Raw genomic sequence first — 60,948 nt, forward strand, 5'->3', positions numbered from 1 at the left:
TTCGAACAAAAGGCTAAAAACCTTATGAAAAACAACTCACTTATGCAAGAAAGAAAAAAAACATAATCAAATGGTGCAGAAAGGTTGCTTTCTATCTAGGGCCAACTTTAGGGAGCCCACACACACAAGTGTATATCAGACCAAAAGGTAGTACATGTGAACTGAATAATGAAAGTAACCAATCCCATCATGTAGTATCCAATGAAACTAACAAGTTCCATCATGTAGTATCCACATTGAGGATTGAGTAAGTAGCATTATTTTCAACCTCTCATGGTAGTGACGCTCTATGACACCTGAATATGTCCCTAACCTAGAGTTGTTAGGGGAGGAGGGTTTAAATTTTGAGGCTCAAGAATCCATGCTCTCTTTTTAAGGACTCCACATAACAGGTGGTGAGCATTTATTGAGTGCCAAGAGTACCATATTGCTAGAGTCAAAGGGGGCTCCTAGAACCTAGTTATACCCTTAGAGCACTAATTATCATCTAGTGGGAGCCAAAAGAATTAGCAATAGTTATTTGGTTAGTATCACATTGAACTTGCATCCTTCTTTGCAACCTTGTCAATAGAGTTTTTTAGTGGTAGTGCATATCTAGAAAGAAAAGGCCCATGCATCTTTAGTCTTTGTAGTGCATCACCCACAATAGGGGGCCAACACCATCCCTGAAAGGAGGCCCTATAGAGGTAGTGAAAACTACCTCATATCTCAAAAGTAGATAGGTTCATTTGAGTAAGGATCGTGCTCTTGTGCCTCTATCTCTCTAGATGTACATAATTTGAAAAGCATAACTAATCCTATGGACTAACCTCTACCATCCTTGACTCAATCCAAAGATGATAAGAAGACAATGTCAATCCAAAGGTGATAAATGGACAATGTCAATCCTGTCGTGGCATGAGACATATGTCAATAGAGATAGCCAATTCTCTCATGAACCTATCGTAAATGACTTTCAAAAAAATCTCTTTGTGAAATTGGAGTTTTGTGCGGAGCACTTGTGGGGACAACCATGTTGTCATTTGTGTGAAGTCACGTCAATCAACGTGCATGATACAATTAATCTGCTAACGTGGGAGATCTTAGAGAGGGTGTCCATGCTGCACTCAAAACGGGGGAGACAATCCATCTGAAGACCATGTGAGTCAAATCATCTAGTAAATGATTTGGGAAAACCATGAGCTATTATGCCCCTCGTTAGCAAGCTATACATACATACATACACACACACGCACGCACACACACACACACACACACATATATGGGAAATTTGGTTACTAGGATTGAAGGTCAGGTGGGTTTGAGAAGGTGTGATTTGATACACTACAATTGACTATATTATAGTTTTTAATGAATACAAATTGGGTTTGAGAAGGTGTGATTTGATACACTACAATTGACTATATTATAGTTTTTAATGAATACAAATTGGGTTTGGATAAAAGGTTATACTTAGCAAGCTATACATACATACATACATACACATGCACGCACACACACACACACACACACACACACACACATATATATATATGGGAAATTTGTTTACTAGGATTGAAGGTCATGTGGGTTTGAGAAGGTGTGATTTGATACACTACAATTGACTATATTATAGTTTTTAATGAATACAAATTGGGTTTGGATAAAAGGTTATACTCTAGTAAAATGGTCTCTAATGTTTCCTTTAAAACTGATTTTAGACACACATGTTCAGCTCATGTTAAAAAAAATATAATTTTCTTGTGTTTGAGTTTTTTGGGTTTTTGGGTTTTTCGAACCCCCTTTTTTTACCAGGCTTACATCTCTAGAAGGCTCATGCATCTAGACTCACATTTGTAAGCTCACGCCTTCTTCGTACGTAATAGGCTACCACAAATCTAGTGAGCTAGACTCATGCCATGCCTAGTGGGCTCACGTCTCTAAGTTCAAGCCTTTGGTGGACTCACGCATCTTCAGGGCTCATGGATATACAGGCTCCCATCTATAGACTCATGGATATAGGCTCCCACCTATAGACTCATGTCTATAGTCTCGTGCCTATTTTATATGAGCTAGACTCGTGCCTATTTTGTGGACTCAAGCCTTTGGTGGACTCACGCATCTTCAGGGCTCATGGATACAGGCTCCCATCTATAGACTCATGGATATAGGCTCCCACCTATAGACTCATGTCTATAGTCTCGTGCCTATTTTATATGAGCTAGACTCGTGTCTATAGACTCTTCCCTATTTTGTATAAACTAGGCTCACAGATTTGATTTTTATGAAATAGGCCTACCTAGGCACGGACTTCTATGAAATAAGCCTATGAGCGGATCAGTGTGCAATTATTGGGAAATAATTATGCTTAATGTCCCTGTAATTTTGTAAAGGACAAGAATTTTCCTTAAAAATTATAGCTGGTAGAGATTTTATGATAGGAAAATCCTTAAAGAACATGAGTAGGCATGTCCCAAGTCTTCAAGGCAATTGTAATTGGTTGGTACAATGCTAGGTATACCTACCTCTAGACTCATGTATGTTAACTCATACATCCTGACTCATAGCTCACGTGTCTACACTCACAGTTCACGTGTTCAAGCTCTAGCTCACCTATTTAAGCTCATGTCTAACTATACATGAAGCCCTTAGACTTTCTCTATTACACATTAAGCTCATGTTAAGGCTGGTTTTATATGTTCAAGCACAGTCTTACAAAAGATAGGTGCCCATTCATGTGGGTAAGGTAGCAAAATGGTCGGGTGGGTGAAACCATGTCAACCTACTACGAAGTGGTTAATAATTGTCCTTAAAAAACTATCATAAGTTTATAAATTTTTATTTATGTTGCATATATGCATGTGTCACATTCACGATGTCATATAGTAACATGTATATACCTTGTTCCATATGTATCTATGTGTTGTTAACCACAAGAAAACACACACACACACACACACACACACATAATAATATAGGTTCTTATGAATACATATACGCATTCCCTTATAGATATAGGCATGCCATGTACACGTGGATGTATTATGTAATCTTTTAAAATTTGAAATTAATGATCGTGTTTTTACCACTAGGAGACCTAAGCAAGCATATTTGGAACATGTTTAAGAGAACAAATAGCTAAAAGAAGGGATGAGAAATCATATTTTGATGAAGAGATTCATACATAATTTTTAATTAGATCCGCATTCTTCATGTTCTTTATGAATCGTTTTCCCTCCGCTCGGAATGTGCTCTCGCTCATGAAATGGCCATCCTCTTGAACCTTTTATGTCGTGAGTGCCTTGGTAAAGTGGTAAAAAGGGGATTAAGTACATGGGGTGAAGACATGGCCTCAACCCTTGCCATTAGATCTAAACTTTGGTAAGGGGGTGAAATGGCCATCCTCTTGAACCTTTTATGTCGTGAGTGCCTTGGTAAAGTGGTAAAAAGGGGATTAAGTACATGGGGTGAAGACATGGCCTCAACCCTTGCCATTAGATCTAAACTTTGATATCACTACTTGTATGTTGAGCAGCATATTCACGATTGCGATCTAGATCATATTGCCTTCTAAAACAATGATGAGATGGATGATCTGTACGATCACAATAGTCACAAGGAGTACTATTATTGGAGGAATTGGAATAAGGTTTCTTGTTGGTGGTATTGCCAAGTTCCTCATCATATTGACACGCCCAACAATCGGAGACAGTATGACCATTCTTATCACAATGGGAAAAATGTTTATTGGGATACGAAAGTCAAGAAGAATTTCCACCTTGATAAGAATGACCACCACGAGTAAAACACGAAAAGAAACGCTTAGGAGCAATACAAGCCGTTTCGAAAACAACCTATCTATGAAAAATGCTCTTATTGAAAGAAACAACCTATCTACGAAAAATGCTCTTATTGTTGAAAGGAATTTTTTTTTTCACAAATGTTTACCCAAAACCAAAAATGGTCTACAAAATGATAATAAAAAATTGCCCATAAAATTGTCACTAAAAAAATGTAGGTACAAAATGATCATGAAAAATCACCCATAAAATGATCACTTAAAATGTAGGTACTCAACAAAGCAAGAAGGTGATACCTGTCTCTTTGATGATTAGAAATCAAAGGCTTGGAAAAGAGAAACAAGTAGGCTTATCTCTTTAATGATTAGAAATCCTCGCCTTTGCTACTATGCAATGGTCTGCAAAATAGGTTCAAAGAAAATGCTAAAAACCTTACGAAAAACAACTCGCTTATGCAAGAAAGAAAAAAAAAACATAATCAAGTGGTGCAAAAAGGTTGCTTTCTATCTAGGCCAACTTTAGGGAGCCCACACACACGTGTATATGAGACCAAAAGGTAGTACACGTGAATTGAATAATGAATGTAACCAATCCCATCATGTAGTATCCAATGAGACTAACTAGTTCCATCATGTAGTATCCACATTGAGGATTGAGCAAGTAGCATTATTTTCAACCCCTCATGGTAGTGACACTCTATGACACTAGAATATGCCCCTAACCTAGACTTGTTAGGGGAGGAGGGTGCAAATTTTGAGGCTCAAAGGGATTTAGCTCTTCGAAGAATCCATGCTCTCTCTTTGAGGAGTCAACATAATGGGTGGTGAGCATTCATTGAGTGCCAAGAGTACCATCTTGCTAGAGTCAAAGGGGGATCCTAGAACCCAGGTATACCCTTGCATTGCTAATTATCATCTAGTGGGAGCCAAAAGAATAAGTAATGGTTATTTGGTTAGTATCACATTGAACTTGCATCCCTCTTTGTAACCTTCACTAGAGTTTCTTAGTGGCAATGCATCTCTAGAAACAAAAGGCCCATGCATCTTTAGTCTTGTAGTGCATCACCCATGATAGGGGACCAACACCATCCCTGAAAAGAGGCCCTAAAGAGGTAGTGAGAACTTCCTTATATCTCAAAGTAGATAGGGGCATCTGAGGAAGGGTCATGCTCTTATGCCTCTGTCTCGTAGATGTACATAATTTGAAAAATCATAACTCCTTCTATGGACTAACCTCTACCCTCCTTGACTCAATCCAAAGGTGATAAGTAATGGCAAAGGACCAAGAGTAAAATTGCCCACTACACTTAATCAAAAAAGGAAAGAAACAACCTAACTGCTAAAAATGCTCTTATTGAAAGGAAAATTTTTTCACGAAATGATTGCCCAAAGTGAAAATTGTATGCAAAATGATAATGAAAAATTGCCTACAAAGTGGTCACCACTCAAAAAATGTAGGCACAAAATGATCATGAGAAATCACCCATAAAATGATCACTTAAAATGTAGGTATTCAACAAAGCAAGAAGGTGATACCTATAATAAATCAAAGATCTGAAAAGGAGAAACAAGTAGGCTTGTAAGGTTTTTAGCCTTTTCTTTGGACCTATTTTGTAGACTACTACATAGGAGCAAAGGCAAGGATTTCTAATCGTTAGAGAGATAATAAAATTGCCCACTACACTTAATCAAACAAGGAAAGAAACAGCCGAATTGCTAAAAATTCTCTTATTGAAAGGAAAATTTGTTCACAAAATGTTTGCCCAATGATGAAGCTTTGCTATCTTTGCACCTTTTTGCTTCAATTGGATGGGTGTGAGCTCTTCTACAATCCATAGTGTGATACCCTTCAATATGTAACTTGAAGTTGAAAAGCTATGGATTCATGATATTTATGGTCATTCGCATGTTATTTGAGTTTCGAATTCCCTCTCAACATTTACAACTATTTCTTGCTGGTTGTTATGATTTCCGTAATTTTTGTTAAGAATTAATATGTTTGGTAGGGGATCTCCATGACTAGCTTGGACTCCAATATGTTGCAAGATGGTCCTCGACCTCATGGAGAGATTATCCTTGAGTAATGCATTCTCTTGCTTGACGAGGGCAATCTGCGTATTGTAAGTACTATCGTTTTGATAAGTGGTTAAATGTTTCCTCCATGTGAGAAGAACCCCCGAGAATGAGGGCTTCTTTATCTCTTATAACAAGATGGCAAGTGGGCAGTTTTTTGCAATGGAAGAGCCATCATACAAGTACTCTCAAAAAGGTAAATTATACTTGGTCTTAAATTGATGTGCTTGCCTTTGTGAAGATTCATTAGCTAATTCTACCCTATACATATACATATATATGTCTCTCTCTCTCTCTCTCTCTCTCTCTCTCTCTCTCTCTCTCTCTCTCTCTCTCTCTCTATATATATATATATATATATATATATATATATATATATATAAAGCCTCATGGTCAATCCACAAATGATGTATTTTTGTGTCTCTCTTAGCCTCCAACATAGGACTTGTAGCCCCTCAATTAGTTGGGCTCTATTAAATATCACGAGGGTTATTTTCTTGATGGGTTCTACACATAATGGGAGGAGACCTAGACTTTACATAGATGCATGGAGGTGTAACTTACACATCTTCCATGATAAGCTACATAGGGACATTTGCACCATTATGTTTCCCTAGACAAGGCTACCGTCAAACAAGGCCCCATCGACAAGCCATTTATAATCATCCAAAACCAATCTGCAAGGCCCTAGACCTCCTCACACACTCACACACTACAATCTCTTATCATCCTCTGTAGGGGCTCACAAGTTGGAGATGCCCAACACACCCCTAGAATCCAACACTCCCTCTCATGTTTGTGGTTGTGAAGGTCAATGTAGATATGCCCAACACACCCCTAGAATCCAACACTCCCTCTCATGTTTGTGGTTGTGAAGGTCAATGTAGATATGCCCAACACACCCCTAGAATCCAACACTCCCTCTCATGTTTGTGGTTGTGAAGGTCAATGTAGATATGCCAATGTCAAACAACTCTAGATGGATGCATCCATGTGAATGAATTGCTTTGAGCCTTCCAATGATTGATATGTCCTCCTCATGTACTCTCTTTTCAATCAGCTCATCTTAATTTTCACTTGGAACTGCCAGACGTATAACACCTATTCAAAAGAGGACAAAACCATGTGAGCAACAAAAAACATGCTCCAAGAGTGTCACACTACATTAATGTTAACACCAACTTTAAAAGAACCTAGGTCACATTGGACAAATCTCATCCTCTGAATAACCACATTGAATTGAACATCACGAATGAACACTCGTAATTTTGTAGTCTCTAGTAGGCTACCCCATGATTGATCTTATAAACCACATCCAAATGAGCAAAACTTAAGGTCACACCCCCAATGTGAGGTGTTAGCACACATTTTTCGATCTAGGGTAATGATGCCATCCTATCCTATGAGTGAAGAAAACCACGACATGCAGGCTTGTCTGTTTTGAAAGGCTTATTATTGATTTTAAAAGGCCCTTCAACGACTATCTCCATCGAAAAGTCTTGTGCATGCCCTACTTAGCAATAAAGCCAACTCCATGCAATACACTTTTTACATTTGCAATTTTATTGCTTAGTAGAAAGATGCTTATGAAGCTTAAATTTAACAACCATTCCAACAAGACATATGTGTAATCTTTTTTCCCTCAAAAGATCTATTTGCTCTCAAATTCATTAGTCAAGATTGTTACTCTTAAAATCGTTATTCAATTATAAAAAGGATTTATATTTTTTTAAGAAAAAGCAAGCCAAATCTCCCACACTAGATGAAAATTATTTGTAAATGTGACTCTAGTGCATGGGCCATGCCGATCTCTTCTCCATGTTGGTCCAATTTAATTAGACACTATTTATTTAACGAGTATATTAAATGAATGTTAATTTCTCACATTAATTAATATTTTTTCTTGTTATATGCATGCATGTGATGAGATTGTACTAGTACTAGTGGTACTAGCTACTACCAGCAACATGAAGCACGATCTTCAAGGATTTGCCTTTTTAAGTAGATTGAGAGTAGTTGGATACAACACTTTTCAACAAAAGTATAACTATTTTTACAAATAGGTTTGCTTGCACATTATCATGTTTATTCTTTATGTCTCTCTAGCTTTATCATTCACACTTTTAGATACTTATATTCTTAATTATTAATTAATATAATCTCCTTTTTACTTTATCATGGTTATCATTTATGCCTCTCTAGTTTTATCATTCACACTTTCTATTCTTAATTATTAATCAATCTAATCTCCTTTGTAGAGGAAATGAGTCATGTTGACTTGTTGAGGGTGGCTCACTCTCATCGGTAGATATTGTCTTATGTCACATTCTTCTTTTATTTTAAAGTTGCATGATTTTCTTAAATGCATGGATTATTCACAAATTATGTGGTTGTAGAGGAAATGAGTCATGTTGACTCGTTGAGGTTGGCCCACTCATTGGTATCTATTGTCTTAAGGCACATTCTTCTTTTAATTATTATTCACACTTTTAAATACTTATATTAATCAATATAATCTCCTTCGTAGAGGAAATGAGTCATGTTGATTTGTTAAGATTAGCTCTTTCATTGGTATTATCTCACATTCTTCTTTCATTTTGAAGTTACATGATTTTCTTAAACTTTATTAATGCATAGATTATTCACAAATATGTGCTTGTAGAGGAAATGAGTCATGTTGACCTATTGAGGTTGGCTCACTCACTGGTAGATATTGTCTTATGTCACATTCTTCTTTTATTTTGAAGTTACATGATTTTCTTAAAATTTATTAATGCATAGATAATTCACAAATTATGTGGTTGGACATTAATCTCTGTTTTGACAAAGACAGTTGAAGCTCATCGCACGGATTGGGATCTAAAGCTTACGACAACTTACCATATTTTGAACCCTCACATCCCCATCCATGGTGATCACAATGCTTTTAAAATACATAACCTCTCACTATCCTCTGTTAGATGGTAAGTTGGCTGAAGGCAGAGTGCTCATGCGCACAATGGTAGGACACCCTGAATGACATAGAAAAAGATGATGGTGATGCTTACCTCCACAAATTCTTGACTCTTTTTGTTGTTGCCTTGAATTTATCTTTGTCAATCTCACTTCTCACGAGTGTGCCTCAAGATGAAAGAAGTGCAGAGCTCCCCATAATGTTTTTTAAAAGAAAGTAAAGCTACCATGGTTTTATAAAGGGTGAAGTGGAAAAGAATTTTGCGTAGATTCAATCTACACATCAAAAGAGTTAAGAAGTAGATTGAACCTATGGTCAAACTTTCACACTTTTATTATGAGCATTACGATGTAGTCTTAATTTTAGATGTTGGGGGCTTTCCTTGCCCCGCACAAGAAATGTTTTTTAAATATTCGCAGTCAACATTTAGTTGTAGAATTCACAAGCCTACTTTAAAACATAAGTAACAACACAAAAGCTTTGAGAATGGCTCACTTACTATTTCAATTTATTCTAGGAAAATAATTTTGTGAACCTCTAGAATGCAATGCCTTTAAACACAATTATAGGCTTGAACCCTTGATCCTATGGAAGTTGGGTAAGCACACAGAGAGGGGAATCATGAGCGTTTTAACCTTCAAGGGAAGGTAACCTTGAGAAAAAATGGGTTTGAGAAATTATATTTTCAAATTACAAGTGGCTTGGTCACTTCCACCCCTTCCTTTCCCCTTTGCAAGGAGCATCTCTCATGGTCACATAGTGTGCCCCTTCATCTCCTCGAGGTAGTAATGCTAAGAACCTCACATGGCCAAGCATAGCGTATGTCCCAATGGTAGACTAGTCATTCTTAAATAGAGTAGCCAAGCTTATACTGTTTGTCCAATCGTAGAATAGTCATTCTTAAATAGAGTAGTCATTCTAGAATAATTTGTCCAAGTCATCTTATAGGCCTAAAAAAAGGAAACTACCCCTTCATTCATTGAAGAGACAACACATGGCCAGCTTGTAGTGCATAATAATTTGTAAGAGTTGACATTCCTTTACTTGGTGTGACACTTGTTTAGTAGTTGACTTTAAGCCATTGTGTTAGCCTATGATCACGTTAGATTGGGAGGAGGTAGACAATATGGGGGGTTCTCGCGCCCTTCCTCGTGTGAAGAGGTTCTAGCTCCACCTTAGGCACCGTCACACTACAGTTATTGGGCGCTTGAACTAGGGTTATGGAGTAGAGTGGCCAAATGGTATGTTGGCCTATCTAGTTCATTTGGCCACCTTCCACACTAGACTTATTGGGCCCTTGAACTAGGGTTATGGAATAGACTGGCCATATGGAGTGGACTGGCCAAATGGAGTAGATTGGCCAAATTGATTAGACTAGCCTGCATACAAGGATGCATGAAGAGACATACTCAATGTATAAGGACATAAATAGGCATAAAACATACAATGGGAGCAAACTGGCTTGATGGTATGTTGGCCTGCATATAAGGATACATGAAGAGACTTACTCAATGTATACATAAATAGGCATTAAACATACAATGGGATAAACCATACATGTGTATGTGAAAACTATGTTCATGCCTACTGCCCATAATGTTGATTGATAATGGGGCGAGTAGGTTCGTGACATCTGGGTCCTAGAGAAGCCTGTGACCTTTGGTGGTAAGCCTAGCCTCACAGAGATTTAGTGTTGTGGTGTTCAAGTGGCTTTCTTTAACCCCAATGACATGTCACCTCCTGCTCCTGCTCCTGCTCCTGCTCCTGCTCCTGCTCCTGCATTATTGAGCTACATACAAATGTGTCAACTTCCCCACCTTTTTTCTTCACCATTCGCGCTTGTTTTTCTTACCGTTTCTTTTTAGGGCATAAATGTTTTTTTTTTGGGGGGGGTGTGGAAAAAGAAAAGAAATATATTGTCATTTTAGTAACGATTTGATTTTTTCCGCGATTCAAATGCTGTATTGTTACGTTAATTGCACACATCTATCGCTCTCTGCTTTAAAAAAAAAAAAGCGTTTTGCACCGCAGTGGAGCCTCGCGACAGCAACGATGCCATATCCATACGATTATACCTGCTTTTCTTCACCATCGAAGCTGGTGAGCCTCCATCGACTGATGTTGTTTTCTGCAAAACCCTAATTTCGCATCTATCTGCAAAACGGTAATCACATTATGCTTTGAATGTTGTCGTATGGTGTAGTTTTTGTAGAGTCAATAGTGAGTTGCAAAACCCTAATGCCATGCTGTTATGCAAAACACTAACTGTTTGCGGTCAAGTTTATGATCATTCGCAAACCCTAATTTCATGTATCCCATTCTAAGTATGTCGGTGATCATCTGCGCAATCCATTGTCCTATCCTAAGTATGCCAGTGGCCATCTGCAAACCCTAATCTCATGTCCTCATCCTTTGTTATTTTCAAAACTCTAATTTCTGTTTTCTCATTTCCCCCATCCTAAGTATGTTACTGATTACTGGAAAACCCTAATTTCTTGATGTTTCTAACTCTAATCGTCAAGATGACCTCAAGCTTTCTTTGCAAATCATGATTTCCTACTGCTTTTTGACATGTTTTCTGTTTTTGACTAACGATTTTGAGACATGATTTCTGACTGACGATGTTCAGGCATTATTACATGCTGTTTGTCTGAAGATCTCCTGTTTTGACGTATTCACACTTTTGGTAGCGTGCACCCCCCCTCCCCCCCCCAATAACAATTCCTCTCTCTCTCTCTCTCTCTCTCTCTCTCTCACGCACGCACGCACGCACGCAGAGGCTCTAGAATATCCTTTGAGACGGTCACTCTGGTTCAGATGAACCAGATGAACCCGCCCGCAGGCGTTCTCTCCCTTTTTCTGACATAATCTGACGTACAGCAAGTCATGGCTGTGGGTGATCCCCTCAGGCATTCCCAACGGCCTTGAAAAGTTGCTGTCTTCTGAACCCAGCCTTTGTTTGTTCAGAATTTCAGTTGATAAGGGGTGTTCATAGAAACACCGGACATCTATTACAAAAGATTTCATGATGTGGTGCATGACATTTTGAGTTTCTGTGGCTATTTTATACCTTTTTTTTTCTAAAATTTTGGGAAGTCCCTGCAGGGTCTACTGGAGAATAAGTAGCAGATTTATAGAAGACTTCTACTGACACTATTTGCAAAGCAAAGGAAAGCTCTTCCATTTTCAACATAACCAGACCTTTGTGTGGGGGAGCAGTGCATGCAACATTAAGAGGTGAAGCTCGTTGTGCCATCAACAAAAGTTCAAGGGGCTTACAGCATCAAAAGGTCGTTGCTGTTGATGAACACAGGAGTTGGGATCTGGGACTATATCCTGGTGAATCAGAAAACATTGTTCAAGACAAAAGCATTTGTGGTTGCAAACAGAGTCAGGACAGGTGCAGGTTCCTGCCCAGGATTTGATGGTTGATAGGATGCAGCATGTTGGGAAAAATGATGAGTCAATCTTAGCAGATGCAATCCCACAAGAAGCAGGAGCTTCATCACGACGGGAATCAGTGTTGTCAGGCCTGCAATGTGGAGGTGCAAATCTGAATGATGTCAGATTTCAAAAAGAATTATGTGGCTCCAGACAAGGAGGAAAGGCAGAGACAATGGGATATTTAGAAGAAAGAAGAGCTGCTATGCAAGGCAGTTCTAAGAAGGGCAAATTTGTGGATATTATAGTCATTGAGGATGATGATGGGGACAGTGAGGTGGAAAATCATGACAGTGGCACTGGTTCAAGGAGATTTCAAAGTTGCGATCTCAGCTCAAGCGGTGGGCACAGTACTGGTGACTCCAGTTTCGCTACTTCTGAGCTTTCTGATAGCTCTGATGAAGAGGATTGTATTGTTATGGAGCGTCATCCAACCAGAATGCCTTCATCCTCAAACAAGAGGTTTTCAAAGGCAAAGAAGAAGCCCAGGCCTGCTGCAGATGGCCTATTTGACTCGAGTAATAAAAGAAGCGGTTCAAGAGATTCCTCAGACTGTGAAATAATTGTGGACTTTGATGGGAAGGTTCGGCGAGAGTGGGAGGAAGCCGCCCTTCGTAGGCGCATGGGAAACACATTTAATAATCCAAGGTATAGAGCAGAAAGTGAAGAGAGCACAAGCATTTCGAATCATGCCAACATCGATGCAAAGCAAAGTCCATATGTGAAGCACAGAGTTGATGCTCAACCGCATGATATTGGAAACCGGGGTAATGCAACTGATCAACGGACTGGCCCTGGAGTCTCAGCTGCTGGAGTGGGTTTAAGGCATGTAAAAGAGAGGGAAGAATCAGATGCTGCTTTTGACCAGCAAGATTCAAATCCGGATGTTTCTGATGCAGGGTCGGATGATACAATCGAGGAAGCTTGTCCAGCAGAGAACATGTCAAGTAGCTTAGGCCATGATGCAGAATCTTTTGATGAAGAAGTTGACACTGTAGAGCTAGGAGTTAATGGTGATTCTTTAACTGACAGTTCATCACAAATAAAAGCTCATAATGATGTGGAAGAATCTAGGAGGTTTGTTGACGCTCACATGGAGCCTTTACAATCTGTGGAAGCTGATGCAAATCCAGTTAGTGTAGAGAACATAGTGACTGACAGAGAAAGACTGAAAGAAACCGAAGAGTTCCGACATGCAGATGCGGAGGAATGGGCAAGGCGACAGCTGGAGCTGCAAAAGCAGGTTAAATATTCTGGTCATTTATGCTCTTCCTTCTGTAAATTTGATGCATGCTAATTTTGTCAAGTTTTGAGCTTTTCTTAGTTTGAGTCACCTGGGAAGGAGTGAGTTTTTTGGACTCTCACATTATTAAACAACACAAGTGTGCTGTGGTTTGTTTGTAATAGGCTCAGGATGCTCAACGTGAACGTAAGAGGCGGAAGGTAGAAGCTGAACGAAGGATAGAGATGGAAGTTAGGCAGAGACAGAGACTAGAGGAGATCAGGCAGAGCCAGCTGAAGGTATCTAATTGGTTCTTGCAGATTAATATCAATCAGGAAGGGTTTTCTTTATTGTTAGTAATATCTGCATAAGCCAAACTACCACTTTGTAAGGTTGAGATAAACGAGAAAAAAGATCGCTCTCCTCTTCTCTCTCTCTCTCTCTCACGCGCACGCGTGCACAACCCTTTACCTCTGTTTTCCCCTTTCAATAAAATGAAAAATAAAAAACTTTTTTGGTCTTTTGATAGTGTTTTAAACTTAGTTCGTCTAAATGTATGCCAGTCTGTTTGGCACATCTCTAGAAGCTTAGACTTTGTTTCCCATACCGGTCATATCAGCAAGACGCTAGAGCCTAGAACTCTCATGTCATTATCATGGCAAGGCATATTGAAATATGATTCAGAATGGGTTATACTTCTATGTAGTTTTTTTTACTTATTGCTGGTAGATCTAGGGCTGTACTCTAAACCATGTTGTTTATTCCTATAGTTGTTATGGTGTGTATTGTGGGAGAGTCTCTGATTGCACACTTTTGAGATACTCCTACAATACAATCCATAGCACCAATTCTCTATGGAGTTATTATTGCTTAATGAGTTTTTTTTTGGACCTTGGAAGTATGACTATACCCGCCAATGTTTGTTGAGAAAAGTGGTGCCAAAGCGTAGCACTAGGAGATTTTCACAAAATGGATTGACTGGAGGTCCTCCATCACCATAAGGTTTTGGGGTTTGGATGGCTAGACCAATTTGTGGAAACCTCCACTTAAGTGTGTATTGGCATGAACACGATTGGAATGGATGACCTCTCGAGACTTGGCCACCCACCCAATTTCCAACATGGTATCAGAGCCATGGATTGAAGGGTAATCTCTGAGCCATTAGAGAAGCCAAGTTGATTCGCTGAGCTAAGAAAACATGGACAAGTTCAAGCCAAGTTGATTCTTTGAGCTAAGAAAACATGGACAAGTTCAACCTTTGATGCGAGGCTTCAGTTCAAAAATCACAATACAATTCAAAGAGAATAGAATTTGCACAAATTTTCGAGGTAGAAAGAGAACAACTTTGTATATAATCAAAAAAGTTCTTACAATAATTTGATATGAAGCATTCTTGGAAGAAAGAGCTCAAACCACTTGTCTACCCCCGAGCTATCTCACTCGCACTCTCGCTCATGAACAGCTCACACATACTCACACACGTACTCTCACTCTCATTCGCAATCTTCTTTCTTTGAGTTCATCTTCCTTACATGGAAAGTCAAAAGTAGCCCTTTCTTGAGCTTTCTTGAACCGCGTGCCATATTTTTGGCGATGTTCTCCTTTTTTTGAAAAGCGTGTTCGCGAAGTCTTCTTCACACATGATCGTCATTTCTATGAGATTACGTAAAAAAAAAGGAGAAAAAATGGTCCTTTCTCATAGTGCGCCACTCGCGCCTCGATGTTCCGATGAGGATGCTCGATAGCTCATCTCGAACGTCTCATTCTCCTCTTCGACTTTGTATATATTCGTCTGAGGCTAAATCTTTGTCCTTGACCTCCGTTTAGGAGCTGCAATGTCTTGACACGAAAACCTAGACACATTTTTAGCACAAAACCACTCAAAAATCACTTTGGAGTCACCAAACTGACGTAAAATAATGCGAATCACAAAATTTTCACACGAGCAAAGTTGTTCTACGTTCAAAATAAAAAACTCCCTCATACAAAACTTCTCATAATTCCACCTCTAACCTAAGCAACACTCACCCACGAAAATGCCAACTACTTGCAAAATGACCAAAATCAAAAAATTAGCAAGAAGTATGCCATGAGGGAAGTATTCTATGAAAGAAGGATTGCGAGAATAATTGTCGATGCTTCCAAAGAGTTTGCTGTTCAGATATCTCGGAAAATGCCAACTACTTGCAAAATGACCAAAATAAAAAAATTAGCAAGAAGTATGCCATGAGGGCATAGTCACAGGGAATGGGCATTTTTAGACTCGGGAATGTTGGGCATGGCAGCATCTTCCCGTTCCCATTCCCGTCCCATGTCACTCTATAGTCACAGGGAATGGCCATTCTCAATCTTTTCCATCCCCATTTCGCGTCCCATGTAACTATGCATGAGGGAAGTATTCTATAAAAGAAGGATTGCGAGAATAATTGTCGGTGCTTCCAAAGAGTTTGCTGTGCAGATATCTCGGATGGAGAACATCAAGATACAAACTGCAATGAAGACCTAGTCCTATGTAGAGATACCTAATCAACACTCACCCACGAAAGTGGCAACTACTTGCTAAATGACTAAAACCAAAAATTAGTAAGAAGTATGCCATGAGGGCATAGTCACAGGGGACGCCCATCCCAGGCCTTGGGGACGGAGGAACGCTGTTCCGGCCTTCCTTTCACACGGGGACGCGTCCCTCTGCAGGGGGGACGTCCCATGTCCCGTCCCTCACCAGGAGACGGCCGCATCAAGGGACGCCTTAAACATGTGGGACGGCTGGTTGGGGACAGGAAGGGAAAAAAATGAACGGGCGTCGGGATCACCTCATTTTATGTTTTTTTTTGTAAAAAAGAAGACCAAGTCGTGTGAGCATCGAGCGATCTCTGCTCTCCTCCGTATCTGATGTGTGCGATCGAGTGCTCTCCAAAGTACAGACTCCTCTATCTCTGCTGTGACGTGTCACCTGTGCACTTGCTCTCCTTCTTCTTTGCTCTTCCATCTCTGCTCTCCTCTGTTCGGGTCTGTGTTGTGCGCTTTCCAGGTTCCTCCGTCTCTGCTATCACCTGTGCACACTTGCTCTCAGCCTCTCCTCCATCTTTGCTCCTCCATCTTTGCTCTGCAGTGTGCAGTGACTGCACAGCAAGCTGCAGCACAAGTTCTTGCCACAACCCACTACTCCAGAGTCCAGTCTCCATCTAAGGTGCCCAGCCTCTAGGCCCCAGGCCCCAGTGCCATCAATGGCCAGCCTTCAAAGCTCAAAGTTCAATCACAATGGCCTCTTCCTTGTGAGCACCAGCAGCTCGTGTTGGGGGCAAGGGTTCAAATTGGTCTTGGTGGGAAGAGGTGAATGCCTAGAGACCAGGAAGCGGGGGAGGTTCATGCCAATGGCGTTGCAATATATGCCCATACACACGAACAAGTGGGGCAAACAAGGTGAGAGCTCACCTTCTCCACGAGTCTGGGCATGAGGTGCAGTTTTGCCCAAATGTAAGCCAAGAGAAGAGGACGAAGCTCTTAGAGCGGGCTGCAGCACAAGCGTCTCTCTTTACACAGCAAGGAGGGCGGCACGTCCTGTGGCAGTTGACCCCGCAGCATTTGTTAGGCCACCTGTATCAGAGGCATGTAGTAGAGCCTCTAGAGCTTCTGCATCAGCAGCAGCTAGCCATACATCGTCCACACCACATGCGTCCTTTACCATGCCATCCACAGTTCCTGCATGTCGACAGAGCACCCTTGATCAGAAATGGGATCCCAAGAGAAAGGAGGATGTTGATACGACAGTGGCTTGCTTCTTTTTTCATGATCATATTGACTTCAATGCTGCCAGATTTGAGTACTTCAAGGTTATGGTGAGGAAGATTGGCGAGTATGGTCCATCTTACACTCCCCCGTCCTCAGAGACCTTGCGTACCACTCTTCTTGAGAAAGAGAGGCGTGTTGTAGAGCAAGCTGCAAAGAACACAAAGCATATGTGGAAAAAGGATGGAGTGTCTCTCATCACTGATGGATGGAGGGATACATGAAAGAGGTCTATCCATGGGGTAGTGGCCTATTCTCGAGGAGAGATGTATTTCATTTCATCGCATGATGCATTAGGGATTGGGAAGAGTGCTGATGTGCTTGCATCAGAGTGGACATAGGCAATAGAGTTTGTTGGTAGTGACCTTGTTATGGGATTTGTTGTGGATGGCGAGGCTGCCAACAGGGCAGCAGGTGCCATTGTTGAAGGGATGTATCCACATGTGACAGTGTCATTTTGCATGGCACATTGCCTCAATAATTTGTTGAAGGATATAGGGAAGTTGCCTTGGATTGCGCCCATCATTGAGAGGGCAGGTCACATGGTCACTTTTGTGTTGAATCATCAATTCTTACTACATGAGTTTCATAAGAAATCAAGCAAGCAGCTCTTGAAGTACTCGGATACACGGTTTGCGTATAACTTTCTGATGTTGGGGCTGGCTGAGTACATGTAGTGCCGCATTGAGGGAGGTTTTCATTAGTGATGAGTTCACTACATCTTCGTTAGCCTCTACTATTGGAGGGTGGAAATGCAAAGATGATGCTGAAGATCTTGAGTTTTGGGAGCATGTGCATCGCATTGATGCAATGGTGCAGCCCATAATGCATTTGTTGAGGCTTGTGGATGGCATGAAGTTATGCATTGGGAAAGCGTATGAGGCCATGGACAGGATGATTGAGAAATTGAAAGAGCTCATTAAAGAGCAAGAGCAATTTGATCATGATGATGAGGATGAGGAGGACACTCTCAAGAGCAAGTATGAGATGGTTTAGGATCTTTGTGTCAAAAGATGGAATGCATATCATTCTCCTTTGCATGCAGCAACATATATTTTTGGACCCCGAGTTCCAAGGCAAGGGTCAAGAAAATGATCGAGAGGTGAATAGTGCTTGGTGGATTATCTTAGAGAGATTGGTGCCAGAGTCTAGTGCAAGGCGCAAAATAAGAGACTCACTTGCAGATTATAGATCTTTTCGTGGCATGTATGGTTGCCTCGATGCACATGAGGATCGGACTCGGGTTGGGGCAGCTTTGTGGTGGGAGGATTTCGGATCAGATGGACTAGAGTTACAACAATTGGCTATTTGCATTCTCAGCCAGGCTGTGAGCTCCTCTTGTTTGGAGCAACTCTGGAGCTCCTATAGTCACATTGCATCAAAGAAGAGAAACTGCCTTGGTGTAGAAAAAGCCCGTGATTTGGTTTTTGTAAGTGCCAACTTGTGTATGTTGGGCAAGGGGGTGATTGCATAAGCTGATCCTTTTGTGGAGTGGGAGCAGCAACAAGAGAAGGAGAATGAGTAGGTTGAGGTCATAGAGATTGATGCTCATGACAATGAGGCCAGTGTTTCCTTCAGTATGGATTCTGATTGATTAGCGCAACGCTGTAGGCGTCAACCTTGGATGTCATATGTGCAGCTCAGCCTTTAGGGCCCTCTACCCAAGCTATATTTATGTAGACATGGTTTATTTTCTAGTATCTGTATTCTAGAGACAGTAGACTATGGCACTATGCTTCAGCCGTGAGTCTCAACAGTTGTATTGTGTTTTGTGTACAAAGTTAGCAGGACACTATTTTTGTAATATGAATCATGAATCATTTCATTTTGTGTGCTTTCTTTCAAAGTACTCAAGGGACTCCAAGACAAAGATATGAAGCTCATATAATCTGAGTTATTAGAGGGCAAGATTGCTCTATATTTATGTAGACATGGTTTATTTTCTAGTATCTGTATTCTAGAGACAGTAGACTATGGCACTATGCTTCAGCCGTGAGTCTCAACAGTTGTATTGTGTTTTGTGTACAAAGTTAGCAGGACACTATTTTTGTAATATGAATCATGAATCATTTCATTTTGTGTGCTTTCTTTCAAAGTACTCAAGGGACTCCAAGACAAAGATATGAAGCTCATATAATCTGAGTTATTAGAGGGCAAGATTGCTCTTGTGAAGCAAGCTAATTAGAGTGACATTGTTGACATCACTGCACGCGCAAGGGAGATAAAGGAAATAAAGGCCTTTATTGATGAGCTTGTGAAGGTCTGTAAGGAAGCTGATCCCTCCTCAAATGTAAGTACACGGGATGATTGTATCACCTTCTACAACATCATAGAAAAGATCTACAAGTCACTATTTATCAGTTGCACATCTCGACTGGAGTTGAAGTTACAACAGACTAAGGAGACACCTGATTTCCCTAGTGTCACTAGAGGATACGTTCATTGGATCATTGCTCAAAAGAATAGAGCTTCATCTTCAAATGCTGCTCCTCCATGGACTGTAAAGAGTGTAGGCAATATCCTAGAGAGGATCGAATTTCTTGGTGATGATGAGGGATTCTCATGTGTTTGCATTTTAGATGCCACACATAGTTTCATTACAGAAGGTAGATGGTCTTCTACTAACTTTGGAAAGGTTCTTGATGGTATCTCCAACATATCATTTCAATCAGCTCAGTTTGTTATTGTTGCCTTTGTTGGGTATCAATACGTTGTCGCATTGGAGAAGACTTTAGCAGCAAAGGCGGGTTGGCATGAGATGCTAATTATGGGCATTGACTCTTTGATTGCTACAGAGGTGAGGTCCTTGATTACAGCGAATGAGCTTTGCTTTGGTGTGGTGGTTTTCTTGGCACTATATCCCAATGAGAAAATATCCATCACACAGTCATTCTCCTTGATGCACAAACATTTGATGGCATGCCTAACTAAATAGGCCTTTGCTATCGTACTTGCATCGTGATCGTCACTCTCAATGTAAATACAATTCATTGGTATTATGAGAGATTCTTTGATGCGAGAAAAGTCAGTGTATTTCTCTCCTTGACTATCACCACACCAAGGAGAGAAATACAATGTATTCCTTATACAATCTAAGCCAAGGAGAAAATATCCATCACACGGTGCTTTCTTGGCACCATATCCCAGCGAGAAAATATCCATCAGATGGTCATCCTCCTTGATGCACAAACATTTGATGGCACGCCTAACTAAATAAGCCTTTGCCATCGTAATTGCATCGTGATCCTCACTCCCAATGTAAATACAGTTCATTGGTATCATGAGGGATTCTTTGATGTGAGAAAAGTTAGTGTATTTCTCTCCTTGGCTCAGATTGTATGAGGAATACATTGTATTCCTCTCATTGGTGTGGTGATAGCCAAGGAGAGGAATACACTGACTTTTCTCGCATCAGAGAATCCCTCATGATACCAATGAACTGTATTTACCTTGAGAGTGACGATCACGATGCAATTATGATGGCAAAGGTCTATTTAGTTAGGCCTGCCCATCAAATGTTTGTGCATCAAGGAGGATGATCGTGTGGTGGATATTTTCTCACTGGGATATGGTGCTAGAGAAGCACTTTAGGTTAGTGTGTTCTTCTCCTTGGCTAAAGAAAACCACCACACCAAAGCAAAGCTGATTCACTGTGGTTAAGGACCTCACCTCTGTAGCAATCAAACAGTCAATGCCCATAATTAGCATCTCATGCCAACCCGTCTTTGCTGCTAAAGCCTTCTCCAATGCGGCAACGTGTTGATACCAAACAAAGGCAATGATAACAAACTGAGCTGGTTGAAATGATATGTTGGAGACACCATTAAGAACCTTTCCAAAGTTAGTAGAAGACTATCTACCTTCTTCAATGAAACTATGTGTGGCATCCAAAATGCAAACACCAATAGAGAGTGGGGATCCCTCTTTATCACCAAGAAATTTGATCCCCTCTAGGCTATTGCCTACACTCTTTACAGTCCATGGGAACATTTGAAGATGAAACACCATTCTTTTGAGCAATGATCCAATGAACATATCTCCTAGTGACACTAGGGAAATCAGGTATCTCCTTAGTTTGTTGTAGCTTCAACTCCAGCCAAGGTGTGCAACTGATAAATAGTGACTTGTAGAAGGTGATACAATTATCTCAATTTGAGGAAGGATCAGCTTCCTTAAAGACCTTCACAAGCTTTTCCGTAAAGACTTTTGTTTGCTTTATCTCCTTTGCGCGTGTTATGATGTCAACAATATATCTCTGATTAGCTTGCTTCACAATCTTGCCCTTTAATAACTGAGATTGTATGAGCTTCACATCTTTGTCTTCTAGGCCTCGCAAGCAGCTAAAATACTGAGCTGTCGCCCAGACATTGTTGCACGTTGTTTCTCAAGGATGTTTATTCATGCATCATAGATATCAGTGTCGAAAACAACCATGTGTGCATCTCTAGTGACAAATGTCGAGGTTTTGAATGTGATCTTTGCTATGTCCACGAAGTCCTTAAGATCACAAAAAAATTCAAATTTAGTAGATATACTTATGTAATGAGCACTAGGTGAGAACGAAAAGAATTTGACACTTACATCCCAAAGCTTTCTGCTTTCATGGCTGGTGGTGGGTACTCCAGCCTTTGGCTTCGTTGGCTTTGAGTAAGCCAATCATTGTCTACGTGTATGCTTTAGGATCTCCACATAGGGCTGGGTCTTCATTGCAGTTTGTGTCTCGAATCTCGATGTTCTCCATTCGAGATATCTGCACGGCAACCTCTTTGGGAGCATCGACAATTATCCTAGCAATCCTTCTTTCATAGAATACTCTTCTCATGACATACTTCTTGCTTGTGTTACGTAAGAAAGCTCTAGCAGCCATTATTAAGTGCTAGCCTGAAAGCATCCAGTAATGATACGTGTCATGTGACGCTTCATAATTTGTATAAATATTTTTTGAAAATTCATGTTGTGCAAAGTGTGTAGAATGCTTTGTTAGGACATTTAACATGTTTTGACAAAATTTTGTGCTGCAAGAATTTTTTTAGTTTTGGTCATTTGCAGGTAGTTGCCATTTTCGTGGGTGAGTTTTAATTAAGTTAGAGGTGAAATTAGGAGAATGTCACGTGCACCTTGAACTGGCGTACACAGTGACACACTGACATGATCTTTAGTGTAGCATTTGTACAGCAGTAGAACCTTTTCTAGGATTATTTGTCGTATGCCGTGATTCCATTGTGAGCCCTCAGTCTAGGGACAATTAAGCACGAGCTATGTAGGTCATTCTCTAAGCTTTAGAGGTCAGTCAGATGTCAGTCCTCTTAACCCACTTGGAGAAAGCATCATTCGGAAGCATGTAGTGTCAGCCTTAGCATTAGGTTTTGCATTAGGATCATTTAGTTTGCCTTGGGCTAGGCCATGGCATGGCCAACCCACAAAGGGGCCTCATCCAAGCCATTGGTGGGCTTGGGCAGCTAGTCGGCTGCTCATCTCAAGCCCACTGGCTGTCGGCCAGTCCAACAGCCTGACCAAGGACTGTTGGCCAGCATGACAGTATCCCTTGGTGCAGTCGGCTAGCACTAATGCCTTAGGGTAGCAGTCGGACAGCAGAGCATGAGGAGGGGATTCAGTCGTGGTGGGAAGCATCAGGTCAGCCAGCACAAAATGCAGTAATAATATTATTTGTCCATATGGGACTGGCCGACAGGGTATGAAACCAGTTGACTGCATGCTTTGTAGATATAAAAGTACGCGCATCCCTCTCTCTCAGATATTCAGGTATTCAGCAGAAAACGACTTCAGTTTGCAGCATCCTACGCATCTCTAGGTAACAAGGAGGATTCCCTTACATCTCAGCCAGCATATGTGCAGTCCATCAGTCATCCGGACTTGCATCAGTGGGTCTTCAGCAGAGCCTTGGGATAGCTCGACGTTTGGGCCTCTCCGTCCCTGCGTTGGGCATTCATATCATTTGTACTCAGCATTGTACAACATTTTTCCAAAGAATAATATAAGCAAATACTCTTGCATGGAGGGGGGGGGGCCTTCAGCGGGTATTGGGACCCAATTCGATGTCGTCTTCTACTTCTACATTCTCTACTCTCTCCCTATTCTCTAAAGTTGATGCTACATATTCTCACCACATAAAGGTATAAAGAAGGCCCTGTTGCGTCTCTAATGTTTTTCATTATGTCCGAGCGAACGATAGTCAAAGCATTAATCAAGGGTCGCCTACGCAAAGCATTAGCCACCTTATTCTCCTTACTCTCAATGTACTTGATCTCAAAATCATACTCGCATAGGAGGTCCATCCACCTCCTTTGCCTATTGTTCAAGAAAGATTGAGTGAATAGATATTTTAAACTTTGATGATCCGTCTGAAGTTCAAACTTAACACCAAGTAGGAAATGTCTCCAATGCTTAAGGGCATGCATAATTGCAGCCAACTCAAGGTCATGGCTACCCATGGCAGAGTATAAACATGCTTTGCAGCAAGCATGCCCTATTTGGGTGGATGTAGTGGATTTCCCACCCATGTTGTGGTACAAACTTCTTGAGCTCATGGGATCTATCGGGCAAGTGTTGGCGGGACCCCGAGTGGTCTCAAAAAATCTTAATCGAGTTTGCATGTTGTGGAACACTGCAAACACTAGACTGGCGTATCTCAGGGTTAAATCTCGCAGTACGTGCACTTTCTTGTACAAATTGAAATGGGGTGCTTTTGTAGGACATTGTTTCCAATGTGGAGAGATGGGACATTTCTTGTCTGAATGTCCTAAGAATCGAGATCGATTGCCTCCGGATGTGCAAGATGGTCTTGAGGGGCAGCATAATGGTAATAAGCAGAGTGGTGGGCAAGCTCGTGTTCATGCATCGGTTGTACCCTTGGAGACACCTGGAAACGTGGCTCAACTTAATACTCTCGTGGCACACTGAACCTATGATGATAACCTGCTAATGTTACGACCGAGCCTCAGCGTGAGGTGGATAGTCCTTGGGTGGAGGTGGTGAAGAGAGGTGCTAGGCGCCCTCCACAGATGCCTCAGGATCCTCACCCTCGGAGTGAGCTGTGGAAGGGGTATACCTATGCCCGCCGCCCATCGTATGGGTGGGTGAATATCTCCCAGCAACAGATGGTGGCTATGCAGCCTGGTAGGAGGTTTAATGTAGGGGGCTATGGCGGGACTAGATATGTGGAGACTAATCGCCAACCCCGTTATGATTTAAGCTCACAAGGAAATAGGGGGGTCAAGGTGAACCCTAAGGAGATGCCTCTTTTGTTTGATGCACAAGGTAATGTAGTGTCTCTATGGGATGTTAAATAGCCCCTCCTGGCCTTTGGGTCAATGCATGATTTGTTTGCAAAGTTCATGGATGATATGCATGTGTAAAGCACGGATAAGGGGAAGGGCAAGGCATAAGCCTTCTCTATATGTGTTGTTGCTTACTGACTGCTTGTATGAAGATTGTACAGTGGAATGTCAAATGGATCTCTTCACAGAAGAAAATGTACTGTTTGTGGAGATGTTTGTTTGAAGGACAGTGGGATGTACTCTGTGGAGTGGAACACAAGTTACATCGCCTTGTTGGCCAGTCATATGTATACAAGGACTATCATGTGTTCTATAGTGGTAAACAAGCTTGTGGTCTCTCAGGAGTTATGTTCTTGGTCCATTCTAGGTTGCAAACATCAGCAGTGGTCTCTCAGGAGTTATGTTCTTGGTCCATTCTAGGTTGCAAACATCAGTGGTCTCTCAGGAGTTATGTTCTTGGTCCATTCTAGGTTGCAAACATCGGTGGTTTTACAAGATTCACAGGACAGATTCATGGTAGTTGAGATCTTGTTTGAGGGAGATCCGTTGTGGTTATTGGGTGTTTATGCTCCTAATACCTCTAGAGAGAGACGCATTTTATGGGAGGAGCTTCGAATGTTATGCATGACTAAGCCGGGATTTCGCTTGGGTGATTTCAATGTGTGTACTCACTTCACCCATGTCTCTACACCGCATTCAGTGATGGATGCCCCAGAGAGGGCATATTGGGATGCTTTTGCTGCTCAGATATTGAAGCAGGATATGTGGGAGTAGTTGCAGCCTGATGATAGGGGATTTACTTATAAATCTCAGCAGTTTATGGGTACAAGTGCGAGGTTGGATAGGATCTATGTGTTGCAACATGATCTTTTCCTACCAGAGATTATGCACATGGAAGTGCTACGGAGGTTCGCTTTGTCAAATCACTTTCCATTGCTGTTGGAACTACAATTTCATTCAGTGGATGCGTATTAAAGTTTGTTGGGGAGCTTGCCACTTCGTTTCAATCAGTCTTTTTTGGGCCATGACTTGTTTGATGAATATATGATGCAATTGATTGGACACTTTACTCACCGAACTCAGTTGCATGGGGTACAAGCTTGGGCTGTTTGTGCTGGAGATATACAATCACTGGCTCATCAATATGGGAAGAGTTGTGCATCAGCTCGGTGCGATCATTTGCAGGAAGTGCAGGGGCTATATGAGCGGGTGCAATCTTGTATAATGGGTGGCATACAAGCTCCTGAAATGGAAGCTCTTTCTATTTGGCTGGCGAAATATTTGAACTCCCTTGAGGACAAAGAATATGTTCGATACAAGCTTTTGGCTAGACAAGAGGCCTTCCCGGAGAGTAATTGTCAAGGCCATGACTTTTATGCTAAATTACATCAAAAATATGCAAGGGAGAATGTGGTTAGAGTGCTGGCTGATAATGGGACAATGATCTCCGATCCCCCTTTGGTGATTCAGTCTTGTGTTCACTACTTTGCTGGTTTGTTCTCTGCATGTGAGCACTCTTCCTTGAATAGGGATGAGGCAAGAAGTGTATTGTTTGATTTGGTCAAGGACGAACTGTCGATTGAGTCTGCAGAAGATCTAGAGATAGATACCACCAAAGGGGAAGTGGAAATGGTGCTCCAACATTTGCCTAAAGGCAAGAGTCCTGCATGGGATGGGTTGCCTAATGAGCTTTTTAAGAAGTATGCAAAGGATTTAAAAGGGCCAATCACTCAGATTTGCCAGGCAATTTGGCAGACAGGGCAAATGCCTGAGGAATGGAAAGTTGGGATTCTACGTTTGTTGCTTAAGGTCCCATCTCCCCACTCTTGGAAGCAATGGCGACCTATTTCTGTAATGGGATCAATGTATAAAATCTTTACAAAGGTCTTGGCAAATAGAATACAAAGAGTGCTTCCGAGGTTGATTCATCTGCATCAGTATGGGTTTGTTTCAGGCCGCAACATACTGCATAATATTTTGAATGTGCAAATTGGGATAGACTATGCTAAGGCCTCTAAGCAAGAGGTGGCGATGATACAGTTGGATCTTGAGAAAGCCTATGACCACATTAGTTGGTCTTTTGTGTTGGAGCTTATGAAAGCTATGGGGTTTGGATCTCGTATGTCTTAACATTGTTCATACCATCAGTACAGGAGCGAAAGCAAGAGTTATGATGAATGGAGAGATCACTCTAGGTATTGCAATGTCTCGAGCATTGAGGCCATTGGCACATGATTCTTTCATGTTCCTTAGGACTGAGAGGGCCAATGTTAAACGGGCTATGGAAGCATGATCTCTATTGGCACAAGCCTTGGGGCTGCATATCAATGTTGGCAAATCAGCCTTGCGGAGTTGCACAGAACAGAGGTTGCAAGATCTTGGGTGGGAAGGGACTGTGCTGCATCGAGGGAATATCACTTGTCACCTTGGATACCCCGTTGGGGTGGATGTTCCTCACACTGAGATGCTAGCATGGATGTCTAGAAAAATCCACGATAAGTTTTGTACTGGAAATGTCAGGGTTGGCTGCTACATGTTCGTCTTAAAGTCGGTCAAGTTATCATGACTGGCATGGTCTCGTACTTTCTACCCTTGTTGCCTTATGTCACATGTAGAGTCACGATATTAAGGAGATATGGAATCAGAGTTGGGATTGGTTTCATAGGCCAATCCATGCTGTTGCTCACATTTTGCATCCCCTTTGGAGGAATGAGGAGCAATACCTCAATGAGGAGCTAGAGTCAGGATGGACCGAGTACATTACCTTGTTGGTGGGACTGGGAGGTGATATACAGCTTATGAGAAAGCTCGAGGATGAGCTGCTCATTTACCGCAACGGTAGCCATATGTTTGGGCGAGCTACTGCATTGCTCAGGGAGACACAGTTGGAGCCAGTGTCTTGGTGAGAGAAATACGGTATTGGTACACCCAACTTGGTAAGGTTCTTGAACCTTGTATCTTTGTCTCTTATTCTTTCAAAATCTACATTCAAATGCTACTCTCTTTTTTACTTTACATTCTTTTTTATACAATGCCGAGACGGATTGCGTTGAGAGTACGGATTGCATTGAGAGTTCTCTCCCAAGATTGTAGTTCAAGGCCTTGTGAGAGGAACTGGAGTACATGGGCTCTTTTTCACACGAAAAAGAGAAACAGACTCTCCACAGCACAATTGGAGAGGCTTGTCTTTTGTCATTGCATCTCTGAGTGCTAGAGCAAAAGAGTCATCCCATTGAGCCTCACCAACATGAAGTGCAAGGAGATTCCCGACATTCCTCAAGAGGAGAGAGACATCTATTCTATGCTCTATGAGGAGATCATGGCTCTGGCTCGCACTACACGATCTTCTCGAGAGTCTAGTACTAGTGGTGCACATGCACCTCTAGAGGATGAGACATTTGAGGACTCGGCTATTGGCAGTGACCCTGAGAGTGAGGCTGCAAAGGCAGAAGATGCAGATGAGAATGAGCATGTGGATGCAGATAGCAGCTAGCAACTGCCAGCATCATTTTATTTGGACATGTTATTTAGTTTGAACTTTGGACATGTTATTTATTTTGATCTTGGATTTTGAGTCATGACTCATCACCCACGTGGTGATGCTTTTGATTTCTGTTTATTGATTTTTGTTTAGTAATCACTGTCACCAATTGGCCGACCATTTGGTCCATTCCTAGTTTTTGCGTCTCGTTCACTTGAGGCCAGGCCGGTGTCTCATGTGAAGAGGCCAGTATTTTGCTGACATGGACGGGAGCCAGACTGGTGCCACCCGTGTGTTAGCAGGATGGTGTCGTATGGACGGGAGCCAGACCAGTGCCACCCGTGTATGACCTGGACTGTGTTCGATCCATGGGACTGTCACGCCATGGAAGAGCCAGTATTCGTGCCGTGTTTTACCTATGGGACTGTCACACCATAGGGAAACTCGTGCCTGGAACTGTGTCTTACCTATGGGACTGTCACTCCATAGGAAGACCAGGTTTTTATGTTTTATGTCGTGCCAGTTTTGTGCCGACAGATATTTTGTACTTGTTCCATGAACGGGAGATATGTCCATGTTACTATTTGCACATGCACACATATTTTGCATGTTTGAAACTGTTTTCGCATGACATGTATTTGTGTGTTTGCCTGCCTGACGTGTTACTTACTGAGCGGGGACGCCTGCCAGTGAGTCGTGAAGTCTGCCCTGTATTCTGACAAGTTTCAGTGCATGTGAACAGGTGGTAAGTATGTTGCACATGTAGTTTTTAATATTTAATTCTAACCCCTTTGTTTTATAAGGTTAGGGGTTCACACTTATTTAAAAGTGGGCACCCCCTTTGGGCACCCACTTAGGGGCCAAGGTGGGGAGCCTCACTTTTAAGTGAGTGTGGGGGTGGGCATGGTCACCTACCCCCACTAGCCCCCCACATGCAAACGTGGGTATGACCAAGGTTATCTCCACATGATTATTATTAAATATGGTTCTCTCCATCAAGCGAAAAACAACATCGCTTCCTTCTAGCGTTGGTTGCCATCTCTCCTTTACTACTGCACACACTCTCTCATCCAGGCAACTGCGCTGCAGGCGGCTATTCTCCCCAGGCGGCTGGCTGCAACTACAGGCGGCTGTCATCTCCTCCTGTACTGTTGCGCATACTCTCCCAGGTGGTTGGTTGCATCTGCTCTACAGGCTGCTGCTCATACAGGCGACTACACCTGACTGCTGGCGGCTACTTCTCCTTCCCTGCACAGTGGCGGCACTTCCTCCATACAGGTGGCTGCGCCAGTTTTCTGCAGGCTGTTTTGCCTTCACCAAGGCGGCTGCTACCACCTGAAGGCTCTGCTATAGCCGGCTGCTCCTCCAGGCGTATCACCTCTTCAGGCTGCAGCCAGGCGACAGTACCTGCAGGCTGCCCATCTTCTACCGGTTGCACCTTCCCATGCTCCCTTGCAGGTGACTGGCTACTATTCATGCTTTTCTACTGTCCATACAAACTCCTGGCTGCACATGAATTTCTACAAGGCGACTGAGTCTTTATGAAGGGGACTTTGCATCTCCTAGGTAGCCTCATCATACTACGAGTATTGGTTTCCTATCAACCATTTACAAGTAAGTGATTTTCAGATTTGAGTAAAGTATTATATGTTTAAATCTGATAAAGGATTCATCCCGCTCGGCCAACACCCGTTCGGTGCCGGGTTGTCCAAGCTGTATTGGCGAACCTCGGTCCAAAGGTGCTGAGATCGGGAGAGCCAGGCGTTAGTACGAGAGCGCCTGTTTGTGCGTGGTCTCGGAACACCAGTGAGGCGCTCTCTGCGGAGTCCAGTGAAAGCACAGGACCGCAGAGATTGGACCACGCTAGTGGTCGTTCTGCTTCGAGTTTTCTACATCGAAATTTGAGCCTATTTGTTTGGTACTGTTTTCATATGTACATGGACATTATCTGGTTCTCAGAACCCATGGAGCATTGTATTCATTAAATACTCCCAATAAATATATCATATATTGAGGGGGGGGGGGTCGGCCCGTTCCGGCCCCAGTGCTGGTGTCCATCTTTCCATTTCTGTTCATTTAAATTCAAGTTGTTTTAAGTTGTCCATTTCATATTTGTGGTTTTAAAGTTGTGCTATTAAGCGTGTGGGTGTCCAACGGAGTCTTTCCCACTTGACGGTCGGTTTCATTGGTATCAGAGCACGGTTGTTTCCCTCTTCCTAGTGGGGAAACGAACCTGTGTATTGGACATCCCGCTTTTAGCAAACTTTGAACACAATGGACAGCCAAGGCAACCCTTTGGAAGTACCTAATTCGAGGGGTCCCTCTAGTGCTTCTCGTGGGTCTGATGCCCTGCGTGGTAGGCACAAGCCCCTTGAAAGGGTTCTTGATAGTGAATCCAAAGGTCAACTGTCTCCAGGAAAGACAGTTATGCTTGAACAAGAGCCTGATGCTATGAGGGCTGAAATGGAACATATGAGAAAACTTTTGCAGGCTCAAGAGCAAGAATTAAAGTTTTTGCATGAAGATCCTCATCTGCAAAGTGCTATTGAAGCCAGGAAGGCTGATGCTATGGTTGATGTAACCTTTGAATCAATGGCTCGTGAAGTGGGCAAGAAACCAAGGGAGTTGGCACTTGCCTATCTCCTTCGCAAAGGTGATATCAAAGAGGGGGATGACGGAGAGCTAAAATTCAGAAATCCACCTCGTTTGAAGCATGGAGATCCTGCATCCCAGAGGCTGAAATCTTTTATGCAAAAGGAAGAGGTGACTGTCACCTCTCGACATGCATCCTCTCCCCAAGGCACTAAGCCTGATAGATTTATGTATGCCAGTGCTCATGGAGGGCACGAAAGTCACATGCATGCAAGATATGTATCTCATGGTGACAGGTCTACTTCCAGAAAAATTTTGCCTTCTGAGTTGTCTCATGGAGAGACCATGCCATATGCAGGTAAGTCACATGCATCTGAGCTTCGAGTTCGTGGAGCACATGCCACCGTGCCCCATGGAGCTTCTATGACGGCCCATGGAGCCCATGCAGACAGGGCTACCCCGTTGGATAAGGGGAAAAGAAAAAGAGAAGACCATGAGCCTCACGCCAGGAAGCTCAAGGAATTCAAAGCAGGTGATAAATCTGTCAAATTTGATGTCTTTCATGGTGAACATGATGCCTCTAAGGTGTTAGCGTTTGTGGCACAGTTCGACATTGCTTTTAGCGATGAGGACTTTACAGAAAAGTCGAAGGTGCGCCATGCTAGCATGTTTCTGAAAGGCACTGCTGCCCATTGTGGTGGATCACCGAAAAGATCACCAAGGATCCCATCTCTACTTGGAAGGAATTCAAAGACAGATTTTATGCTCAGTTCTTGCCACCCAATGCAGAGCAAACTCTCACTCAAAAGTGGGATAGGTTGGAGCAAAAAGATAATGAGAGTGTGCAACAGTATGTTAACAAATTCTGGAAAGTGTTGCTGGAAGTGACTCCCTTCATGCTAATCACAGAAGATGAAAGAAAGAGGAAGTTTCGTTCTGGATTGCAACCAGCATATAGATCGGGTATTGAATTGCACCCAAAACATACGTTGCAACAACTCACAGCTTCTGCCCTTGCTACAGAGCAATTGGTGCTCAAGATCAAACAGGATCAAGGAGGTTCCAAGGCGAAGGACAAGGCTGCTCCAAATCAGCAAAAGGGCGGACAGCCATCTAAAAAGAACTTCCGGGAGCCTTACAAGGGTGGTAAAGCTGAAAATTACACATCTAAAGAACAGAGCCCAAGGAAGAATAAATTTGGATTAACCCCGGAGCAAAGAGAGCAATATGCCAAGGATGGAAAATGCTTTTCTTGTGGTAGCAAAGACCACATGTTTCGGCAATGCCCAGATCGTAAACCAAAGCACGAGGACAAGCACACCAAAGCAAATGTTCATGCAGTTCCTGATGTGCAAGCTAATACAGGTCATGATGCAAAAGAGCGTATGGTTTGCAAGGCTTGGGGGCAAATCAAGGATCAGCCCGCACTATTCATGTTTGATGACTGTGCAACTGACAATTTCATCTCTATGCAAATGGCAGCTGCATTGGGTATTGAGGTTGAAAACATGGGACCTCAGATTGAAGCTGAAGCTGCATTTATTGGCAAAGAGGTGCAGGTTAACCCCTTTGATTGGGAAGTTGCGCATCCATATACAGGGCTATCTTGATAATGAGCATTTTCTAGTTGCTCCTCTGAATGGATGTGATGTATTGTTGGGCAAGCCGTGGCACCATAGGCTTGAGCCCCGCAAAGACTACAAGTCCAATATGATTTCTTTTATGCATAAAGGCCGCATGCATTTTATTGATGCTGGCAAAGAAGGGGATTCTATCCCAGTTGTATCACACATCCAAATTAATAAAGCAATGAAAAAGAGTCTTTCAGCGTACTTGGTTTTTGTGTGTGATAGTCTTGTGCCAAATCATCAAAATGTGGATGCTATGTCTAATGATAGGCTGAATTTTCTTAATACATTCAACGACTGTTTTGCTGACTCATTGCCAGGTGAATTACCTCCCCAAAGGCCCGAAGATCACCGTATAGATCTTGTGCCAGGTAGTTCTCCTCCTAACAAACCCGCATACCGAGTGAGTGCTGCACAACAAGAAGAAATTATGAAGCAGGTAAACGAGCTTTTAGAGAAAGGTTTGGTTCAACCCAGTTCCTCACCTTACTGCTCTCCTGTGCTTCTTGTTCAAAAGAAGGACGGATTATTCCGTATGTGTGTGGACTATAGAGCTTTGAACAAGCTTACCATCAAGAACAGATTTCCTATTCCACGTATTGATGATATCTTGGATAAGCTTCATGGTTCGGCTTGTTTTAGCAGACTTGATTTGAAGAGTGGTTATCACCAGATACGCGTGGTGCCACAAGATGTCCATAAGACTGCATTCAGGACAGCCTTCGGATTATATGAATTCTTGGTAATGCCTTTTGGTCTCACCAATGCTCCTGCTACTTTTAATCGTATGATGGATAGGATATTCTGATCCCATCGCAAGTTTACAGGAGTCTTCTTTGATGATATCTTGGTTTTCTCCAAGAATGAGCAGGAACACAGAACTCATTTGGTCACAGTCTTCGAAGAGTTGCGGAAGCATAAACTTTTCGTCAATGCCAAGAAAAGTGAGTTTTTCCTTTCAGAGATTCATTATCTAGGACATATTGTATCCAAGGATGGAGTTACAATGGATCCTGCAAAGATAGAGACCATTCGGAATTGGCCCGAATTGCAAAACGTACATCAAGTACGTAGTTTTCTGGGATTATGTTCGTACTATAGGCGTTTCATAAGGCATTTCGCCATGATTGCCACTCCTCTACATGATCTCACGAAGAAGAAAACTGTTTTCAAATGGACTTCAAAGGAACAGGATGCTTTCTTGCAGCTCAAGCATGCGATCATATGTGGTCCAGTATTGATTGTTCCTGACTTGCACAAGTCATTCGTGGTTGAATGTGATGCTTGTGGTGATTGCATAGGAGCTGTCCTAAATCAAGAAGGGCATGCAGTTGCATACGAGAGCCGTCGTTTGCATGATGCTGAGCTTCATATGGATATCTATGAGAAAGAGCTCTTGGCTGTAATTCACGCCTTAAAGATTTGGAAACATTACCTTCTTGGGGCTGAATTTGTACTCAAGACAGATCATCAAAGCTTGAGATACTTTCTATCTCAAACCAAGCTTTCAGAGAAGCAGATGAGAATGGCAAACTTTCTTTCCATGTTTCATTTTCAGATTGTGCATACTCCAGGAAAGAAAAATGTGGTGGCCGATGCACTATCTAGGAGGCCTTATATTGCTGCAGTCTCAGTGGCCTCTCATGGAGATCTATCTGCTATGAGAGATTTGTATCATTTGGATGCTGATTTTTGCCATATATGGACTGATTTGATGGCTGGTCATTCACATGCCTCTTATGTTATCAACGAGGGTTATCTAATGAAGGATAATTGCCTATGTGTGGTGAAGGATTTGCGTCCAAAGGTTATGGACGAATGTCACGCTCCACCATATGCTGGTCATCGAGGTATTATGCCTACTACTCGCATGATTCAGAGGTATTTCTTTTGGCCAAGCATGCGTAAAGACATTGAGGCTTATGTGCGTGCATGTATCACTTGCCAAAAGGTGAAATTTGACAGGCAAAAGCCTCCAGGTTTGCTTCAGCCATTGCCTATTCCCTCGCAACCTTGGGAAAGTATCACGATGGATTTTATTATGGATTTGCCTAGATCCCAGCATGGGAATGATGCTATTTGGACTATTGTGGACAGGTTTAGCAAGCAAGCTCACTTCTTGCCCGTCAAGAAAACCATTAAAGCTGATCATATGGTAAAGCTTTTTCTTGCTAACATTTTCAAGCATCATGGTATGCCTAAATCCATTGTTGGGGATAGAGATCCCAGGACTACAAGCCTATTTTGGAGGGCTTTGTTTGATAATATGGGTACTAAGCTTGAGTTTTCATCAGCTTATCATCCCCAAACGGATGGCCAAAGTGAAGCTGCAAATTCAGCCGTGTTGGATTTGTTGAAGTGTTATGTGGCAGATCAAAAGAGTGCATGGGAGAAGTATCTTCCACTTGTTGAGTTTGCCTACAACAATACGATCCATGCTTCCACAGGAAAGGCTCCGTTTGAGATTATTTATGGCAGAGTGGTCTTGCCACCCATCCTTCGTACAAAGGATGAGATTTTTGCAGCTGATGAATTTGTTCGTGACTTGGATGTTGCCTTTGGTCAGGTGCGGACAGCCATTGCAAGATCTCAGGATAAGCATAAAATGGCTGCTGACAAGCATAGAAGGGACATGGAAGTCAAAGAAGATGACTGGGTATTGCTGAAATTTGAGAAGGCTAGGCTTCGGAAGAGGCCAGGACGAGAAGGATCATATCCTAAGCTTTCTCCTCGCTATTATGGACCCTTCAAGGTGATTCACAAAATCAATGAAGTGTCCTACAGACTTGCTTTACCTAGTCATTGGAAGATTCACAATGCTTTTCATGTGAGTCTATTTCGGAAATATGTGGGGCCAGATCCTGATGAGCCTGTCACAGAAGATCCGCCAGAAATTGAAGAGCTTGAGGAGATCCTCCAGCCAGAACAGATTGTTTTTCACAAGGAGAGAAAGCTACCTGCAGGAAAGCTTTCCAAGAGATACCTTGTGAAGTTTAAGAATTATTTGCCTATTGATGCCAAATGGGTAAATGAAGATTACTTTGCAGATTATCCGCAATTGTTGCAGGCATATCTTGAGGCTTTTATTTGAGGTCAATTCTTTAGAAGCCCGGGGGGATGTCACCAATTGGCCGACCATTTGGTCCATTCCTAGTTTTTGCGTCTCGTTCACTTGAGACCAGGCCGGTGAAGAGGCCAGTATTTTGCTGACATGGACGGGAGCCAGACTGGTGCCACCCGTGTGTTAGCAGGATGGTGTCGTATGGACGGGAGCCAGACCAGTGCCACCCGTGTATGACCTGGACTGTGTTCAATCCATGGGACTGTCACGCCATGGAAGAGCCAGTATTCGTGCCGTGTTTTACCTATGGGACTGTCACACCATAGGGAAACTCGTGCCTGGAACTGTGTCTTACCTATGGGACTGTCACTCCATAGGAAGACCAGGTTTTTATGTTTTATGTCGTGCCAGTTTTGTGCCGACAGATATTTTGTACTTGTTCCATGAACGGGAGATATGTCCATGTTACTATTTGCACATGCACACATATTTTGCATGTTTGAAACTGTTTTCGCATGACATGTATTTGTGTGTTTGCCTGCCTGACGTGTTACTTACTGAGCGGGGACGCCTGCCAGTGAGTCGTGAAGTCTGCCCTGTATTCTGACAAGTTTCAGTGCATGTGAACAGGTGGTAAGTATGTTGCACATGTAGTTTTTAATATTTAATTCTAACCCCTTTGTTTTATAAGGTTAGGGGTTCACACTTATTTAAAAGTGGGCACCCCCTTTGGGCACCCACTTAGGGGCCAAGGTGGGGAGCCTCACTTTTAAGTGAGTGTGGGGGTGGGCATGGTCACCTACCCCCACTAGCCCCCCACATGCAAACGTGGGTATGACCAAGGTTATCTCCACATGATTATTATTAAATATGGTTCTCTCCATCAAGCGAAAAACAACATCGCTTCCTTCTAGCGTTGAATCCATCAACCGGCTGCTCTTCCTACGCAAAGGTGGTTGCCATCTCTCCTTTACTACTGCACACACTCTCTCATCCAGGCAACTGCGCTGCAGGCGGCTATTCTCCCCAGGCGGCTGGCTGCAACTACAGGCGGCTGTCATCTCCTCCTGTACTGTTGCGCATACTCTCCCAGGTGGTTGGTTGCATCTGCTCTACAGGCTGCTGCTCATACAGGCGACTACACCTGACTGCTGGCGGCTACTTCTCCTTCCCTGCACAGTGGCGGCACTTCCTCCATACAGGTGGCTGCGCCAGTTTTCTGCAGGCTGTTTTGCCTACACCAAGGCGGCTGCTACCACCTGAAGGCTCTGCTATAGCCGGCTGCTCCTCCAGGCGTATCACCTCTTCAGGCTGCAGCCAGGCGACAGTACCTGCAGGCTGCCCATCTTCTACCGGTTGCACCTTCCCATGCTCCCTTGCAGGTGACTGGCTACTATTCATGCTTTTCTACTGTCCATACAAACTCCTGGCTGCACATGAATTTCTACAAGGCGACTGAGTCTTTATGAAGGGGACTTTGCATCTCCTAGGTAGCCTCATCATACTACGAGTATTGGTTTCCTATCAACCATTTACAAGTAAGTGATTTTCAGATTTGAGTAAAGTATTATATGTTTAAATCTAATAAAGGATTCATCCCGCTCGGCCAACACCCGTTCGGTGCCGGGTTGTCCAAGCTGTATTGGCGAACCTCGGTCCAAAGGTGCTGAGATCGGGAGAGCCAGGCGTTAGTACGAGAGCGCCTGTTTGTGCGTGGTCTCGGAACACCAGTGAGGCGCTCTCCGCGGAGTCCAGTGAAAGCACAGGACCGCAGAGATTGGACCACGCTAGTGGTCGTTCTGCTTCGAGTTTTCTACATCGAAATTTGAGCCTATTTGTTTGGTACTGTTTTCATATGTACATGGACATTATCTGGTTCTCAGAACCCATGGAGCATTGTATTCATTAAATACTCCCAATAAATATATCATATATTGAGGGGGGGGGTCGGCCCGTTCCGGCCCCAGTGCTGGTGTCCATCTTTCCATTTCTGTTCATTTAAATTCAAGTTGTTTTAAGTTGTCCATTTCATATTTGTGGTTTTAAAGTTGTGCTATTAAGCGTGTGGGTGTCCAACGGAGTCTTTCCCACTTGACGGGATCGGTTTCAATCACCCACGTGATCTGTGATATCATCATATCTTACATGTATTTTGTTTTTATTGAAATGAATTCAATGTGGTCTCTTATAAGTTATGTCAACAGTTTTTTCTTTTGTATATTTCAAGTTAAAAATATACATGCTTTTTCTATTTTGTATGAAACCTTTTTGTACCCGTTTCTTACCTTTTATGAAACGTTTCAAAATGTATGAAACCCGTTTCTTACCTTTAATGAAACGTTTCAAAATGTATGAAACCCGTTTCATATCCGTCGTTTCAGAAACGCATGGCAACACTGGGTCGAATGCCGTATAAGGCAGCATTTGGTCACCGGTTCTCATCTCTTTCGACGAGACAGGTGTCACCATCTTTTGAGGCCAATAAAACCACCGAGACATTCTCGAAAATCATGGAGTAAAGTTAAGGAGCATCTTGCCAAGGCTCAAGAAGCATATACCCGGCAAGCCAACAAATCCAAGCGAGATGTCAACTTTAAGGAAGAGGATTGGGTATATCTTCGCACATGAAACAACGGCTAAAGCAAGTAGGCAAGGGTTGTCCCAAACTATCATTCCGAAGTTTCGGCCCATTTCGAATCATTCAGAAGTTAAGTGATGTCTCTTTAAAGTTAAAGTTGACGAAAAGTTGGACTATGCACAATTGTCTTTCATGTTTCTTGGTTGAAGCCATAGGTAGCTCCAGAATTGCACGATATATCAGAAGAGCAATAACCAGATATGATTGACGAAGCTAAAGTTATAGAGTCCGAACAGATTCTCCTCCAAAGATGGAAGCATGGATCCGGTTGAAGAATATGACAGTTCTACACGAAGTTTAAAGACCGTGGAACCCATGAAGCAGTTTGGCTGGATGAAGAGTTTCTCCAGGAGTACCACCAGTTGTTGGCGAGCAACTTGGAAGCCCTGAACCTGCCGCCAAGTTAAGCAGGAGAAAATGTCACATACTGGCATGATCATCAGTGCAGCATTTGTATAGAAGTAGAACCTTTCCTAGAAGTATTTGTCGTACGTCGTGACCCCATTGTGAGCTCTCAATCCAGGGACAGTCAGGCATGAGCTACGTAGGTCAGTCTCTGAGCTTTAGAGGTCAGTCAGTTGTCAGTCCTCTTGACCAGCTTGGAGTATTTGTCGACCAGCTTGGAGTATTTGTCAGTCCTCTTGACCAGCTCTCAATCCAGGGACAATCAGGCACAAGCTACGTAGGTCAGTCTCTGAGCTTCAGAGGTCAGTCAGTTGTCAGTCCTCTTAACCCACTTGGAGAAAGCATCATTCAGAAGCATGTAGTGGTTAACCTTAGCATTAGATGCATGTAAAGCATTTTAGGTTCATTCACATAGAAGGGGGCCAGCCCCAAGGCAGCCCTTACTTGGGCTAAGCCTTGCAAAGGCATCCAAGGGCTTTGCCATAGAGTCAGCCAGCAACCGATAGCATAGTTACCAGGGGACGGGGACGGGGCCGGGGCCGGGGCCGGGGCCGGGGACGGGGACGGGGACGGGGACGGGGACGGGGACGGCTACGGCTAAAGGTAGGGAACGGGGATGGGGGGTGGGGGATGGCACTCAAAATTGTTAATTTTAGAGCAGTAAAGAATCAAGATTAATCAATCAATAACAACAAGCTTTCTAACTCCAAAAGTTATGAATCATGATACACATTACATTTAAAATTAAATTACGCTACGAGGTGCAAGAGTCAAGAGTCAAGACTTGCAAAGTCGGAAAAGAAAGACTTTAAAGTTGATAACATTAAATAGATATACTCAAAAGATGTTGGGGCCTGGGCGATACAAAATATAAGTCACTCGCTCTCATACTCTGCGCTCCCAATAAGAGAGGTGCTAGCCTCATGATCATGAGTGCGTGAAGTGTGGATGGGGGTTGTGTCATCTGATGAAGGCTCATGATGAGAACCATTTGTCCCACCCTCCTGTGCAATAGTTGTAGCTGCCTCCTCTTGTTCCATCTCCCACTGTGTAAAAGTATCGGCATTGCATCTTGCACTCTTGCCAAGCATGCGCAAGTTTGCGCTAATGAAGACAAGATCATTAGCTCTTTCCATCCCAAGCTGATTTCTTTTCTTTGATGAAATGTGATTGTAGGAGGACCATAATTGCTCTAGGCAAGAAGAGCTAACGGACTGGCTCAAGATCTGGATCGCCAACTGTTGTAGCTCTGGTCCATTTGATCCGAAGTCCTCCCACCATAATGCTGCACCAACCTTGAATCTGTCGTGCTGCGCATCTGCACATCCATATGAGCCTTGAAATGCCCTGTAATTAGAGAGCTGGTCTCTAATTTTGCGCCTGATTTTTGCATCCGGCGTGAGGCGATCCAAGATGAGTCTCCAACCGTTGCTCACCTCTTTATCACCCTCCTGTCCTTTTCCTTGAAATTCTGGGTTCACCATAAAAGCAGCTGCATGTAAAGGAGAGGAATATGAGCTCCATCTCGCCACACAAAGCGAGTGGATCGCCTCATATCTATCTACGTCTGGCTCAAGCTTCTCAAGACTCTCTATCATCCGGTCCATGGCTTCGTATACTTTGCCGATGCATGGCTGCATAGCATCAACAATCCTGAGCAAGTGGACAATGGGATGCACCATGGCGTCGGTACGCTTGTCAAGACCCCACCGGATCTCCTCGTGCTCGTTCCTGGTACAAGACTCGAAACCTGCAAACAAACAAACAAACAAACAAACAACAAGGGGGTGCAGGCCTGACTCACCTCCCAACCATGACAGCCGTGGGCAAGCCCACAGTCTTGGCTGTCCCCATCGAGCCACGAGCTGAGCTAACTAGGTTGACGCACCGTCCAATCTCCTCCTCGCGACGTCCCATACCGCCATGAAGCTACCCTCGCGGGCCTCGAGATTGCTGCCGGCCTCGGCTGCGTAAAGCAGGTGCACGTTTGCACTAGATCCAGGCTCCAAGACCATAGAGCTCTCACAAACTCGCGAGAATCTCTATATCCCAATAACTAACCTTGGCCACCCTTTTATAGGTTCTTGGCTGGTCATCGGGCGTCCACACTTGGGCGCCCGCCCGTCCATACTTGGGTGCCCGCCCGTTAGTTTTTCCTCAACTCAGCTCGCCAATCAGTCTGCCTAGTTCCAAGCTTCCCCAAGCCTCGAAACTAGTCTTGCGTGCGTGTAGCACACGGTAGATACACACTGTGCACATGATATACTCCCCTTCCTCTAAGAGCTCACTCCTGAGCTCACTAAAAAGCCAGGGTAATCTCTCTGAAGAGTAGTCAATGTCTCCCATGTAACGTCCTCCTCAACACGATCCTTCCACTTGATCTTGTATTCCGTGAGGATAAGCGTATTACGCAATCTTCTTTCACGAAATCCAAGAATCTTTTCAGGTTCGTGCGGAACAAATGTCATGTCCTCGACATCTATAATTTCTTGAGGAGTAACTAACTGGTCTGTTCCACCCAGTACTTCCTTAAGTCTACTGACATGAAATACAGGATGAACTTTCACATGAGAAGACAAATCCAATTCATATGCAACTTAACCAATCCGTCGTGTGATACACAGTATCTAGGGGATAATTTCGGAGATCGACCTGTCCGTAATGTCTCGGAATCTTTCGGAACACGCAAATACACCATCGTTCTTTCAGAGAACTCTCTAGGTTGTCTATTAGAATAAAACCTGTCTCGGTCTTGAGCACTTCTAATAGATTCCTTCGCAACTTGTAACATTTCTTGCATATCGTGCAAAAAATTACGTGTTGCATCATGCTGAAGTCCTGAGAATCCTACTGTAACATGTAACAGGTGATCTAGGTTGAAAACCATACATAAGCATGAAAGGACTAAAACCTGTACTCGTATGCTTAGTACTGTTATACACAGTGCCCAGAGCTAGACTAATGCGCAGGCTGCAAGACTTGGGGGTTCCATGTGAGCTCATTTGGGGTATTATGGCACTTTATGAGACAGTAGTTGGGCAGGTGCGGACTTCAGAGGGTCTCTCCCAGCCAGTACACTCCACTATAGGGGTGAAACAGGGCTGCCTGCTCTCTCCGACTCTATTTGGACTATACATTGATGAGATCTCTGATTATATTGGGACACGAGGGGACAGAGAAGCCCAGTTGGCTGACACTTGGATACCCCTGCTCTTATATGCTGATGATATTGTGCTTATAGCAGACTCACCAGAGGGTATGCAAAGGCACTTGGATACTTTACATGCTTATGCATAGGATAGTGGGCTCTCAGTTAACCTTGGTAAGAGTCAAGACCAAGGTTATGGTGTTTAACACTACAGCTCAGTGGGTTTGGAGATCAGCGCCTATTTTCACATATGGGCAGGAGACAATGGAGTATGTTGACTCATACTTACACCTATTTTCCATGAGGGGGGTAGCAGAGGCCAGATTGACTAGAGGATATGCAGCACTAGGAGGTCTAGAGAGGATGTGCTCACAGGTACAGTTTCAGGAGCCACGCACTAAGCTGTGGCTTTTTGACACGCTGGTCACATCGGCTATGCGATATGGAGTACAGATCTGGGAGCCTAGCCTAGATTGTCACAGTCGATCAGGACGCACATCCAATGGATGGAGATCGATGGAGAGACCACTTGTGTCCATGATCTCCAAGATGATTCGGGCTAAGGCCTCGGTACCCCATGAGATTATTAGAGCCGAGATGGGAGCACCACCGATTGTAGTCGAGGCTCTTGCCAGATCAGTGTCCTTCATTCATAGCACTTGGGAGCTTCCCCGACACCGGTATGCACGACTTGCTTTAGAGTCCTCTCATTAGCTAGCCATGGAGGGAGACACTTCATGTTGGTATGCACAGATAGCATCCTGGTTTGACCTCCACGAGTTCAGTTTAGACAGACTTCCACCCTTCCAGTACTCTCTGGAGGCACCCTCTCTCACCTTGACACATTATGAGATTAGTAGAGTCATCAGACAGGACCTCATTCAGTTGGACACTAGGAGGACATGGCTAGAGCCCTCACAGGAGTTGGGGACGAAGATGGCTTTCTATAGAGACCATCTTCTCGGCACCACTGAGGATGGCTTTATACTTAGACCGAGCTACATGGATACCCATCTGTCTCATGGATTGAGGTGCGCCATTGGGCAGATCCGCACCTCTTCACATCAGTTAGAGATAGAGACAGGCAGATTTAGAGGCATACCTCCGGGGGACAGGATTTGTCAGATTTGTTGGACAGAGCCAGAGACAGAGGAGCACTACATTTGTCGCTGCACAGCATATTATGAGATTCGAGGGTGCTACCATTGCCTTTTCAGAGAGGGATTTGGACCACTAGCTAGAGTCATGGACTATTGGGATCAGCGATGCTTGGGTTTTTATCTCCTGGAGATCCGCAGGCTCAGAGAGTCCATTATCAGGAGCAGACGCCCGACTGGCAGGGAGTCCACATAGAGATAGATTACTGACTTCTTTAGAGGGACTACCCGGGAGGACACATAGCCGACAGCCTGGCAGTGGGCACCCCGTGGGACTCTAGTTGAGAGAGCTTTCCAGTTGGGCAGATCTAGACGCTCGAGGGTTCGCGGATCCTCACGTCGGAGACGGTGCCTACACCGGAGGATTCAGAGCATCATTGCGAGGCATCGGGCTCGTCCGACCAGGCATCTCACTATGGCAGATATCCAGGCCATCCGGCAAAGACCCATGCTAGAGCTCCTAGGATGATTACGACTCCAGCCATATACTGTTGTACTCATTGTCACTTTTGTACTCCCCCATATTCATGTATTCAGGTATCCATGTACTCATGTACCCCATTTTGACTAGTAGCATTAGCTTCCCCCCTACTGATGTATTGTGGGGCTATCTCTTTTCTTTTCCAGACAGTGTATCAGATGTCACATGGTTGTAACTTTGGTCTCATAGGTCACTGGCCTTTTGAAGACGTTAATATAACATTTCATTTCATTTCATCTCTCTCTCTCTCTCTCTCTCTCTCTCGCTTGAAAGATGTTCTGTTGCATGTCCTGTAGAAACTTTTACTAGGTTAATTTATGGTAATTTTTTTGCCATCTTGCTTTGTACATTGGCATCTTTGGCTCCTATACAAAGTTTGAACTTGTGGATGGTGTTTTTCAGGAAGAACAAACCTCAGGTTTTAAAGAACAGGTGAGGGGTCGAATACATTCTGAGCTTGAAGGCGTTGCTGCTACCTGTAGAGACATGGCCACCCTACTGTGGCGTCTAGGAATTCCAGTGGATGGAGGAGCCCTTCCATCAACTCAGCAGGCAATACTTATACCAGTCTGATAAGCAAATTTAGATGTGTTGGTTAAGTGTTGGATATTTTTCTTTTAGTTCTTAAAATATTTTTCTTTTAGTTCTTAAAAGGGCTCATTCCTGAAAACGTGTTCATTAGATGGGATCTTTTCGGGATGATCTGAGAGAGACTTGCTGCACCTCAGATTGGAATTTTGGTCTTTTGATGTGTGCTTGGTTTTTCCTGTTGTTGGTAGTAATGGATTCTGAGAAACAAGTGCACAATTTTTTTTTCAGCCCTCTTTTTCTGCGTGGTTAATCCTTTTTTCATTCAAGCTTGAGTGTATTAAACGATTCTTTTTATGTGCCAGGGCAGACCTGGTTTTGTATTTAAGGCATTCAAGTTTATTGTTCGTGGGTTTCTTTACATTTTTTTCTCAACTAGGGACACACCTTGTTGCCAAGAATATCTTAAATCAAGGCTTTGCAACTCTTTTGCCTCCTTCACATGAGCTTCTTTTTCTGCTGCTTTGTAGGCTTGTAGTCTCACTTCTTTTTCAGCTTCAATGCTGTAATTCTCTTTATCATTTTGTCAGAAGCCTTAAGGATGTCCTCTAAAGTCTGCCTCTTCAGGTTACCATCTGATGTGGTAGATTTTCTGCTTGTCTCTAAAGCCATTCTGGTTCAGTAGACAAACAGTTTTATGTGAAACAATCAGTTTGCTAGTCCTAGGATCAGAAAGTTTTCAAAAAGGAGGTAAAATGCTAGCAAGACGTCTGGCTGTCTCTCTAGAGCTTTGAAAGGACTTTTCAGATTTGGATTGTGTTTATGCTTTCATGGGAGTAGCTTTGCTTTGATGTCATCGCTATTCGCACCCCCCAAGAGATCATTATCCACCCAGATTTTTCTAAAACAACCTTGCAAGTATTTAGAGTGTAGAAGAGCGCACATATATTTCTCTCGACAATACAATGCATAGGGCATATTTAAGGATACAGCTTTTACTGTTGGATTCCACACTTTTCTCCTTAAAGGCACATTATTAATCATGTCATAGTGTTTCGAAGTTGCCCCATAGGCCTTAGGGCAATGTGACACATTTACCCCTCTCCTCTCTAGATCCAGTGCAAAAGAGAGTAAGTATTTAGAGCCCAGAAAGTCTAGTAGAGCATTTGGATAGTTGTAGGTTCAGCAGTCTTGTAGACCTGTGGAGGGAGCCACCCAAATTCGATGGTATCCACTTGTTGAATGAATCTAGATTGAATATCTGTTGGAATTAGGGTTAGGGTTGTACACACACAAGATAGAGAAGCTTGAGAGCACACAAACTCACTAGATTAGAATGAACAAATGTGTGCCAGATACAAAAGATAAGTACACACCCCAAAATGAGTAGATAAGAGGGTGTACATACGCACGAGGGAAAAAACCTCCTAGTGAGGGAAAAATTGTCCCGACGGTCCTAAGTGTGTTCACACACATCACTACCATATAATGCTACAAATCCTCCTTGGAGTGATGATGTGAACATGTACAGGGTATGGCTGATCAATCCTGAAAAGGCAGTAAGTCCAAAGCTTTACGAAAAGCTTCGAACTTTTCACGAGGAAGAGTCTTTGTGAATAAATCTGCCATGTTGTCATGTGTAGGTACATAGACCAAGCTGATCTCTGCTGTAGACAGTCTTTCCCTGTGCTTAGTGCGAGTATAAAACACTGGGTTTCTCGCAACTGCTAATGCGCTCTGGCTGTCAGTGAAAATCGTAGTGCTAGACGATTGTCCAACACCCAAATCAGCCATAAATCGTCTGAGCCACACACACTCAATTGTAGATGTAAAAGTTGCCCTGTACTCAGCTTCACAGTTGGAAGTGGCCACTGTAGGCTGCTTGCTGAGCCATGATATACATGAATCACCAAGGCGAAAGTAAAACCCACTAGTGGATACTCGTGTGTCATAACATCCAGCCAATTTGAATCACTAAAAGCATGTAGCTGTGACTCACCCTCTTTCGGTAAATACTGAGTGCCCTGTAAATAGCGAAAAACCCGCTTAATAGCCTGCCAATGCTTCGTACCTAGGCTATGCATTAATCTGCTCAACTGTGAGACCCATACTGTATATTTAGCCTCGTGTTGCATACATAAAGAAGGGATCCAACAGCTCGCTGATACAAACTAACATCAAAAGAGTCTCCTGCATCTTGAAGCTAAGTCGAGTACCTGTCTTCATAGGTGTAGCCACAGGTTTACAGTCTTCAAGATTAAACCTCTTCAATAGCTTCTATATATATTTAGACTGCAGCATAGCAATGCCATCATTGCGCTGTATAAACTGAATCCCCAAATAGTAATGCAACGGCCCCAAATCTGACATCTCAAACGATGATTGCAAATCAGCCTTAAAGGTTGAAATCTGTGAAACCGGCCTTCAGAAATTTGACAGGCGGTGAAACAAGCACTTGCACACAAAACACTTCAACACCTTTGAGGACCTGGAAAAGGAAAACAAACAGGGGAAGCTAGAGTGCTCTTGCAAACAGTACACGGACACCGATTGGCCCCAAAATGCAGTGGCGCCTCTTGTGGTATTTCTTTAATTTGAGTACAAAGTACAACTTGTAGAATCCTCCATCAATAGGATCCCTTATAGTTTCACCTAAGACTTCCAAAAGAGAACTCTCGTTATTATAGCACAGCATACCATAGAGAAGACACACTTGTACAACATCTCTCTGCTTTCCAAAGGTCTTCTCCATCTCAACTATGGATCCTTCAAACCTTTTCCCAAACAGCAGTAGGGCTGTACCATATCACATGTCCTTCCCTATGGCCACAACTTGCATGTAACCTCGAGAAAACTACAACCTGTTCACATGAATCCAAAGACATGTTTTCCACATGAAACCAAAGACCTGTATCCGATAAACCAAAGACCTGTATCCCATAAACCATAGGCCTGTTTCCTCGAAACCGAAGTCCTGTTTCCTCTCGAAAAACCAATGTCCTGTTTCCATGAGAAATCCATAGATACACCATCCAAGCACGGTGCCAGAACCAGGGTTGATTTCCACAGCAATACCCTGCGCTTTTTCCATAACCCAGAGAGAGAAAGATAGAGGCCGTTTCAAGCAATCCCTGAATACACATAAGTTCAAGATGAAGAGGAATACCTCTCTTCCATGAACATCATCCCGTGTATTTGTAGCTTGGTCTCTATATCCAAATCTCTTCAACAGGGCTTACAATCCATGATGAGAGAGAGAAAGAGAAAAGCCTATCTCTAGTCTCCTACATCAAGTAGGTTTGGGGAAAATCTGTTGTACAACAGCAGCAGGAGTATCAACAGAAGCCCTGCTGGGCCGTACAACCCACACAAAGTCGCCACAACAGTAGCCGAGAGCAACACGGAGGCGCGCAGAACAGCAGCCCAACAAAGGCGCCATACTGCAGCGCGAATGTCCACAGCACGAAGGCGCGCACAACAACAGCCCAATAGAGGCGCCATACTGCAGCGCGGATGTCCACAGCATGAAGGCGCGCACAACAGCAGCCCACATGTGCGCTTCCTATCCTGCAATCGCCGGCCTACCCCTGCTTTCTTGCGCAAATCAGCTCAGCCCTCGTGCGCTTCTTGTCTTGCAGTCTTGCGAGTTGCCTGTGATCTCTGGCGAGACGACCAACCACCCAAGGAGAGAAACGCCGCGCGCACACACACCGAATCCTGTGCTCTCTGGTGACTAGCCTTAGATGCGCCTCACGCCACACGCCACACGCCACACGACGACTCCTTTAGCCAACCTACGAGAGAGAGATATTTAGGCTGCGATCCCAAGGTGATGCGCCACCCTTCGCTTTTATAACCAAAGATGCGATTCACTTCGCTTTCTCCAAAAAGCCAAAAGCAAATAGCAAAAACTCATCTTCCAAAAAAAAAAATATTTTCTTTATCATCAAAGGTTTTAAAACCTTATAAACTTTAAAATCCCTTTTTGTCCCTTTCACACTTGGGTTGGCCACATATGGGTTTCCTTTTCAAAATCCAAACGGATGCCATTCACAAGGTTTTAAAACCTTATAAACTTTAAAATCCCTTTTTGTCCCTTTCACACTTGGGTTGGCCTTATATGGGTTTCCTTTTCAAATCCAAACGGATGCCATTCACACTGTCCATCCCGTGCGTGTGCCCACCTGCTTTCTGTCCAGAGAAAAACACAGGGTCGTAACAAGTGATCTATATCGGGTCCCGTGAGCAACATGTCATCAACGTATAGATCGATAAACAATAATGTGTCCTTACTCTTCTTCACATAGAGGGTACTCTCTGTTGGACTGTTACAAAAATCATTTGCAACCAAGTATGTATGAATCTTCTTAAACCATGCTTTAGGAGCTTGCTTAAGGCCATAAAGATCTTTTTTCAACCTGCATACTTTAGACTCTTCTCCTTTCACAACAAAACTAGGAGGCTGCGATACATACACCTCCTCATGTAAATCACCATTCAAGAATGTAGTCTTAATGTCCAACTGATAGACATTCCACCCATGATGTGCTGCCAAAGCAATGAGACACCTAATGGTAGTCATACGAAATGTGGGTGCAAAGGTCTTATCATAATCAATGCTCTTTTGTTGGGCATACCCCTTTGCAACAAGTCTGGCCTTGTAGCGATCAATGCTACTATCTGCTTTGCGTTTTAACTTGTAAATCCACTTAATACCAATGGCCTTCTTGCCATGAGGTAGATCTGTCAAATACCAGGTGTCATTCTTGAGTATAGAGTTATACTCATCCTGCATAGTATGCATCCAATGATCAAAGGAAACATGTTCCTCCTTATTACATAAAGTAGAAATGAGAACATGATCCACATGAGAATAATCTGCATGATGAGAACTTGCACGAGTTCTACTAGGTAAAGGAGCTGCATTGTGAAGTTTTCATCCGAGTTGCGGCCAGTTGATATTGTGCTTATTCTTTCTATCGTTAGCGGTGTATTTGTCCTATCAACTACTTATTTGCTGTACTAATTCTTTTTATTTGCTACTTCCCATAGTGTTTGGCTTTATCTAGGTATATAATTCAATCGTATTAGCGGATATGCAGATTTCACATTGTGAAGTTTTCATCCAAGTTGCGGCGAGTTGATATTGTGCTTATTCTTTCTATCTTTAGCGGTGCATTTACTCTATCAACTACTTATTTGCTGTACTAATTCTTTCTATTTGCTACTTCCCTTAGTGCTAGGCTTCATTATGGCTGAGTCTGCCTTGCATCTCTGGAGGTCTGATAGAAACTTAGTACGAAGGGCTTTGTGTGAATATATGCTCTTATGTGTGTGTGGAGTGCGTGTGTAAGAGCATATCTTGATACAGAGTTCTACACCCACTATTGGGCATTGATGACATTAGTGGGGATGTCGTAGTATCTAGTCCATACTATGCATAATGGAGTTGATAGTTATATAGTCTTGTGGGTTGACTACCATGAGTATATAACATGCAGGTTCCTAAAAGGTGAATTTGGGTATGTTTCTGGATTCATCTAGGTATATATCTCTTCTTACCAAAATCCGCTTTGAGGCCGGATGGTAGAGTTTATATCCCTTGCTTTCACAAATAGAACTGCCTTATCATCAAGCTTACTGCGTTGTTGCTCAGGCACAAGAGCATAAGCAAGATAACCAAAAACACGCAAATGAGCCACAAAAGGTTTCCTGCCATGCCAAGCTTCATAAGGAGTTTTAGACTGCAAGGCCTTGGTAGGGCATTTGTTCAACACGTAGTTTACGCACATGGTTGTCTCTAACCAAAAACCATGAGGTAAATCTTAGGTTTTCACCATACATCATGTCATCTCCATGAGAGACCTGTTCTTCCTCTCAGCCATACCATTTTGCTGAGGTGTGTATAGTACTGTACATTGATGCCTTATGCCTTTTTTCAACCATATATGCATGAAATTCCTTGGACATATACTCCCCCTCTTGATCTGAACGAAGGGTGCCAACTTTACATTCACATGCATTTTTAGCAATAGATACGAAGTGCTTAAAGCACATAAAAACCTCTGACTTTTGCTTTAATGGATACACTCAACTATGTCTGGAGTAATCATCAATAAAAGTGACGAAGTAGAGATATCCCCCAATAGATGGTGTCCTCAAAGGACCACATACATCACTATGTATAAGCTGTAATTTCTTAACAGCTCTCACAGATCTATCCTTTGGAAATGATGCCCGATGCATTTTACCAAGAATACACCCCTCACATACATGTCTAGTAGGGGTCTCAAGAGTTGGCAACTCAGACACCATATCATGCCTTTGAAGACATAACAAACTACCATAATTCAGATGGCCAAATTGTGCATGCCATAATTGTGCATCACTTATAGCACGAGTCGTAGAGACTGAGCAAGTATCATGCTGCAACTTCTCAAATACATCCATCTTGTATAGGCCATGAAACAAGGTACTTGAGGCAATGATCTTGAACTGTACATCTGTCATCCATAAATTTCACCGTCAAGCTTGACAAGGCTAAGGCTAAAACTGACAGCAAGATCTTCTTAATGTCTGGCTCATATAAAACTTTAGAAAGAGTAAATGCGCCCCTATTTGCAGTAGTGAGAGCACAACCCTACCAACTCCTTTGACATGATATGAGGAACCATTTGCACATGTGACGGTTCCTGTACTTGGGACAGATTCCAACGATGAGAATTTTTTTTTTTTTGGTGAAGTAATGTGCTTACTAGCACCACTGTCAAAGTATCAAGCATCTGATTCTGCCACTGACATACATACATCATGAACAGAAGGGTCATAACTGCAATGTACAGTCCATGCCCAATCATCTTGAGCAAAACTTGCAGATTCCTTCTTCTCTGCACTTGGTGCAGATGCATCAACCATAGCCATGTCCGATTCTTTCTTTTTCTGCTTCTCTAACCTTTTCTTTCACTCATTTATGTAGTGCCTTGGTTTCTACAATAGTGACACTTGTCCTTCTTTTTAGGCTTATCACCTTCTTTCTGTGCATCCTTACTTGAGGATTCTGATTTTGGCTTACAGCCACCATGCGAAGAAGCTTTACCTTTGCCTTTCTAATTGGCAACAAAAGCTTGGTCACCGACTCACATAACATATCTATTTTGCCTAGACTGCTCTTCTTGCAAGAGTACCGAAACCAGCTTATCAAATGTAAGGGCATTTGGATTTTCCTTCATCATGAGTCTAAGGGTAGAGGCAAAACTCTAATAAGAATCCGGCAATGCATTGAGAACTGTGAGCACCAATGTACTATCAGGATATATCTTATCCACACTAGCAAGTTGCTCCTTAAAATCTTTGATCTTGGTCAAGAAGCTGTCCATTGAGTCTCCCTCATTTATGTGCTCAAACTCCAACTGTTTGCACAGATATGCAACACGTGCTTCATTGCGCACCTGGTATAATGCAGCAAGTGCATCCCATGCTTGTTTTGAAGTCTTACATGACCGAATATGAGGAATAATGCTTCGCTTCACAGAAAGTGCACGCAATGCATATGCTTGTGCATCTCTTCTATCCCATCTTGTCTGAGCAGTAGTGGGAGGTATTGGTGGTGTGTATGGAGGAGCCACATCTGTATGAGATTCTACTTTAGATGTACCTGCAGCACCTGGTTGCACTCCAACAGGACGAGTTTCACTACCGTTGACCACATTTCAAAGGCCTTTAGCAACCTGTACATGCCTCATCATATAGGACCACAATGGGTGGTTAGTCCCATCAAGTTTGTGCTCAGTAGACAATATGTTGAATATATCATCACTGCCAGCCATGACTTTCTACCAAATGCAAAATCTTTCAACACACTACAAGTACACAGTATTCAGTGAAAGCAACCTTGGATGGTTGTTAACTCTGACTGAATCACCTGCAAAGTGTATGAAAATAACATAGAGTAGAGAATAGAGTGTTAGTGGCGAAAGTATGTTGGTCGATGTTGTTGAAGACGCTGTAGATGTTGCTGCACACAAAATCTTTGCCGCTACATAGTCCAAACACCAAAAATCGAGCAAAACCAATCCAAAATAATGCCTCTCTAGAATGTCTGTAGGTGTCCAAAACGCGCCCGAATTGCGCCGCAGACCCCGAAAATGTTGTATACGTTGTATACAACACACTACAATATATACCTTCTTCTCGTAAGAGGGTATCTCAATCGGAGACAGAAAATCAGGGTCGTGAAGAAGGAGGCAGACCACTAGATCAAGTGTCAAGCTAGCTCGTATACCAATTGTTGGAATTAGGGTTAGAGAAGCTTGAGAGCACACAACCCACTAGATTAGAATAAACAAATGTGTGTCAGATACAAAAGATAAGTACACACCCCAAAATGAGTAGATAAGATGGTATACATACGCACGGGGGAAAAAACCTCCTAGTGAGGGAAAAAGTGCCTCGGCGGTCTTAAGTGTGTTCACACACATAACTACCATATAATGCTACAATATCTGATCCATTCATGCTATTCAAGATGTCATCAATCCCTAGTATTGGAAACCAATTCTTAATAGTCTCCTTGTTAAGAGCTTTATAATCCACTCATGCAATATGTGCCATCCTTTTTTTGCACAAGTAGGTGATTTAAGGCCTTTCTCTAAAAGCTCATTTAGGTGTGACTAATCTCTTCTCATTGACTCATATGTACTTGAGATGGTGGTCAGTTAGGAGGTGGAAGCACGATGGTAGAGACGGTACCCTTTACTCTCCGAACTATAGTCCACAAAAATGCACTTTATTGCTTAGAACGGTGATGCTTAGGCATAAGAGCATAAGCCAAGCAACCAAAGACACCCATAAGAGCCATTGATGGCTTTAAAAGGTCATGCCATGCTTCGTAAGGAGTGATAGTTTGAAAGGCTTTTGTTTGACACCTACGAAGTACATATGTTGCACATACAACAGCGTCCATCCAAAACCTATGAGGCAAACTTTGACCATACATCGTGACATCTCCATGAGAGACCTATTCTTTCTTTTCGATACACCACTCTACTGAGGTACGGCACATTGGTGCTAATGTCCCTTTCAGACAAGTATGCATTGAATCCTTTGGACATGTACACCCCCCCTCTAGCTATACGTAGAGTTTGCAGGTTGCATCCTGACACATTTTCAGCCATGTCATGAAAGTGCCTGAAACACCTATGATTTTTGCCTTCATAGCATGGACCTAGGTGAATGTCATGACCCTATGAAAATGGGTGCAACATAAGTGTGAGCATGGTGGTCGGTGAGCAAGATAAAAATTTAATTGTTCATACTTGGGTGCCCGGACAAATGGTAACATGTGTGGACATCCCCAAGTGTGAAGGGGGACCAAGGGATTTAATATTTTAATGTTTATAACCTTGGGTGGCCCCTAGGCATAAGTTTTAATAAACTTAAAAGGGCCCTAGGATTTTTATGGAGAGAAGGGGCTACTCCATTTTTGGAAGTATACGCCGCTCTCCCTTTTTTCTCTGTCTTGCTTTTGGAAAGAGTAAGGCTGCAGGCAGCGTGGACTGCAGGCATGGGGGAATTTCTGAAAAAGAAGCACTTATACAGGCTGCAGGCTGTGCCCCTCTTTTTTCCTGCTTTTGGAGAGATAGTAGACAGGCAGCACTGTTTGCAGGCTGCGTGGGAGTTCTTCTCTTGCTTTTGGAGAGGGTTGCAGGCGAGCAGAGCTGTTGTATATGCAGGCGCAGCTGATTTCAGGTCTTGTTTTAGCTCTTGGAGAGGGAAAGTATTGGCTGCTGTGTTGCGCAACAGAACAGAAACACAGGTCCCTTTCTTTTCTCTCTCTGTGGCTTTTTGGAGGATAAGCTGACTGCTGTGATGCAGAGAACATAGGCAGCTGCAGATTCTCTCTCTCTCTCCTTTGCTTTTGGCAAGAAGATGGTTGTCAGTTGGGGAGTGTGAATTGTGAGAAGGGAATACAAGGCTGGATAGCAGGTTCTCTCACTGTTTCTCTCCCTTCCGGCTACAAGACAAGAAGACAAGACAGTTCGGGGCTTTTCCTCGAGTCTTTTCTTCCTTGTGGAAACCGACATCAAGATTGTAAGTTTGTCTTTCTTTGTGAGCAAGTGGGACTGCAGGTGATGTCTTTTGAAGTTTCTCTTTTCATTGGCTCAAGACTGCTCTAGAGTGGTTCTCTCTAGCCCTTTGTGCGAGGAAGGGTTTGGCAGTTCAGAGGGTGGAAACATGACAAGTTTGTGGGCTGTTTTGGATGAGTTTGTGGACTGGTTTTCATGGTTGAGTTTATGGCTATGTGCATGTTTCAGTCAGATGCATATCAAGGCCTCATGGATGTACAGACTTAGCAGATTAGAGGTGATAACAGTGTGGTGTTCTTGGGACACAAGGCTGCGTAACCTCTATGCTAAGAGGTCCTAAGGATTGGCAGATTGGACTTGCAGACATACGAGCCATGGATGGCCATGTTGTAATCATCTAAATCTTTCCATTGAAATTGAATAAAGAAATACCGAAAGGGGCGCCAAGCTTTGGGGCCAACCAGGTGTCGTTCTCCTTTTTGTTTTGGATCACTCTAGCTCCTGTTTATTTGATTAATTGTCTGGACTGCAATTGGATTGGGTGACTGCTAGTCTACCGCACTTTGGTTTCTACCAGAGGCCGGTTTAAGTGAATGTGGAAAGGTTATCAATGAAGGGTAACACCAATAGATCGTGTTCGCATCGGACCACATACATCACTATGTATGAGCTGTAATTTTCGGGTAGTCCTCACTTAACCACCTTTGGGGAAAGGTGTCCGATGCATTTTGCCCAATATGCAACCCTCACATACTTTCTTGATGGGTGCATCAAGTGGTGGCAAAGAGGATACTAAATCATGCCTTTAAAGGCTTTGTAAACTACCAAAGTTCAATGATTGAACCAAAAATGCCACAGCTCAACAACATCTCTCATACCAAATGTGGTAGCAACTACAAATGCATCATGTGCAACTCTCTCATATACATCGTGCTTGTAGAGGCCATGACACGAAGTACCAGATGCAACAATAATATCTCCATCAATGCAATCATGTACAATGCATCTGTCATCAACAAAATGGATCACTAGGCTAGACCCAACAATGGCGGAAACTGACAAGAGATTTTTCTTAATTCCTAGCACATACAATGCATTAAAGAGTGTGGTTGTCCCACCATTGGCGCCAGCGAGCACAATCTGATGAACTCCCATGACAGCATAAGCGGAGTTGTTAGCACGTGTAATAGTAAACCCCTTGGGTGCATCTCCCAAAATGAACTAAACACATGGCGTTGTGACGTGATGTGCTTTTGCTAGGTATACGAATCTCGTACATGGTCTTGGTAAGTCTTGCAGATGGAGCAGTGCCAGTCTGTGTTGTGAGCATGGTTGTTTCTCGTACCGGTACGAACGTATTCATACCGTACGGTTCGTACGGTATGACCCCTCCCCCCCAAAACTTAAGAAAAAAATTTCCTCAAGCACTATAGACTCCTTCCCCTCCCCAACCTTTCCTCACATTCAAGCTTGAAGCTCCATAGTTTGTAAGTGTAAAAAAAAAATCGTATTTTATCTACGGTATCCCAAAATTTCATATCGTACCAAAATTTCCGTACGGTATTGTATTTTTGTACTATGACAACTATGGCTGTGAGTCACCTTCTGGAATGATTTAGAGGTGTATCGGGCTTTACCTGGGACACTAGTCATAGGTTTAGAGGTCTTTTAGCATACATACCTTGGTATGTGGGCAGGTAGGCAAAGGGGCAGCCCTATGGGCCACCCCAAAAGGGCTTAAGGGCCTTGCCTACAAAGAGGGTAGCCCTTGTGGGCCCCACCCTAGGGGACAAGGAGGTCCCATAGCCAAGCCCAACAGCCCATGAAAGGGCTGGGCATCTAATCGGCCAGGCCTAGAAGGCCTGGACAGCAAGGCGGCCACAGCCCAGGGTGGCTAGGGCCTTGGTTGGCCAGCCCAAGAGAGGCTGAGGGCCCAGTTGGCCAGCATTTGAGCCTTCAGATTCAAGGTGGCTAGCAATCAGCAAGCCGAGCAGCAACCCTGATTGCCATGTGTGAAAATGTGCCGCTTTATGGTGCATATTTTTAGGTCGTGGGGATTTATCTACAGGCCGCCAGCCCTTGTAGCAAACCAACCAGCAGTTTTGAGTCATACATAAGCATGGGCTTCTCAAGGGGTCAGTCCATCTCATTATTCGCAAAGTGCTAAAGTACTTCGAGGGCCAGGACAGCCAAGGGAAGACTGAAGCCAGATGAACTTGAAGGTCAAGGATTTAGGTCATCTTTAGGCTGCAGATTTACAGGCAAAGAAGATCTACAGAAAATGCCTTCAGAAGAACATGAGGATGATATCGAAAAGTTATTGGATTCTTTATCTCAAAATGATGAGGCACCAACGGTGGACTTCTTCGAAGACACAGAGACTACCAAAGGGATGACATAGTTGACACCGAGCAAGAGGATAATATTTTCAACATTGCAGAGAATTTTACATTCTTTTGACAACTTGGATGAGTACTTTACTACTTTCAAGTCGAACACTTCAACACATACTATTCAAGTAGCATTGAGAAAGTTCATGGTTGAACGTGCAAATGCTTCTACATTGCAACATATCCAAGTCAACTTCAAGCCCAACATTTGGAAGCAACAATAATGAAGACTTTAAAGAATGATGCTACAACTTTAAAGGACAACAACAAGACAATAGAGGAAACTTTTCTCAGTACGAGCTTCAACACAAGCATAAATGGCCTAATGATGAAGATCTTCAACAACATCTACTAGTATTTCTAGAACTCTTTCAACGTCACAAGTCTCTTATTTAGTTGGAGTCTCATTTTAAGTGGGAGGGAATGTCACGATTATGACTACTCTTGATTTGCCTTTGATCATTGAAAGGGCACTAGTGGAGGGTCACATCCTGTCACATGGGTCACCTATGAAGAGACACGTCTCATTCAAAAGACATTCATTCAAGAGTCACGTCCTCTTTCGTCAAGGTTGTGCCTCTTCATTTGTAACGTTTCACGTCCTATTTAAGAAGGCCTTGTGTCTCAATGCAACACAACACAACTTTCCGCTCTTTGCCTTATGTTTACTCAAGTATTTAAGTATTAAGATCTTTAACTATGTTTAATAATGTTTAATTAAGCTAAAAGCTTAATACGTTAAGCAAATACTTTCCAAGGGAGGGATTGTTGTGGCCCTTGGAATGCAGTGCTGGTATTGTGTGGTGATTGTGCAAGGTTGCAAGAGTACGTGATATGAGTTGGGGTCTTGATTCAAGATAGTTGAAGTGAATTTGTTTTGGAGGGTAATCAGGGTTGTAGGGAATGCCTTACCTTTAGAGATGAGTGCTCTTGTATGGTTTGTTTTCTTCCAAGAGAACTTGCTAGGATCGAAGAGTTAAGAGAGAGAGAGAGAGAGAGGGGAGAAAATGAAGAGCACAAAGAGTTGCAGATCCTTGTAGTAAACTTTTTCTCTGCCCGTAGGCACATTATGTGTGCCCGTGTATCAAAGAGTTATGAGAGAGAGAGAGAGGAGAAAACGAAGACCACAAAGAGTGGCGGTAGATCCTTGTAGTAGTAAACTTTTTCTCCGCCTGTAGGTGCACCATGTGTGCTTGCTTGAAGGCGAGTCCCGCCGGATTGCGATTTTTTCATGGGTGCTCAAGCCACATGCGGTGCCATCAGGCGGGACTTGAGCCCAAGAGCTCTTAGTCTTTAGTAAGTGCATCTATTCACTGGGCTGCAACCCCCTTGGCTACATGTTGATAATCTTGGTAACACAAAAGGACGAAAAGTGTCAAGTAAATTTTCCCACTATGCATAATGCTTCTTCAAAGAATGTGATCCCTTTGAACATGATCCACATGATCATAGCCTCCAATCATATTGCCTTAACAATATCTAGAGACTTGAACTTAATGTAAGGGTTTTGATCTTGGTTTACTCCAACAATCATAGTTGTTTCTCGTACCGGTACCAATGGGTTCGTACGGTACGACACCGTACGATATCGTACGGTATGAGGTTTTTTTTTTAAATTTATAAAATTTTTCCTTGAAAAAAAAATTCCAAATGCTAAAAAAAATACAGAAACCCTGCTTTATGAAGATCCCAAATACTCGCAATACTTCGCAACTTTCGTGTCCACTCAGTATTCCATATGGGGTTGTTGAGAGACCTAAAAAATCTGGCGAGGTAGACTGGTAGTGTACACTTGATTGGTAGGATGAGAGAATCTTGCTACATCACTTGGGGATCCCTGGTATAGGTGGGCTAGACAATTAGATTCTCAAGTTATGCACGAGGGAGAAGATTTGGACATGGCCATTTTGATCTAGAGAGGAGTCCCTAAACTTATCACCCTAGATGCACTCCTCGTATTTGTGCAAGGACGGTCCCTTAGTCATAAACGCTATACTGGGAGACCTTTGGTATTGCATTACCCATCCAGGTCCTTTTTTGGAGACAATCGGTAGATCCAACCGGGAGAGACACATATCCATGTACTGGTTTCTCAAGCACTGTAGACTCCTCCCCTCCCAACCTTCCCTCACATTCAAGCTTGAAGCTCCATAGGTTGTAAGTGTAAAAAATAAAAACCGTATTTTATCGTACGGTATCCGAAAATTTCATATCGTACCAAAAATTCCCGTACGGTATCGTATCGTACAGTATCGTATTTTCGTACCGTGACAACCATGCCGAGGCAAACTGTCCCAACAATGCGAGTGAACCAATCCATAAAGGGGGCTGTTCATTGCAATTATTAGGGACAAATATTGTGATTTCTTGGGACAGAAAGTGGCCTTAGCAACGGCTCTAAGTGCTCGTATTTAGCTTTGTTTCCTAACAAGGCATTTTGTGGCTGACATTGTAGCAAATTGTTTATAACACTTAGGGGACGGATAAATTGATCAGCCTGCCTGTAACGTTCCTATTTTCTTGGTTTGATAGGAAACTCTTACTCTTGCTATTATTTACCCATGGGCATTTACTAAAGGTTAGCTAGAACTGTCATTGATGCCATTTGGGAAATCAATTCAAAAACTTCCACTCAGTCAGAATGTTGCCACATTCTATTTTAGAGGATTGTTCCAAACAGAGTACCCAAATCTTCAACGACTATCCAGCCCATTTTGAAGTAGACTGTATTATGGTCTCTAAAAATAATCTTGCAAGATCAAATTTGAGCTGTGATCTTGACCTTGTTCTCTTCCACAACAAAACCTGAAGCTTTCAAGCTTTACATCAGAATCCTTTACAACACAAAAACTGGTCCACAATCAGCTACGATTGACATAATTACTGACGAGACCTTTTGTGGAGTTATCACAAAAGACTCAGCAGTCATTAACGTTCCTGACATGCCATTTATGTTGCTAGTGCTTGCTTAGCATTGCGTATCGACATCTACAGGGTGAACAATAAGAAGGCCTGGTCCCATTCTCTTACTGCATTTTGATTATGGAGTATTTTTAACCATGGCTGCAATTTTTCTTCTCGTCGTTTGGGTCCTAGTGAGGCAGGAAACAATCAACTTACTGATTGTGAAATTAACTACCAAATTGTGTTCTTTTGCTCAATTGCAGGTGAATGCTGCCTACAAGAAGGCTCTTCTTCGTTTTCACCCTGACCGTGTTGCTGTTCTGGCTAAAAGTGACCCTTTGCATCAAGTGAAAGCAGAAGAAACATTCAAATTGATATCGAGAATGAAAGGCATTCTTCCACCGGTTGCCATGAGACGCTTTATGTAAAGTGCTTTCAGTCTTTGAAAGTTCTTGGCAACATGTAGCGTGCTTCATAATCGAGTTGTATTATTTGACTTAATTACTATTTGAGATCCACTGAGCAGGCATGCTTGGTATTGACATTTGAACAAAAGCATTCATGTCCATTTTTTTTTTGGGTGAAGACTCCACATTTTTGTGTTTTTTTCTCCAAAAGAAAGGATGCCTACTATTGGAATCAATTGTTCCTTTGGGACCATTTTCATATGGTTTGTGTAGGTATTCGTGCTAGCCATTTGTAGGTAGGCAAGGAAGATGCAGAGTTCTTTTGAAGACTATTTGTAGCTCCAGGTTCGAAGTGAACATAAACGAAGTCAAATGCACTTGCAGCTCTTTGACGTGTTGTGCTTCAATTGGATTTGGCTTCTTGAAGTCCCCAATAAGGATTCATAACTCCGAGATTACAACCCAATGAAAGCCCATTTCTGTGCCTTTCATGATCCTCTTTCTCCATTTCTACTCCTCTATATTTAACTTGTGTTGACATAATCTCCTTTAATATCCAAATGTTGGCACCCTTTTGCATATTTCTTTATTGATGCAGTTGGCACCCTCTTCATTGCTGCAGTTCTTTGCTCTCTTGTGATAATGCATGCCCTTCGTGAAATGCAATAAATGCACTTGGTGCCTTACATAGTGTTCTTTATTGCTAGCCGAGTCCCGTACACTAATGTTGGAAAGCATCGTTAGGTGTCCTCCCATGCTATTTTGCAATGCCGACGATTGTCTCCACCTCTTTTGCCTTGGTTAGGATTGCGTGAGCCACATCAATGTCGTCCTCCATTGTGCACCCTTCTAGCAAGATTTTCTTTTGCTGAAAATTGACCCGATAGGGTGGACCACTTATTTTTCCTGAGATGGGATGTTTTTGGCAAACAGAATACCCGCAAAAGAGCATCTTTAGCTTAACAGGCTTTGCCACCTGACCCGCTCAAACATGCACTTATCGTTTGTAAGACGGCGTTACCTTGTGCTTAATATCAAATAGGGAAAGTCTAAGGACTTCGTGTACATACTTGCTTAATTGGCTTTGCCACATGACCCCGCTCAAACATACACTTATCGTTTGTAAGACGGCGTTGGAACATAAACACCGGCCTTACCTTTTGCTTAATATCAAATAGGAGAAGTCTAAGGACTTCATGTACATACTTGCTTAAGACTAATAATAGATGTCAGACCATTGTAAATTTTGGTTGGCGTAGTGTGAAAACTAGTTACTTGTATATATGTCATTTTTAACAATAAGCAATATACAAGTATTCCTTTTCAATAGTAAACAATATACAAGCCTTCTCTTTTCATAGTTTACTTGCGAGCTCTTCTCTTCCCTCTTCTTGCTCGCTTGTATGCTATTGGATTCATGCATGCTAGATGGATGCTTGCTTGAACTGGTTTTCTTATAGTTTATACTTTTCTATTATCTTGTTCTTCT

The 60,948-nt window shown here is 42.9% G+C and overlaps 1 protein-coding gene across 4 annotated transcripts; it reads left to right on the forward strand.

The window, feature by feature from the left end:
- The first annotated feature begins 10,755 nt into the window (after positions 1-10,755).
- On the forward strand, positions 10,756-59,695 carry LOC147636106 (uncharacterized). Of its 4 annotated transcripts, none has more exons than XM_086801532.1 (5): positions 10,756-10,904; positions 11,910-13,488; positions 13,653-13,766; positions 43,548-43,697; positions 59,316-59,695. In XM_086801532.1, the coding sequence occupies exons 2-5, from the start codon at positions 12,229-12,231 to the stop codon at positions 59,478-59,480; spliced, it is 1,689 nt and encodes a 562-aa protein (XP_086657658.1). In that variant the 5' UTR covers positions 10,756-10,904; positions 11,910-12,228; the 3' UTR covers positions 59,481-59,695. The 4 variants fall into 4 exon arrangements, with proteins under 4 accessions (XP_086657658.1, XP_086657662.1, XP_086657659.1 ...); XM_086801533.1 differs by having other exon boundaries at positions 10,786-10,968; XM_086801534.1 differs by lacking the exon at positions 10,756-10,904 and adding an exon at positions 10,992-11,170.
- Positions 59,696-60,948: the final 1,253 nt, after the last annotated feature.

Source organism: Cibotium barometz, chromosome 8 (assembly GCF_041138505.1).
Source record: "Cibotium barometz isolate CiBa-2024 chromosome 8, ASM4113850v1, whole genome shotgun sequence".
In the NCBI taxonomy this organism is placed as follows: Eukaryota; Viridiplantae; Streptophyta; class Polypodiopsida; order Cyatheales; family Cibotiaceae; genus Cibotium; species Cibotium barometz.

Coding starts and splice junctions, on each gene's coding strand:
- LOC147636106 (XM_086801532.1), top strand. CDS start 12,229: ATGGTTGATAGGATGCAGCATGTTGGGAAAAATGATGAGTCAATCTTA. Junction 13,489..13,652: donor AGCTGGAGCTGCAAAAGCAG/GTTAAATATTCT, acceptor TGTTTGTAATAG/GCTCAGGATGCTCAACGTGA. Junction 43,698..59,315: donor CCCTTCCATCAACTCAGCAG/GCAATACTTATA, acceptor GCTCAATTGCAG/GTGAATGCTGCCTACAAGAA.